The sequence below is a fragment of the Aedes albopictus genome, chromosome 1, assembly GCF_035046485.1.
Source record: "Aedes albopictus strain Foshan chromosome 1, AalbF5, whole genome shotgun sequence".
NCBI lineage: Eukaryota > Metazoa > Arthropoda > Insecta > Diptera > Culicidae > Aedes > Aedes albopictus.
In genome coordinates, this window is record NC_085136.1 from 152,341,179 (window position 1) to 152,413,267 (window position 72,089).

At 42.8% G+C, this 72,089-nt stretch overlaps 3 protein-coding genes and 1 pseudogene across 4 annotated transcripts; 1 reads left to right on the plus strand and 3 right to left on the minus strand.

Moving 5' to 3' along the window:
- Nucleotides 1–10,146: 10,146 nt before the first annotated feature.
- LOC109423728 (uncharacterized) lies at nucleotides 10,147–22,574 on the minus strand. 2 transcript variants are annotated; one of them, XM_062845602.1, is made up of 5 exons: nucleotides 22,425–22,574; nucleotides 12,529–13,176; nucleotides 11,596–12,239; nucleotides 11,466–11,526; nucleotides 10,147–10,463 (listed from the first exon to the last, which is right to left on the minus strand). In XM_062845602.1, the coding sequence occupies exons 1-5, from the start codon at nucleotides 22,501–22,503 to the stop codon at nucleotides 10,177–10,179; spliced, it is 1,719 nt and encodes a 572-aa protein (XP_062701586.1). In that variant the 5' UTR covers nucleotides 22,504–22,574; the 3' UTR covers nucleotides 10,147–10,176. The 2 variants fall into 2 exon arrangements, 1 of the variants encoding a protein (XP_062701586.1); XR_009996222.1 differs by lacking the exons at nucleotides 11,466–11,526; nucleotides 11,596–12,239; nucleotides 12,529–13,176; nucleotides 22,425–22,574 and adding exons at nucleotides 17,894–18,068; nucleotides 18,131–18,297 and having other exon boundaries at nucleotides 10,326–10,463.
- On the plus strand, nucleotides 20,380–22,145 carry LOC109423668 (methylcrotonoyl-CoA carboxylase subunit alpha, mitochondrial-like; annotated as a pseudogene).
- Nucleotides 22,575–27,331: 4,757 nt separating the features above from the next.
- Nucleotides 27,332–29,224, minus strand: LOC134285812 (uncharacterized). The gene is made up of 2 exons (XM_062847379.1): nucleotides 28,760–29,224; nucleotides 27,332–28,691 (listed from the first exon to the last, which is right to left on the minus strand). The coding sequence occupies exon 2, from the start codon at nucleotides 28,688–28,690 to the stop codon at nucleotides 28,154–28,156; it is 537 nt and encodes a 178-aa protein (XP_062703363.1). The 5' UTR covers nucleotide 28,691; nucleotides 28,760–29,224; the 3' UTR covers nucleotides 27,332–28,153.
- Nucleotides 29,225–38,160: 8,936 nt separating this feature from the next.
- On the minus strand, nucleotides 38,161–43,768 carry LOC134289641 (uncharacterized). The gene is made up of 4 exons (XM_062855809.1): nucleotides 43,173–43,768; nucleotides 42,823–43,130; nucleotides 38,448–42,770; nucleotides 38,161–38,297 (listed from the first exon to the last, which is right to left on the minus strand). Exons 1-4 carry the CDS (start codon nucleotides 43,766–43,768, stop codon nucleotides 38,161–38,163), a joined length of 5,364 nt encoding a protein of 1,787 aa, XP_062711793.1.
- Nucleotides 43,769–72,089: the final 28,321 nt, after the last annotated feature.

The window sequence follows — 72,089 nt, forward strand, 5'->3', positions numbered from 1 at the left end:
ACATCCAGAGTCACTACCGCACAGAAACGAATTCCCCTCCTCTTATTCTCGAGTGCTTTCTCGGCGTTTTTTTTGTAACCGACAAGATAGCGTCTACGATGGACCTCCCCTTCCGGAAACCGTACTGGTTACTCAAAAGACCATTTTCACCTTCGGTGAACCTCAACATTCTATTGAGGATGATCTTTTCGAGCACCTTCCCCGCCGTGTCTATTAAGTATATTGGTCTATATGCCGACGGGTTTCCGGGTGGTTTCCCCGCCTTTGACAATAGTACCAGACTCTGCCTCTTCCAAGCTTCTGGGAAAACTCCCTCGTCCATGCATTTCTGCATGGCAGATCTGAACATCTCGGGAACCTCTCCAACATCTCTGGAGATTGCTTTGTAGGAGCCATTACACCTCTCGTCTTGGCCATAACGATCCTGTAGGCATCACCCCACGGGTTCGCATTGGCACTCTGACAAAGACCCTCAAAGCAGGCCTTTTGCTTGCTCTTATCTCGGTCTTCAGCGCGGCTTTTTCAGCGGCGAACACCACCCGCCGTTCGCTTCGCTCTTGCAAAGTTTGCTTTGCGCTCCTGTTTCGGTTAGCACAAGGAGGCGTGGTGCACAGAAAGTACGTTGGGCGGATAAGATGAAGCATGATCTGGCGAGCATCGGGCGTGACCGAGGATAAAGAGCGGCAGTTAAAGAAATGTTGAACATGAACGTATGAATCTTTAAAAATATATGATCTTTAAAATAAATCAATTCTCCGATTGTCCTATAAATTTTATATTACAGATGTGAAGCTTTACTTACTCAAATATAAAAATGTGTTCATCTTCTACAGAAAACCAAATCCTCATGCTAATAGATCGGATTGAAGACAATTACGCTTAGAACAGAAAAGAGCAAAGCCTCTTTGTTTACAGTCGTTTTGACATTTTCCATATCTATCAGAAGCATTATGCTTTTGCGGCTTCTACCAGATTGAGGCTCATCTTTTTTTCTGCGAATTGGAAGCGGCGCAAGACCAAAGGACGCCTAAAGCCAAAAAAAGTGAACTGACTTTGTTGTTCCTATTTAGTAGCAAAGTTTTATCTTCTTTCCGTCCATTCAGTTTTCTTTGTTTGGATAAAAGCCGAATTTCAACCGGGCTTACACGTCTAGATCACGAGAAAGAGTAAAACGAAACGCAAAAATTGGCCAAAGGATAGCTGCAGTGCAGTGTGAACCGCCGTTCGATGGATCACTTGCGCATCCTTTTTTTTCTGTTTTGCCGAATGATGGTTAAATCGGCTCACTTCTGGTGCCTTCAGGTATGTTAAATGCAAAATGCGCCTTACGAGCAAGTGCGCAGGTCCTTTGAAAAATGCAATTATCATCATTTACGGTGGAAATTGGTAATAAGCTGAAAGTGACAGACTGAGAGATGCAGCTTTTGGGCAGAAGACTTTCCCCTTTGCATACTTAGCAGGATTACCATATCCCTGCGTCTGTGAAAGTATCGGGCATAGAGGTCTAGCGCAGGTAAAAAAAACTCATTGGCATTGCTTCAAGCATAAAAAATAATATTTATATTAAATATTAAATTATGCGACACTCAACCGGCAGAGACAGAGGGTCTAAGAAGATAGGAAGTAACAGCAGTTATAATGATCTGAATGAAAAAGCGAATGATTTCGAGTGGTTTCCACAGTGATTTACAAACAAAGGTGTCCTTTCAGGGGAACGTCAATAAGTTCCCTGCTTATGAAAACTCACTGGGCAGATGTTTCCAACGTTCATCCGTTTATTTATCCATCTGACAAATTGACGTTGATTGTGTGCACTTGAAAACCGTTTATGGCAGAAGTGTGAAGTTTGTCTCCCATCAAGGGAAACTGGGTATCTTTGGTTTGTCAAGATTTAAGATATACAAGTCTAAATCATTGAAAGCGTATCAAACCTAGGCTTCCCATATACACTGATAGGCAAAATAAAGTGCCCACCTCATCATTTTTTGAATTTCTCTCATTTTTTTTGGTTGAAATTAAAGTAAGCTCACTGTAATTTTTTCTAGAACTTTTTTTTAATATTCTTTTCAAGTTTTACTTACAGAACAATGATAAAAAAAGAGTTCGACTCAAAGAAAAAAATAATCAATTTATATTAAATAAAAAACAGTGACAAAAAAAGTGCCCACTTCGAAAATCAATATGTTTGCGATAAGCTTCCATCGAAAGACCCCTCGATTGTTTATGTTTTGAGATTTTGACATATTTTGAAGCAAACGACTTGACCTGGTGCATTTGTTTACGTGTTCGCGTTTGATTAAGTTGAAAAAAATGGAGAATGTAGTGGTTTCGAATGCAATTCCCTTGTGTATCCGAAAATTGATGGTTCATGATGTGCAAAACGGTCAATCGCACCGGGCTGTCGCAAGGAATTACAGCATTAGCAAGGCAGCGGTTGGAAAAATTCTTCTGGAACAAAAACCATTCGGATCAGTGGTGGATCGTCCAGGCAGAGGCAGGAAACTCGAAACGTATACCAGAACGGACACCAAGATCATGCGAGAAGTGAAGAAAAACCCGAAAGTAACTGTCCGTGAGATCCAGGAAACCCTTCAGCTATCAGTTTCTGGTCGAATTGTTCGTCGCCGTCTGTGACCGTAGCCATAGCACAGGGGCTCGTTAACAAAGTTGCCCGGAAGCGCCCATTTATTAGCAAGGCAAACAAAGCCAAATGGCTCAAGTTTGCTATTAAGCATGCTGATAAGCCTGTTGAGTTCTGGAAAAGAGTTCTCTGAACGAATGAATCGACATTCGAGTTTTTCAATTGAAAGCGGAGGGTTCGTGCGTGGTGCAGATCGGGTGGAGAGCTTCAGGATCGCCACATCCAAGGCACGGTGAAGCATGGAGGAGGAAATGTGATGGTCTGGGGGTGTTTTTCTTGGAGTGGAGTGGTTAGCCTCGTGAAAATCGATGTGATAATGACTGCAGATTCCTACATCGACATCCTGCGAGAAAATCTGGAGGTTTCGCTGATCCAGACGGGCCTTGAAGATAAGTTTCTTAAGGAATCGACTGTTGATCTTATGTTTTGAGGTTATGGCTTTCAGTCTTGGAAGAAAAACTCAAAAACGGATTGTTAAGTCTTCATCCGAGTAAAAGTGGCGCCAAACAGGCAACTGCATCGTAGTTCTGCGACCCGGATCGTTTTCGGAATTCCCCTCTACCGAACCACCGCCGCAGGCGGCAGACGATACGTTCGTCTGGGACAAATTTGGCCTATGCTGTGGGCCTATGTTACGAGAGAACGGAGCATAGTTAAATCCTTGAGAAAGGCACAATATAGTGACCGAAACGTCGGATGAAGACTTAACAATCCGTTTTTGAAGTTTTCTTCCAAGACTGAAAGCCATAACCTCAAAACTTAAAGATAAGTTTGTATTCCAGCAGGACAACGACCCGATGCATACTGCCAAGAAGACCAAGTCTTCCTTCCGGTCTTGCCGGATCAAACCGCTGGAATGACCTGCACAAAGTCCGGACATCAACCCCATTGAGAATTTGTGAGCGATCTAGATTCCAGGGTTGACAAATCTGGCGTTACCAACAAGTTCAACTATTTTGAAGCCCTCAAGCGCGCCTGGGAAGAGCTTGATCCACAACACCTAAGGAACCTGGTCGAGAGCATGCCAAAGCGCCTGCGGCTGGTCCTGAAGGTCAAAGGAGGACACATAAACTATTAAAACGCATTTCTTATACTTAAATTTATTTTCCCGGGAGCCAAGATGAAGTGGGCACTTTTTTTTGTCACTGTTTTTTCTATAATACCAATTGATTTTTTTTCTTTGAATCGAACTCTTTTTTTATCATTGTTCTGTAGGTAAAACTTGAAAAGAATATTAAAAAAAAGTTCTAGAAAAAATTACAGTGGGCTTACTTTAATTTCAACCAAAAAAAATGAGAGAAATTCAAAAAATGATAAGGTGGGCACTTTATTTTGCCTATCAGTGTAAAACTTTCTAAAAAAAGAAGTTCCATTTTAATGAATACGTTATGATGATGAATAATAGTTAGCCTAGTGGTTAAGACTATGGATCGCCAATCCAGAGACGGCGGGTTCGATTCCCGTTCCGGTCGGGAAAATTTTCTCGACTCCCTGAGCATAGTGTGTATCATTGTACTTGCCTCACAATCCCATCAAACATTATTCTGTATAATGGCTGAATAAACCGCTCTTAAACTTGATTTAAAAAATGTTGGATGAATAAGCTGTTATTCAGCTCTCATTTTTACTTGGGAATATACAAAAATTCATGCAATGGCAGGCAAAGAAAGCGCTTCAATTTAAAACTGTGGAATTGCTCAAAGAGCACTATATTGGGGTGAAAGCGGGGGTGGCGTGTAAAAAAATGTCGATTTAGCTCGAATGTCGAATGGATGCTGCCTTACCTCGTTCTTCCTGGAATGCTTGAAACGCGTATGGTCGATTATCAAATCTGTGATGTTCGTCTGGTATGAATTCTGTCAAAGTTCTGTCAGTATCTGCTTAGAAGGCTATCCAGCTACTTTATATGAACTTTCAAGTTCCAAAATCACTTAAAAATAAAGGCTAATTTGCAACCTCGAACAAGCTGCTTAGCTTAAAAAATACCCTCTGATCTGAATTTTTATTTATTTATTTATTTATTTATTATATATAATTGTATAACATAAGGCTGACAGCCTTTTTTATCGTCATACATGGTATTCAGGAGATTTCAAATCATGTTCTTAATTGCTTAAATGTTTCCTACCATTTTATCTGACCTACTCTGCCAAATGCTGCTTCAAGTCCCTTTTAAAGCCATGAATAGAGTTATTACTTTTTATACTAAGAGGCAACTGGTTCCAATATACAACGCCTCGTGCAAATAGCGATTGACTGTAGTAAGCCAACTGATGTTGAGGAATCAGGTAATTGAGATTTCTGTCACTTCGCATAGGATTTAGCTTTGTAAATAGATAATCAGGCTTTTTAGATAACATTATTTTAAATAGGGTGACACATATTTTAAACTTGTAAAAATTTGAAAAGTTACAGCCAATCAGATCTTTGTGGCGATGAGAAACTCTGAATAATCTATTCAAATTGTAAACGTATCTAACACAAGCATTCAGAGCTAGCCTTAACTTATCAACCGATGAAACCAAGGCATTTGAGAATATAAAATCACCATATATAAAATGAGGTAGTATTAATGATTTAAACAGGCTTGCGTGCTAAAATGTCTTGTTGTTAGGTTCAGTCTTTTTATAGAACCATAAATTATACCACACTGAGCATTAATATGAGCATCCCAATTTAGGTTGGATGTAAAAATTACCCCTAAATTATTGACTTGATTGACAAACTCAATTTTCTCACCATCCATGTATATATCAGGATAAAAAATTGGGTTTCTATTCCTACATATCAACATAGCCTTTGTTTTGGTTGGATTTATTGGCAACAAATTAGTACGTGACCACAACAGAATACTATGGAGATCACGATTGATTTTATCTGCCATATCGTGAAAATAATGTGTTTCGCACAAGTAAATCTGAACATCGTCAGCAAAAAGGTGTATGGAGCAATATCTTAAAGATAATGACAGATCATTAATGAATAATGAAAATAATAATGGACCAAGCACTGATCCCTGGGGAACACCAGATTCAATGCTTTTAAACCTCGACAGTTTACCGTTACAATAAACTGCTTGTGAACGATTTTTTAAATACGAATGAATCAAGCGATTAGCACTAGAAGAAAATTGGTAAATTTCATTCAATTTCATTAATAGTTTCGATCGAAAGCTTTCGCAAAATCAATCAACAGTAAAATAGCAACTCCTTTTTTGTCGATAACTCCAGCGATGTCATCATGCACTTTCAAAAGAGCTGTATTTGTTCCGTGGTGTTGACGAAAACCCGATTGATAAGGATGTAGAAAATTATTATCAGAAACGAAAACTGAAATTTGACTTTTTTTTTTGTAAAAAAAAGCTTTATGGGTCATTGAAATATAAAAGTGAACAATTCCATTTCATTCTTCAGTGTCTAATAGTAATTCTAATTCGGCTACATCGATTCTATTATTGAACGTGTTAACATAAATAATGTATTTTGCAAATAGTTTTAATAATTTGATTCTTGAAGTTAAGCTAATGTTCTCCAGGCTAGGCCTGATGAGGTTTCCAAACGAGAGTCGTCGTCCGTGCAGCATCGTGGTGAGTTTCATTTGCAGGAGTTCCCATGCTGCCCTCACGTTGGGGCATTCACTGAATTTGTGCTCGATTGTCTCGACTAGAGCATTGCAGTGTGTGCAGCTTTCGTTGTCCGTGCGACCAATTTGGTAAAACAGCTTCCTGTGCTCCACTTTCCTATTTATGATCATAAACAGGTCACTTCGGGTTGAACTGGAGAATTTCCTCGAATTGATACACATCCACACACGCTTCCAGTTGAGATTTGGATTTTCTCGCTCCACTTTTGGTGCTTCGATTTGTTCCAGATAGAATTTGTGGATTCCGTCGGAGCTAGGGTTCTCACGTGTTAGCGGGGGAAGCAACCTGATATGCTGGCATATTCCCCGCAGATCTGGCAAATCTGCGGGAATAGTTACTCGATTCTGATCATCTTGGGGTAGGATAGTTTGGTAGAAGGGCATCGATTCGATTTCTCGAATAAAACGATTAAGTATTAGTGACCTACATTTGAGGGCAGGTAGCTGCAATTTCAAACCACCTGCAGCGTAGTCTCTGGCGAGTTGTTGGAGGGGCACTCGTGCTGGAACTCTGTTCCACAGGAAGGTCCCTATAGTGGCAGTGATTTTCCCCACGTGCACGCTGTATGGGGAAAGAATCGATGATAGGTACCATATTTTAGAGGTAACGAAAGTATTGAGCAGCGTGACTTTTTGATGTAAGGTCAAAGATCGTTGAGCGTGCAGAAAAATTTGTTGACTGAACTTCGTCACTATTGAGTCCCAATTTAAAGTGGTCATCAAACGAATAGAATTCGTGAAGATGATCCCAAGAATTTTCAGTGTGTTTACTGTTTGCAGCCAATCCACGCGTAGTGGATTCCCTTCTATGTATCCCACATCAAGTGACTTTGTTTTCTGTCAGTTTATTTTCGCCCCAGACACCAGCTCGAAACTGTTGAAAGTAGTTCTCATCTGTTCTATTTTCTCCACGGACGTGCAGATCGCCGTGATGTCATCTGCATAAGCGACAATGAGATCCTCGTTGCATAGGGTAAGGGAGGTATTTTGGACCCCTTTAGGAAGTGGATGAACAATTCAGCGAAAAAAGAAGGTTCCCACTTCAAAATATGGATAATTTCAGTAGGCATTACGTAGAGCAACAAGTTTTCTGTCGAAAAAGGCCAAACAGAACTCAAAATTGGTGTAATAAATACAAGAAATATCAAAACTCCTGTAGGATCTCGGGCTTCTATTTTGGACCACCTGATTTTATTTTGGACCACCAAGTGCACATATTTTGGCCCACCAAATTAAACTTCAATTGATTCATGAAACGAAAGCCACCTCAGCAAAAATTTAAAAATAATTAAAACTACGTGAAGTTTACATCTTTTCTATTCATTTTTTGAGGCAGGGAACGTTTAAAAATTACGTAACGGTACACAGTTAGAAATAAAATGTAAATTTCAATTTATTTTCATGCACATATTTGGAGCATGAAAATAAATGTAACAATCAACCAGTGTTTAATTTTACATGACTTGAAAATTGAAAGTCATGTAAAATTCAATTACGTTTAATTTTCAACTTGTCATTTAAGATAGTGGCTAGTAAATTTACATCGTTGTTTATTTTTACAATTAACCTATTTCTAGCTACCGCTTCACAGTAGGAGGAGTTCGATGTTCAATTATCACATTTTGCAGAGGGGGGGTGGGGGGCGACACAAGTTTTCTCAAACCGAAACATCCCCAAAACAGACGAAAACACAAAAAAATCTACATAAGCCCCCTGAATTTAGCTTATTTGTATGCATCATAGCGAACAAAATGTTGTACAAAGATGAAATATTGAATTATACCAACACGCCACGTACCGAAAAATGTTTTATATATATATATATATAAAAGATGTAGGGTAAACGTACCAATAGTGGTGCTGTTAGTAGCCACGCGTAGTAAAATAATTGTATAAAATTGATAAAACCACAAAATAAAACATCTGAAACGTTAATTGGTAGTTTTCATTTAAATTTACTAGGAAGAATATAAAAACCATCGTTTATTTAATTTTTTTTATAACAAATCATTTGCACCAACTTTAGGTACACGGTTGCTATTATGGTGCTAAAATTAAACATTTGTTCCTATAGTGGCGCATCCCATTGAATTCTTATGGGACCCACCACTATAGGTGCAAAGGAGAAAAAAAAAGAAAATAATTGTTTAAGATAGGTTATTGACCAAATCCACCACTATTGGCACTACCTCCACTAAGGGAGCATTTACCCTAACGTATTTTCGGTGTTGTACCAAATCTTCCATAAACTAAGCTGAATTGTACGACCAAGTTTCAGACAATTTGGCCTACAACCAGAAACTCATCTAGACACCCCATACAGCACCCCCCATCCCCCCCCCCCCCCCCCCCCCACTGTAACACCTTGACCAGAACAAACCTGACGATTATACCCTCAGTCAGACCAATCTGCACTTAGAACAGGAATTTAACCATATTTTTGCAGAACCTAAGATCACAGGGTCCAAAATTTGTCCAAAAAGAAACCGATGCTCAAACACCTTGTTTGACTCGATCAAATTTTCCTTAGAGTCAAACAGATGTTCACACTAAAATCAGCTCGGTATTTTCCCCATCTTTTTACTGAGTTCTCAAAAGCAGATTTTACTCGGTACGCACGGTTATCACTTTTATTGAATACTCTGTAAATAAGTTAACGAACTCTGCAAATGAACTATCAAAAATTACAGATGAACGGTAAACATCGTTACTGATGAACGGTAAATATTAATTACCGAGTATACCGAGGTAAATCTGCTGTTGAGAACTCAGTAAAAAGTTTAAAAAAATACAGAACTCAGTGAAATAATTACTGAGCTGGAAAATCAGAATCTTAGTGTGTTGTTTCTTGAGTTCTTCCCTTGTCATATATTGGACCCTGTATACTTGTAACCTTGGTCTCATTCGGCTCTTGTTTAATATGCTTGCTACTCAATTTTGGTTATTTGATTATTTGAACTCCAGTTTAAAAGCATCCAATCAAGTCAAGATCTCAAATGTAAACTCTCTTTTAAAACAACAATAGAAATGTGTATAATATTTAAGCCTTTTAGTCAATCATTCATTAGACAAAATCACCCTATAATCAGTTCGAATTCTTTATTTTTGATTGAACAGATTGAATAAAAATAAATTTCATTGGAGAACATCTTTTTTTTCTCCTACCGTTAACATGGACGCTCTAGAAACCGAATTCGATTTACCAAAATATGAGAATATAGGGTCTTGTACGATTTGGGCAGGTGTACCTATTTTGGGCACTTGCCGCTATAACTTAGTCAATTTCAAACCGATTGATTATAATTTTCGTATAGAGTTAGATATTGTACGTCCCTTACTCTATACAAAAATTCAAATCAATCCGTTTGAAATCGACTTAGTTATAGCGACAAGTGCCCAAAATAGGCACACCTGCCCAAGTGGTACAAGACCCTATATGCAAAAAAGAGTATTACAATCAAAATATTAATCATTTCAATGCGGAAGAACACCGTATAACAATGATTTTTTTGTAATTAATTCAAAGCAAATGACAGACCATTCAGATACTAAAAAATAGTTAATCCTATGGACAATATACGAGATTTTCGGAATGATTGTAAACATTAATGGATTTTAACAGTGTTCATTAGTTCAGAAGGCAATGCAACTTTGAATATGAGAAGATCAAATTGAATAATCTGAATCGATTGAAATGCGAATTTAGTTTAGGGCATATGTGACTTCAATGTATTATTTCAAAAAAGGTATTGACATGAAAAAATGTTCTTTTTTATTGGCTATGAAATTTATCGAGCTTACGATTAACACAAATTTATCTTTGGGCATTTATGTATAGTTAATTCATATTACAAACAGCCCGACAGACCTGACCAAACAAAACAAATGCTGTTTTAACTGCTAACGTTAAAGTTAGACAACGCAGAAATGACTTTTCTGACTTTTTGTTGCCTTTGTCCTACTCGACGTGCACCCGACTTCGACGCCACAAAAGTTATGATCTTAAGGAAGTATTCCTGGAGCAGTTCCATGAATTTTGAAACCGATTTTGTGTACATGAAATTGTGTACAAATTGGATGGCGAATAGGTCCTCTACTGCGGCAATCACATCATGAGCTCCCTCGGACAAACGTGTCCGATTTGCGTATACGTAGAATATCGTTTTATCGTTTCCGACATCTAAAAAAGAAGAAAAAATGTGATTATTACGTATTATCATTTATTTGTGTTGAAATGACGAGTACATCAAAAAGATAAAACGGAACGCACTGATTATCGACACAGTGGCAAGGATTTACAGCATTTACAGAAATGCCGAACAAAACCACATTAAGGATAAGGGCCCGAGTTAGCCCCATTTAGCGACGATCTTTCTGCTCTCATTATTTTAGCGTCAAACTTTGGTCAATTCATTCACGTTCATCACCGAACTACTGCTGATACGCAAATCATAGGGGGATTAAAAGTATGGAAAACTGTTCAGATTTTTAAGGAGAGCAAAAAATGTATTGCGGAAAGGGGCTGACAAAATCGGGTCACTTATGCATATGATCATTACGAGTGAGATTTTCCTTTTTTTCGTTAGTTTTCTAGTGTGGCATTAATTGAATACAGTAAACGTTCGCTCGGGGATCTCCAGTAACCCTAGTGGTTAAGGCTATAGATCGCCAATCCGGAGACGGCGGGTTCGATTCCCGTTCCGGTCGGGAAAATTTTGGGCATAGTGTATCATTGCCACACAATGTACAAATTCATGCAATGGCAGGCAAAGAAAGCCCATCAATTAATAACTGTGGAAGTGCTCAAAAAACAAGTTGAATAGAGGCAGGCCAAGTTCCAATGCGAACGACGAGCCATAAAGAAAAATAAGAAGAAGTAGACGTTCGCTCGGTGCAAACGATTTAACTGCAATGCTTTTTTATTGCAAGTAGGTACGCTAAGTGTAAGAATTTTACATTTATCGCACCGCTATTCGTCAAAATGAAATATCAATAGCGATGCGATGTTTTTCGTGTGCACTTTTGCTGCAATACGACGTTCTGTCAGTTGTTGCAGTTATCAAATTTCATTCGGTAAGTGAAATGTAAATATGTTGCAGTTAGCTAACGTCTACCGTATGTACAATATTCTGATTAAGAATTATTTAGTATCACCTTCACATTATATTCAAATTACACTTACCAACAGCTACCAGCACCGGTCCAGAACCGTCAATGGTGATATCGTCAATACGAGTACCAATCTATAAAAACAAAATATAAACCAAAAGTTTCAATAATCATACAATTAAAGCACTGTAAAGATTACTTACATCCTTTTGAATGATAAAATCTCCGAAGTCTTCCCCAACAAGCGAGCATAGAAATTTCAATATATCGTAATCTGATGCTGATTTACTCAAGTGGAGCTCCGATTTGCAGGTAAGCGAGTATTGCACGAGTTTTTCCCTTTTCATCATAAAATAGCGCCGCAAGTCGGTGATGTTCACACCGGTTGCCTGCTCGAAGTGGAAATTCACCAACAACCGTCGTCGTAGAACAGGAAGCTGTGAAATCATTTGCTTTGTGTCTATTTTTTCGTCCAGTTTCCATCGAATGAAGGCCTGGGTTTTAAGCAGCAGCTCCTCCGTCATCAGACTTGGGTCATCGCGTACCAGAGCCGAAACCGAACTTTTGTCACATTCACTGGCAGACTTCTGCCAGTATTCTTTCAGCGTACCCGCTCTAGCATTCCGCTTCTTTTTTAAACTCGTTACGGTGTTCGTCAAAGTTGCTTGAGGGGATTTAAAGCGATTCAAATAATTATTACGATTGATCAACTTGTATTTGATATCCACATATCCTTGGCCGGCTCCAAACCCATCGTCATCGGTATAGTCCAAAGCTGGGAACTTGTCTAAGACTTGACGTGCTGCCGTTTCCATTACATCCGATCTGATTTGCGTATCGATCATTCCACAGAGAACAGACATCCAGGCTAGAAAAAAATTCATTCAGAAAGTTGTGTAAGGATTTGAATCTTCACTTGAGTAAGGTTGCAAACCAATATACGATGACAACACTAACGCCGCCAAACACCATATTGCCACAGTCAGTGATGAATTGAAACATTTCAAGTGGTGAATTAAATTAGTATGAGAAATTAACCGATTGCAGCGCCACGCTATTGCCACTTGTGTTGCCGATGAAATATTCCTTACACAAAATTCAGATTGGACTTGGATGTCTGTTCTCTGTGATCATTCTCAGCTGATCCACAACCGTGTTCGCTAACGTAGTCACTTCGGTCTTGGCTATGCGTATTGTTACCGGAACAGGAACCCCTCGATTGTTCCGTTTGAAGTCCTCCAACGCACGCAATCGATTGAGAAGACTATCGCCAAGCTTATCCCAATTGATCTTGAAACAACGGAACTTCATTTCGGTAGATGCGTGTTTTTTCGAGCTTTTATGTAACTGTACGCTATCGGAGGAGCCACGTTTCTCGCTTGAATTCGGGGATTGATTTTCAACATCCTCTGAGCCGCCTTGTTTTTCAGGACTTATCTTTGAAAGTTGAACACCGCCATCGTTGGTTGCTTTCGAGGAATTTCCCAATTCCGCATTTCGTTGTTCAGCCGCACGTGCTTCATTCGGAACACTAACTATTTCATCTTCGAAAGTTTCCTGAGCACTATCCGCATTGGAGGCAATAGGGTCTTGTACGTCAAGTTCAGCATCCAGTAGCAGCTCTTCGTCACTGTTCAAAAATTGCACAGCAATCATTTCAGTTGCGCTCATTTGTGTGCTCGAGGGTGGTAATACATCAGCTTCGGATACGACCGACACGATTCGAGGTACAGTTACGACTTGCAACGTTGATTGATCCTGCTTCGAATCTACCACAACCGATCCTGTTACGAATACAAAAAAAAACACTAGGTTAGTAGGTTTCGGCCATACCACATAAATAAAAAGTAAGCAGTAAGTGCACTGAAGTTTTTTTTTCGATGGTAAGGCCGGAACAAATCTCATTTTATCCTTTTGTCACAGTGCTCGTTGACCCAAGCAATTGGGTTAAATCGAATTTGTTAGGATTTTTTCTGGACGACTCTAATTTCAACTTAAAATTTTAAAATTTCTTGTTTAGTTTATTGGCAATTGCATACCCATTTCTAACCGGAAAAAATGTATTTATCCGTTCCTAACCATCGCTAATTGCTGCTAATTTATTTTTTTAGATAAACAGGGAATCCCTGAAGGAACTCCTGGAGGAATCCCTGAAGGAACATCTGGAGGAATCGCCGAAGGAACTCCTGGAGGAATCCCTGAATGAACTCCCGGAGGAATCCCTGAAGAAACTCTTGGAGGAATCCCTGAAGGAACTCCTGGAGGAATCCCTGAAGGAACTCCTGGAGGAATCCCTGAAGGAACTCCTGGGGGAATCCCTGAAGGAACTCCGAAGAAATTCCTTGAGAAATCTCTGAAGGAACTCCTGGAGGAATTCCAGAAGGAACTCCTGGAGGAATCCCTGAAGGAAATGCTGGAGGAATTCCTGAAGGAACTCTTGGAGGAATCCCTGAAGGAACTACTGGAGGAATCCCTGAAGGAACTCTGAAGAAATTCCTTGAGAAATCCCTGAAGGAACTCCTGGAGGAATCCCTGAAGGAACTCCTGGAGGAATCCCTGAAGGAACTACCGGAGGAATCCCTGAAGGAACTCTTGGAGGAATCCCTGAAAAAACTCCTACAGGAATCCCTGAACGAACTCCTGGAGGAATCCCTGAAGGAACTCCTGGAGGAATCCCTGAAGGAACTCCTGGAGGAATCTCTGAAGGAACTCCTGGAGGAATCCCTGAAGGAGCTTCTGGAAGAATCACTGAAGGAACTCCTGGAGGAATCCCTGAAGGAACTCCTGGAGGAATCCCTGGAGGAATCCCTGAAGGAACTCCTGGAGGAATCCCTGAAGGATCTCCTGGAGGAATCCCTGAAGGAACTCCTGGAGGAATCCCTGAAGAAACTCTTGGAGGAATCCCTGAAGGAACTCTTGGAGGAATCCCTGAAGGAACTCTGGAGGAATATCTGAAGGAACTCCTGGAGGAATCCCTGAAGGAACTCCTGGAGGAGTCCCTGAAGGAACTCTGAAGAAATTCCTTGAGAAATCCCTGAAGGAACTCCTCAAGGAATTCCAGAAGGAACTCCTGGAGGTATCCCTGAAGGAATTGCTGGAGGAATTCCTGAAATAACTCCTGGAGGAATCCCTTAAGAAACTCCTGGAGGAATTCCTGAAGGAACTTTTGGAGGAATCCCTGAAGGAACTCCTGGAGGAATCCCTGAAGGAACTCTGAAGAAATTCCTTGAGAAATCCCTGAAGGAACTCCTGGAGGAATCCCTGAAGGATCTCCTGGAGGAATCCCTGAAGGAACTCCTGGAGGAATCCCTAAAGGAACTCTTGGAGGAATCCCTGAAAAAACTCCTGGAGGAATCCCTGAAAGAACTCCTGGAAGAATATCTGAAGGAACTCCTGGAGAAATCCCTGAAGGAGCTTCTGAAAGAATCACTGAAGGAACTCCTGGAGGAATCCCTGAAGGAACTTCTGGAGGAATCGCCGAAGGAACTCCTGGAGGAATCCCTGAATGAACTCCCGGAGGAATCCCTGAAGAAACTCTTGGAGGAATCCCTGAAGGAACTCCTGGAGGAATCCCTGAAGGAACTCCTGGAGGAATCCCTGAAGGAACTCCTGGGGGAATCCCTGAAGGAACTCTGAAGAAATTCCTTGAGAAATCCCTGAAGGAACTCCTGGAGGAATTCCAGAAGGAACTCCTGGAGGAATCCCTGAAGGAAATGCTGGAGGAATTCCTGAAGGAACTCTTGGAGGAATCCCTGAAGGAACTCCTGGAGGAATCCCTGAAGGAACTCTGAAGAAATTCCTTGAGAAATCCCTGAAGGAACTCCTGGAGGAATCCCTGAAGGAACTCCTGGAGGAATCCCTGAAGGAACTACCGGAGGAATCCCTGAAGGAACTCTTGGAGGAATCCCTGAAAAAACTCCTACAGGAATCCCTGAACGAACTCCTGGAGGAATCCCTGAAGGAACTCCTGGAGGAATCCCTGAAGGAACTCCTGGAGGAATCTCTGAAGGAACTCCTGGAGGAATCCCTGAAGGAGCTTCTGGAAGAATCACTGAAGGAACTCCTGGAGGAATCCCTGAAGGAACTCCTGGAGGAATCCCTGAAGGAACTCCTGGAGGAATCCCTGGAGGAATCCCTGAAGGAACTCCTGGAGGAATCCCTGAAGGATCTCCTGGAGGAATCCCTGAAGAAATTCCTTGAGAAATCCCTGAAGGAACTCTTGGAGGAATCCCTGAAGGATCTCCTGGAGGAATCCCTGAAGGAACTCCTGGAGGAATCTCTAAAGGAACTCTTGGAGGAATCCCTGAAAAAACTCCTGGAGGAATCCCTGAAAGAACTCCTGGAAGAATATCTGAAGGAACTCCTGGAGAAATCCCTGAAGGAGCTTCTGGAAGAATCACTGAAGGAACTCCTGGAGGAATCCCTGAAGGAACTCCTGGAGGAATCCCTGAAGGAACTCCTGGAGGAATCCCTGGAGGAATCCCTGGAGGAATCCCTGAAGGAACTCCTGGAGGAATCCCTGAAGGAACTCCTGGAGGAATCCCTGAAGGAACTCCTGGAAGAATTCCTGAAGGTACTCCTGGAAGAATCCCTGAAGGATGTCCTGGAGGAATCCCTGAATGAACTCCTGGAGGAATCACTGAAGGAACTCCTGGATGAATCATTGAAGGAACTCCTGGAGGCATCCATGACGGAACTCCTGGAAGAATCCCTAGAGGACCTCCTGGAAGAATCCCTGAAGGAACTCTATGAACTGGGCTGAGCTGATGCCAAAAAAAAACCTCAATACTTGGCTAAATATAGATTGAATAACATGTCGAACTTTGGCCAAAAATGTAATTGCTTCCATTTAAAGTTTTTTTTTATTTTTTTTAACGAGATCGTTGACGTTAAATCAACGCTATGCGTTAACGGTCACATTGATCAACGCGCCTGAACAATCAACGTGAAATTTGTTGATCGTTACAGTTAACGTTAACGACCTAACATAACGGCGTTAATCGTTGATTAACGTTAACAACCATGGTTGAAACGCCAAACTTTTTTGGGTGCTGCAATATTCAGTATGAGTGTTGCAATATGCGATTCCATTTTATGGCGGGTAGTGTATGCTTAAACTGGTGGGAACATATTGTGGAGGGACAATTTTTTTTTGCAGGGGGTCGAATACGATGCAAAAGATACAACAACTTTTTGGTAAACTGCAATTACCACTACAATTGCTAATACCACGGAGCGATTACCCTACATCCAATAAAAGAAGGAAGGAAGGAAAGGCTGTGGAGAGGTTTTGTATCGTAGTTAAAGCAGAAGCGGATGTCGAAGCGGAGGCGCAAGGCCACTAATCTCTACTTTGAGTCTTACAAGCCAGTGGTAAGTGGTAACTATGTTGCAACCATCAATTTCGTGTGCCTCTCTAAACCTCGGGGTCGAAGGAGCAGTATCTTTATTTATGGCTAAATGGGGCTGCAATGTTTTTAACTGCAAGTTCGGTAAGTGCAACAATTTTGCAGTTATCGCACCGCTATCCGTCATAATGTAGGGCCCATATAGCCGAGGCGGTAAACGCACGGGTATTCAGCATGACCATGCTGAGGGCGACGGGTTCGATTCCCGTTCGGTCCAGGATCTTTTCGTAAAGGAAATTTCCTTGACTTCCTTGGGCATAGAGTATCTTCGTGCCTGCCACACGATATACGCATGCAAAATGGTCATTGGCAGAGGAAGCTCTCAGTTAATAACTGTGGAAGTGCTCATAGAACACTAAGATGAGAAGCAGGCATTGTCCCAATGAGGACGTTACGCCAAGAAGAGAGAGAGTGGGGCTAGTACGGGAACAGGTAGTCGAACCTGTTAGCACAGACAAACAGACGTAACACCTTGAACGATTTTCATGGGAATCCATCGCCCAGTTCGCACTATCATCACCTGGTGTAAAAGTTGCACGAATCACTGTGTTGTGCAATATCGCCAACAGAAGGCGCTAGTGTGAAACGTCAAACGCTTAAGGCCCGTTTAGACTATCTGATTTGTCGGTCTGATTTGAGTGACTGCTCGAAAAAAATGTATGAAATCGTAAACAAAGGTCACTCAAATCGCTCGAATCAGACCAAAAAATCAGATAGTCTAAACGGGCCTTTAGAAAAACGATGCGCGCGCCTCTGGTTGTGAAAGCCAAAACAATAAAAATTTGAAGTGATCGTTAAATGCGTGGTCGATGGAAATTTCGCGAATGTTACGTCTGTTTGTCTGTGCTGTTACCCTTAGTATGGTTTGTCTGAACACCTGCGCGTTTATCGCTTTGACTGGACTTGGACACTTGAGGAAATTGCGCCCAACACAGTAGCATAAGTTTCAACGCGGTATAAGAAAACAAGTAGACCATTTCAGTCCTCTTGTAAATTGTCCCTAGGTACATTTCCAAATTTCTGACAATTCATAAGAAATGCTGACTATAAAATCTACCAGCTATGGCGTACGTGGAGTGTTGGACTTACTTACTCAATGTTCGACGTACTACTTTGTCGGTGGTACTGCTGTGCTGTCCAATGACAAAGGGTTCATTTTTCTCCTAATGTTATCTACTTCGCCTTTTCACTTTGGACTATGCAGGAATTTTACCCACAGTAACAGGTACATCGATTCATGGACCATCTGTTAGAACATAATCCGCCATCTGTTGGTGTTGATAGCATTTTTTAATTTGCATATAATTGGTGAATTGTGTGTATTACTGACCTGATTCAAAAGCCTTTTATAATTTCAGTTAAGTTTTTCTAAAATAACTGCTTCAACTATTAAAAATAATAATATTCGGTACTAAAGGTACTAAATAAAAAAAACAAAAGTTTCTCACAAGACTTTCTTGCACAACACAGAAGCTGTCACATTCTAGTGCAACATGTGCGAAGCACCTAGTTCACTATTTAAAACCACCAACACTGAAAAACTAAAGTATCCAAATTTACTTAAATGATGTTGAAAAAACAATTCTAGAAGAACATTTGAAAAGGGCCTATCTGCTTTGCGTAAACAAACATGTTTTTGTTTCTGTAGGGCCTATCTGCATCCACCCACGCACATTTACTAGCGCCCAGGACATCCTGTCTACCATGATTCCAATGCATTGCTATAGGCCGTGTCAGGGGCCTGATGTTAAGGCAGTGGATTGTTCCAAAGTTGATTTTTTTAACAAGTTTGACGTCCCCTCTTTATGTTAAGACCGTCAAACATACAACATTAATAAATTATTCCAGTGAAATGCGCATTTGAAAATACGCATCGATGTTGCCTATTATGGACACCACCGGGGTCCATTATAGGATTATTTACAAATATCTTGGCGCCTATAGTGGACCCCCCATTTGATTTCCATGTTAGCTGTCACGCCGCCGACGGTGCCTATAGTGGACCCTTTTGAGTGTTTATTATGTTTCCCAGCGGGGCAGCACGGACGTCAACCACGAATAGATTATCCGTAGTCCACATGAATTTGACATGTTTGGGCAATTGACACTTTTGGGCACTCTGACAGATCTGAGATGTGCACGACATTTGCGAATTAGTCATTACCACAAGTTATTACTTAAGTAAAACGTGTAAAACTAGCAAAGGGTTATCCAAATTTTAGCGTGCAATCGTTCGAAATTACACGACAACGCGAAGATAGCAAATAAATCAGTAAGAAATTGTGTATTGCATCAATTTTCAGCACAAACAATTTTGAACGTGTTTTTGTTGTGAGCTACGGTGATTTTGCCTTTCGCTGCCCCCCTGATGTTTCCAGTTCAAAACCGAATTAGCGACATTTTTTCTTTGACTTCTGCTGCTTTTGCCATGCGTTAAAAACAATGTCGGAAGTGGGGCGCTGTATTGTACACCTGGTGCTCTATAGAGATAAGTGACATTTCAACACACGAACACTAGCGTGAATTTTTCCATATATGGAATATTAATAATAATATTTTCATATGCAATCTGAATAGCCTTTTATTCGGCGTGTATTTTTGTGTATACACAAAAATACACGCCGAATAAAAGGCTATTCAGATTGCATATGAAAATATTACCCAATTGATTTGGGTAAAACGGCTAAATAATGATAAAACTAACAACCGCGGTGAGAGTGCACATATTTTCCTCCAAGTTTCATAACTACATCTACAAAAGAGACACGCACACATTTGAACGTGATTACCACTATACAGCGCCCCACTTCCGACATTGTGTTTAACGCAAGGCAAAAGCAGCGGAAGTCAAAGAAAAAATGTCGCTAATTCGGTTTTGAACTGGAAACATAATACATTTATTAAATAGTTAAAATAACCGATTGTTGCGGCCACTGGGTCATTTGTTTGCCAGGAACTGCTGTGTAGCAATGTAATAAATGTTCCCCCGGTGGATGTTGCCTGGAAACAGTTGATTTGGGCATTTATATTTGAGTTTTTCTGAAGGGGGTCCACTATAGGCGCAGGGTCCACTACTAGCACACAACCCCTACATCTATTCTTGTGTCATTGAAACGAAAAGCATGTTGAAAATTTCGAAACCGTGAAATACGAATACGAATAGGAAGTGTGATGGAAAATTTGCATCGATTTTTCTCAATGTTTACGTTCAGGGGATAGGCCCTTTTCAAATGTAACGCGAGATGTGGAGAATTTTCAATCAGCTGGCTTTGACGTTTGAGTTTGTTTTGATCTTTTGAATGAGCCTCTGGTACGAATTTGCCCTGTCCTGCTCACTCACACAGAACATTTTGAAAACAGCGCGCGAGCACTGTGCGAGCTTTTTTCAAATTTTCTGTGGGAGGGAGTGAGCAGTAAGCCAGATTCGTGCAGAGGCTAATGATTGTAATCATTCTTGGTCTGTTTACGTAATGCGCAATTTTTGAACGATTTCCGATACCGGATACCGCAAGTTGTTTGATTACCGTTATCTGTTCCACGGGCGCAGAAAATGAAATGAGTAGACGGAGGATTATTTTCCGATAGCTTGCAGCAACAGCGGCTTGAAACAAGGTAAGTAAAATTAGCTTAATTGCCAGTGCACAGACTTGTACAGAAGCAATAATTTGTAAATGCTTTTTGGTTGTCCACAGGGGTACATGCACAAGGCAGCTTTTCCTGGCCGTCAGGCCATTCATCCGAGATACGAATTTTTGTCGAAGAACGTGGAGTTTACGGACCTGTGCCAAGAGGGCATTATATTTATTGGCCCGCCACCTAGTGCGTTCCGGGATATTGGAATCAAGAGTCCTTCGAAGCATATTATCATGAGTGCTGATGATCAAGGTAGTTTGCGGTGGCGGTGGAAAGGATATGCAGATTGCCGAGATGGAAGCGGATTTCTTCACGGCGCTGCAGTCGGCGAGAACTGATGTTGGTGCTGGCTGCTGGAGAATGTTCGTTCGCCAAGGCATGTGGAAGTGCAGGTATTTGCCGATCACCATTGAAATGTGGTTTATCTTTATGAGCAGGATTGCTCAGTTCAGAAACGCCATCAGATGATCATCAAAAAAGCGCCTTCTCCGGAATTGTCGGAAGAGCTGCGGGTTCGGCTGCGGATTAAGCGACCAAGGCCGTGAATTACATCGGTGCCGGAACCGTAAAATTCAGAACTAGACAAGGAGAATTTGTTGTTCCACTTCATGGAGATGAATAGACGTCATCAGGTGAAACATCCGATTACGCAAATGATCACCGGAATGAATCTGGTTGAGTGGCAGATTATGGTTGCTTCCGGAGAAGCCCTTTCGGTGACGCAGGAGCAAATCCGCAAGACCGGCCATGCGTTCGAAGATCTAGCGAGCGGATTCCTACCAGGAGCTGGTCCGCCTCTCGGCGCCAGATCACTGCCAAAGTGGAAACCGGTGTACGGCAAGGAGATGAAGTGTCCATGCATTACAATCAAATGATTTGGTCTTGTGGGTCGAGAACCGCCCGAGTGCCTTCCAGCTGCTGATCGGACTGTTGCGAAACTGTCAAATCGCTGGACTTCAAACGTGGACTTCCTGGTCGATTTCGCTTGCCATGGGCATTTCCAAGCGGCGGATGTTCACACCGGCTTCATCGATCAGCATATGACCACCTTGTTCCAGGTGTTAACAGTTTCCAACGAAACCTAGATGGCACTGGCTTCGTCCTAAATGAAAATTTCAGCACCCGGAAGTCGCTGTCTCGGTTGAACCCGTTCGATCGGGAGCTGAACTTCCGACCCTGTTATATTCCGAACCAAAACTTCCATCTGTAGGTGGATGAGAAAGCGCACTAGATGGAGGTAAAATCCAATGGAGCAGGCATTGAAGTTCGTGTCGATGGAGGCACCTACTTGAACGTAAATGCCACTAGAAAACCGCACGAGAACCGGTTCCTGCTGCGGAATAGCATCGATGGACACGTAGCTTGCTTCAACACGGCGATTGAAAGCGGTTCCATCGCTTTGTATGATGATAGTGGCCCAAGTAGTGGCCTCACTCCCGCGAAGTAATCCAGCTCAAATTTGTACCTGTCGAAAGTGCCATGGAGGAAGCCAATGTCGGTACCGTTATCTTTCCCATACCGAGAGTGTTCGATAAGTTGTTTATTAAGCCGAGATATTCCGTCAAATTCGATACTCCGCTGGCCGGGCTGATTGCCATGAACAAGGAACGCGGCCTCAAGGCAGCCATGGACGGAGTGGTCAAGGTCGTGCCTAACGCCGAGTGATCTAACGTGCAGAAGGAGCCGTTTTGATAGCATTCGAATCGAGCTAGGGGAAAAAGGAGCAGACAACTGCCGAATTGTGATACAGTTGTGCATTTACAATCAATAGTAACAGCTGTGGTAACAGGGTAACAGTGACAAATCGTGCATTTATTAGAAATATTTAGTTATTTTCTATTATAGGATAGAAAACGAGTAAAACAGTAAAAAATATGTTACGACGGGGATAAAAAAATACATGTTTGAGTACTATTAACCCTTGAACAGAAAACAAGCAAATTCAAAATATTTCATGGATGTATCTTATCTTTTTCTAAGGTTTAACTTACCTGAACCTTCTAAGGCGGAACTCTGATTCGCGTACTGTGACGAGGATGGTGTCCATGTTTCATTTTCTGCTGACAGCATTAGAAGTTGGTTTTCGAATGCGGAAAGTGCAAGGTCGGTTACTATTCTGCATCCATCAGCTTCGGTGTATACAGCTTGAAGATTCTTACAGAATGCTCCTGAACCTTTAAATTTGATAAGAATGAAGATTTTGATTATTTGATTATATTTTCTCGCCCAATACATTACTTAAGACCCCATTACTTATGTATAAACATTTGCCTAAGCAGGTCGACATCAATCCGAGGTTCGTTTTGTTTGGCCAAATATTTATCACGTGTAATGAGTTCTAAAGAAGAATTGAAGCAAATAATAATCTTACCTTGTTCTAATAAACTGGCAATGGTGGGATGAGCTGGCAGGGCCAAACGATTGATTCGGGATACATCGCATACTTTGTAGATTTTCACCTTATCTCCCATTTTTAATTATTGTTGTATTGTTTTGGATTTTACGCTGGTTTAAATTAACGGGATTGCATGTTGGATAAACAAGTATTGCTTATTCTTTTCGCAAAATACTCTCAAAGGCGCTCGATCAACAAATTCCGTTATGTTTTTAGCCACAGTTCCATGTAAATCCGAAGTGATTTCCATAAGGCCTTTTTCATGAGCATGTATAACGGATCGCTTTTGACCAAAGATTATTATTTGTTCGCTGGTTTTGTTGAAAATCAAAAGCTGAATTTGGACCACATAAAATTGCTCTCCAAATTCGTCGTGTTCGAGGAACAAGAAGTTGTCTAACTTGTATTCGTACCCACAATATGAGGCTTCTTCAGCATATATGGCTTCATAGCTGAGGAGACCATGCTTGTTGACATCCGTCTGAATTTCTACAGGCAGATCTTCATAGTTGTCTACGAATGTAGTAAGTACGAGCTCTCTGTCAAAGCGACTATTCTGCTGCCCCAACAATGCCTGGTAAAACTGGTGTTGCTCAGCACAGAATTTCACCACATTTTTGAAATTTAAAGTGCTTCGTAGAGCTCGCTTGAAAAAACAGTGTTTTCTCTCGCAGTGCAATGTACAAAATGACATGAGAGGTCCTAGTTCCGTTATAAGTCTAGGATAGTGATTAGTGAAGTGGTGTTTCGGCCTAACTGGGGTGTCGAAATGGGTTTTCCTGGATTCCAAGTATTCTGTTATCAGCGATCGCAAAAGGTGGATTTGTGTTTGTGAGACTACAGTTGATGTAACTATATCCGTAATGTTTTTCATTAACATTAGCATTTTAACTAATGGGTCGTTGTAGTTCACGGGTTTGTTGAGTAGTATCAATGGAAGAATTTGGACAATATGCCAGATGTCACAAGCTTTCGCTTTTATATTTTTCGATTTTCTCGTGAAATCGATTACAATTTTCGTATTTATTTTCAACTTATGGAAAACTTCATTGATTCTTCCCTGAATGTACAACGCAGATAATCGTTGCTCTTTAGAGAGACGTTTCAATATGAGAAAGAGATCGTTATTGATCCATCCTTCAAATAAGTCATGTGCTACACATGGAGCAGCCCCAAAATTGAACATCCGAAAATGTTTCAATTCATCGAAAATACATCCAGCTTTTACACCTCGAAAAGGAATTTTAGTTGGGTTATTTGCAATTTCCCTGAGATCATTTTCGTGGTTTTCTGGGGTCCTTAGTTCCGCTGAATAAAGACAATCATTTTGAAATGATTTGTGATCGATATAGCATGTGCGACAAAAGTGAGAGCTCGTTGAAAAATTCTCTACTAGACCCCCAATTTGGTGGGCGCCTAGATTATCATTCATTGTAGTGAAAATCGATCCCCGTATTATTTCTGCAAATCCACCTCCATGAACAGTTATCCCATCATCTTCCAAGGTCTTGATATCTTCCACGAGTCTACGAAAGATACAATTTCCTCCGAAATACGCGACGTCCTTATTTTTGCAAAGAAGAACAAGTTGGACATTTTCAGTTTTACATCTGAGATAAGGATCGAGGTTTCCTACGACCATGTACATACACAAGAGTTTATATCGAGAAGTGGCGTTACCAATCGCGTTAACCACTACTTCAGCGGCGTCTTGATAGAGGAAAATGCTAATTGTCTTGTCGGTAAAGAATGCACTAGATTTGTACTTATTTCCATCGTCAAAATCAGTTAGATAACCGGTCATCTTGAGTTTGTGTCGAAACACTGCATTGTAGATTTTGGGATCATTGAGCATGGACGTCAATGTTTCTAGTATCGGAACATAGTAATAGAAACCGTCCTTGTGTTCGTTATCTTTTTGGAGGGAAATTTCGATTGGAGGAACAAAGCTGTAGTTTTGACGATAGTATTTCTTTCGCATGTACGGAGTCCTAAATATTCCACTGCATCCGAACATAGCGTCAAAAACATTCAAATTACAAAACTGTTGGCCTAATTCTTCCGAGGTAATCTCATGGTCCACCCTGTCCTGAATAGCACATTCTAGTCTAGCGTAACAATTTTTCAAGTAACTGTTTTGTGCTGCGGCGGCTTCCCCCAATGCCAAAACTACTTCCTGGATTGCAGATTCCGTTACGTGATTTTGTGATAAAAGCTTGAGGAACAAGCTTCCAAATATGTTCATTAAGGATTCCAAGTTTTCGTTCTGAGTTGACACTGCCGTTTGGCCACTAGATCGACACGATTCTTCCATTTCGAGCGGTTCTGCCAGCGTAGGAGCGCTATCCTCAGATACATTCCCACTGAGTGTCACCCGGACATTTTCGTTACGGTGAAAATACATATTGTGTATACGCATGCTGTTCGCGGTAAGGAATGGTTTCCTGGTCATGCACCCAAATGGACAGAACACCGGCTGTCCGTCATTCAAGTGTTTGGCCATATGCTTGGCCATTTTTTTCACGCTTGGCACTACATCATCACAAGCTGAAACGGAACAGCGGAAAACTCGGCGGCCGTTCAATGAATGATGCCGCTGGCGGAGGTGCTTTTTGTACGATTCGAATGATTTGCACCGTAATCCGCATTCCGGAATCGCACATTCGAAAGATTTTTGTAGTTTGTGCACTCGCGAATGATAGATAAACCTTTCCAACTCACAAAAAACGGCACCACAGAACTTACACAAAATATTCGACGACATTTTATCCGCGGACGACGCGATCAGTTCAGCGAGGAGGAAAAAACTGATGCAAAGCTCTGCGTGTGCGCCATATTTGCTTTTTCAATGGATGTTGCTTTATATTTACACGTCAATTGAAAATTCAATTTTTATCAATAGACCATTCCCGTCAAAAATTTTTATGTGCTCTACGGCTTTCCGACAATTTATTGAGCAAACTTCCCTAAAGAACCCATATGTTTTGAAGCCTCTAACTATTGAAAAACAATGAAAAACCTGCGAAGTAGCACTTTAACCCTATAGTCTCCTATAATATATTTTTTCACAAAACCCGTTGAACCCCTTTCTCCCCTATCGATTTTTGGAGAGATGCGGAGAATTTTCAATCAGCTGTCTGTCAAATATGACGTTTGATATTTTTTGTTTTGATCCGCTCTAAACACCATGAAAACAAATTATTTGTCGCGGGAAGAAAATACCCATCTGGTACCGAGTCTGGGACGTTACGCCGATTCTCCGGGTTAGAACGAGATACGGGCACACTTCCGAAGCAACGCATCAGAACTACTTCATCGCCCGTGTTCAACTTGCGGTCGAACTAGCTGGCGGAAGGCCAAAATCCTGTCTTGAGGCGCCATCAGGCTTGGCGGGTCTCCGAAGCTGAGTTTGGCACCAGAAGAGCATGAAGCTGGTCTACTTCCAAAGGAGAAAAAATGCCCATCTTCCGGTGTAGAACCAGATTATGCCTGCTCGCAACAGGCGTATACTTTGTGCGAGATGCTTCAAATATTCCGAGTCATGAACGCACTATATTCCTATTGGCCGATTGTTGCGCCACAAGGAATTTGAATACCTGATCCAAGCTGCTGCTGCTGGCTTGAGGACATAGATTTGATGGCTGCCGTGCCGGTGATGAAGCTATGCCTGTATCAGGTTTAGCCTGCTCACAGCAGACGTATTTTAGCTTATCGGAATCGCTTCAGGTCATGCAATCTGTGCACTTTCATTTAGCTGACTGTGTGCCGACTAGGGAGCAACCGGAATCCGTCGGAGGTGCTGCTGGAGTCGGAGCCGTTCCGAAAGAGAAACTGCTCTTGGTGGTGCTTGGTGGGTACTGCTTCCTATTTAAAACCAGGCTTGGGAGTTTCGCAAGAAACGCCGCACCATGTCGGTATCGCATTCCGACTTATTGGAGCCGATCAGCTTGAAGACGTTAATCCAGAGGCGGAGCCGCTACCAAGCGGTTTACGGAGAATGTCCAAGCAACTGCCGGTTATTAGCTCGAGAACCGCGGAGCTGCTTTTTGGAGCATCCAGATAACTACCAACAGCAGCCGTGCTTTAACGGGACTCGACTGGTTCGCAGGGAACGCAAACTTCGCGGTACTATTGCTGCTTCAGCGGTTCCGAATCACTGAATTTGAAGCTTCGAGATTTGAAAGCTATGTTGTTCCAGCGCCAGCCACGTCGAGTTTGGTGGGCAAAGAAAATTTATACATGTTGCTGGTTGCCAACCATTTTTGGCCTGTCACCGGTTCCCGTCACAATGGAAATGAGCAACCAGATGTCGAATTTAGGAATTGATTTCAGTTCTGCTTGCACTTCCGGCAGGTTGAATAATGGCACGAAAGTGTTGTCTCAACGATCTGTGTGAAATTCTTCTCGGATCCGGTGCACCTTGTTGCTTATCTTGCTGGTGTGTTTGACGGCTGGTGTAGTTCGACTTGTCACTAGGCAGTTTGTATTGGGTCGGTTCGTGCAGAACCGTACTGCCGCTGGATTCAGTGGCTATCCGCTGGACGGACTCAGTATTGGTTTGGAGACACTTCATCTGGTAGCAACTGGGACACTGTTGGTATTTGCAGCTCGGTGCTGAATGGCTTGTTCATAGAGCAGCTAGAACTTCCGGTGGCACTCATTGGACAACTGTTCAGTGTTGGGGAAGTGCACATTCGGATGCTGCGGTTCGTGCTTCCTGATTGATGCGCTTCCGGACCTGGACAAGTCCGGCTAGCTTCAAGGACGTCAGCGTACTATTCAAACTAATCGCTTTCAAGATTCGGTCAAGAGGCCGAAACGTTGGGGTAGAATCTCCAATATCCGTTTGGCCGTATTCGAGAGTGCTGAGGTGTCCGATGCCAGACTGGTGTTGAGAAATTCTAAGGGACGAGGACGGCCTTATGCCTTTTTGCTAAGTATTCAGACTGCTATAGGGATGTCGCCCACCGTACATCGTCTCCTATATTAAAATAAAAAAATGGGTTCTTTAACGGCATCCAGTTTTTTTCCATAATCGGAATCTCAACCCGTACTTGAAATCCAAAATGTTATTATTTTTGGTGCACAAGAACTATTTTTGAAATTTATTCGAAGTTCGTATGAGGAAAATTTATTCTTCGCCATTCTATCGATTGACCCAGGGACTGAACTATTATCTTCCACGGAAAAAACATCAAAACAAAAATAGTTGTAACGTAATAAAAAGTGTTATATTTTTAAAATTTATGAGCTCCTTTGTTTAAGCTAGAGAAAACCGCAATATAGTATACACACTACACAACCCAAATGGCAAACAAACTGATATTACTGCTGCCCAGCGACGTAGTGCTTTATTAAAGCGATGCATTGAACGCTGGTCGTCCGGATTAACCGGAAGTCTTCCGTAGGCTCTCCTATTTCCAAATGCGACGAAAAGCAGAGATCGCCAGTGGGATCGCGGACTCTAGACCGACTGATGCCCGTGAATTCGAATAACCGTCTACTGGTATCCGGGTGTCCTCCCGTCTGACTCGAGTTCAGATTAGACACGGTACTTCTCTCCGTCACGCTCTCGTCCAAATTATCGTTGGATAGCAAGTTGTCCTCTTCCCGTAACTCTTCAAAAGTTCCTTCCTCCTGCACCTCTTGCTGCTGCATCTGCAGAGGTAACCTCCAACCGAAGATCGGTGCCGGAGATTCCGACGCTGTTGCTGATGGGATGTGGGAGCTGTCGACGAGGAGAATGCATTCCGGTAATATTGGAGTAGTTTTACGCCTGATGCTACCGCCGGAACCGCACTGCGACGATCGATGGCAGAGATGCTGAGAACACTGGGACCGTGCACTGCAACTCGGTGGCATTCTAGCAAGATCATAAACATATGTGAGTAAACGGATCATAAAAGTAAAATAAAAGGTAAAGATACTTACAAATCTGTTCTCTATTTGCTTCTTTTTCCTACCCGGGGAGAATGACCCTCATGCTCTGCTTCCTCTCCATCATCGTCCACGCGATCGTACTTTTTTCACTGCTGCTGCCGTTCGGCATTCGCCAGTTCCAATTCGTTGAAGCCAGTTATTTTCCACTTCTCAAAGGTTTCCATTCCAGCAGGCTGCTGCTACCGGTATCCCGGTAGGGAAAAGTATAATGGTAGACCGATCTGGTTCTACAACATCGATCCCGAATCCTTTGTCCGGTGTAAACAGCTACGTTTTGCCTGCACCGTGGTGTGTTCATCTTCACGTTCGATGAGCCGTCCTCGTGGATGTGATAGCGGGAGTCCGTGTTTAGCTGAGAAGCGGTCAGACCAACGGCCGGGGGAGACGGAATCAGCCATCGGGCTTGTAATTATTTTTGGTTGCACCGGAATCACCGATAAACTATAATATTACAACCAGGAATAAATTCAATTACAATTACAATTACCAGGAACCTTTTAATCCGGAGGCGAGTAGCGAGCGGGTTTGACATTTCAAAATGTAAACATGTCAGGTTGACGACAGGGTTGGAAGCCAATCTCCACACTCAAAAATATCTCCACATACAAGGGGTGGGCACACTACTTCGCACGGCGATTTTTATATCAAATTGGAGAGATTTTTCGAATTTTCAAAAAATTGTATGAAAATCAGGAATACATATAAAAAAATTTCAAAAACGGCAATGATCATGGAAAGCAATTGTCTTTCGAAGAAAAATATAAAAAAGGGGGGTTAGGTCAGACGGGAATGGTCTATTGAAAAATCAATGACTTTATATGTATTATTGAATTGGGTATTGAAAAGTACACTGCATAGAAATATTACGTGAAATATAATTTATTATTACATGTTTTTTTGTGTTCCAAATATGTGCATTTATTTCAATGTAATTTTCAATTAAATTAGGGATTCAATCCATTTATTTTTCAATGTTTCTAGCTTTACATGCAGTTGAAATTTCATCAATTTTTGCTGTGTAGAAAAAGATGAAGTTTTGTTGCAATTGCCAGTTTTTACGCATTATAGTATGATGTTTCAGAAAAAAAATGTGACGTGAAACGTGTATTTATTAACTATTGCATGACGTCAGTCACCATGTATAAATTACGTAACGCTTAATAGGAAGTGTGGAAGTCTAGTGATTTTGCTAAGTATAAAGACGTTCGACACATATTTTAATGAGTGGAAAGGCCATCAAAAATAAAGTAATTTGAATGATACGTAATTTGTCAAACATACATTAGATAACACATTGTCGCAGTCATCAACTGATTGCCGAGAAGGACAACTTTTCTACACTGGATGACTAAACACCTGAAAATTTCAACTTGTCGACAAGTTGTTAGGACACAAACCGAATCGAAATTTTCAACTTGGCGAAAAGTTGTTAGAACAAATCGAACCCACAACAATCTCATTGTAAAATAAACGTATAACAACCCAGATCACGGGGGGTCCCAACTTATTCTATTTATATGTTTTTAGAGTACATTACATTGGCATGAATATTTTGTCCCTTAAGAAGGAACTGGAGAGATGGATCTGACAGGTGGTCCAAAATATGTCCACATCTGATTATGTTGAACATATTTTGGCCATACCTCAAACCACCATTTTAGTGAATATTATCGCTCCTCCGAGGTTAAGAACAGTTTATTTTGAGTTCTTACAAGGCCCTAACTACATTCACATGAAATAAATATTTATTTGTAAAGTTTAATACCTCTTCGAAGCCGACTACAAATTTGCCACCTTCTTTGATTTTGGTGCTTTTCCGTGCGTTTCATTGGAAGTGAAAATATTTTCTCTGTGTTTGATACTGAACAGCATATTTAACTGACATCCAAAATAAAGGTCATCACATAATTGAATACTTTTCGTGTTCCAATAAAAAATTACCAAGATTTAGTAAAGATTATATGAAAAATATCATAAAACTCCCTAGGTGGGCCAAAATACCTGCCCGGTCCAAAATACCTCCACTACCCTATTCGTTCCAAACGACTAAGCAGAGGATGAAGATAAATCACGAAGAGCAGCATGCTGAGAGGGCATCCCTGTCGTACGGAACGCTGGATAGGGAAAGTCGGGGAAAGATGCCCGTTAACCAAAAGCCGAGATGATGAGCAGGAGGAGATTCGCAGGTTCACCAGGTCCCGATTGATGCCGAGTGAGCACATGGTTCTGTACAGAAACGAAAGACGAACACGATCGAACGCGTGGTCGAAATCGAAAGCGATTACCTTGGCTCTCTGTTTACGTTGGATCACTCGTGCTATTCGATCTTTGAGAGAAAGTGTTGCCTGAAAGATGTTCCGATTTGGATTGCTGCATTTCTGTCCATGGCTGAGAATTTGGTGTGCCCGTACGACATTCTCTACACTGAAAGGAGCCTTGCAGTAATGTCAAGCACAATAATGTTTTTAAATTTACCATGGCAAAACATGATCATCGACCCACCAACGCTTCTTGTGTGCGTTTTGTTTCTTCTCACATCAACCGGTTCGATAGCTGAGTGGTAGCGTGCGAGCCTGGTGATGTCAAGATTCTTGGTTCGAATCCGGTTGCCAACAGAAACTTTTTTTTAATTGAAAATCGAGTCCATGGTAAAATTGAAAACATAATTCTGTTGAATTAAAACGAAACTCAGTCTGCACAAATTTAGTGGCGTTGTGCATTTAAATTGACCCTCAGAATAGTAATTTTCACCGCAAGCCGCCGTTCAGTGTAGTCTCGCTTTTAGGATACGTGAGAGTATTTTATAATCAAAATTCAGCAGAGATATCGGGCGATAAGATCGGGCCGTCTCGTCTGTTCCCCTCTTTTTAACGAGAACGATCACTCCATCCACGAAGGCCGGGGAGAAGTTGCCAGTCAGTGCCTCGTTCATTATTGCTTTTTTCACTGAAAATTTTCCTTGCTTCGCTGAACAACATGACGTTTTCTTCCAGCGAAGGCTTACGCGATACAGAAAATCGCTGAATTTCACACTAACACTGCAGAAAATCTGTCAACAATAACTCAATACACATGCATTTTTAGCGAAAAGATCTATTTGCGTGACAACAATCCACTCCCATGACTACCGGGCGGCCGCCGTCAAATATCAGGATTGCCAACTGTCCGGCGACTGCTGTCAGTTTTCTTTGTCGCCGAATCTGGCGCTGGGTCTTCGGCGCGGAAACCCAAAGGTGGGAATAAAATTTTGGGGTTTGCGCGCAATATGAGATTTAGCTCTCGATGGATGATGTCGAAAGAGCGGATGTAAAATTCCTTCGGGATACCGTCCGAACCTGGAGACTTTCGGGATGCGCTCGTTCTGATTGCTGTTAGTATTTCTGTCGTTGAGATTTCAGACATGCAGGCTTCGTTGATTCTATCGTTCTCTGGTACGACTCTCTCGCATTCGAAGTCGTTTTCGTTTGGCTCGCCTTCGTCGTCCGCCGCATAGAGCTGTTGGAAGTATTGCAATAGATGTTGCTCGATGTCGCTGGATCGGTCCAGTGTCTCCCCTTCGTCGACCCTTAGACGTGAAATGGTTGTTCTTTTCTTTCGCCTTTCTCCGAGTTGGAAACTCGAGAGTGCCTCTCCCGCGATATAGGTTTCGTTGATTTTGGTAAACATTTTGGTGAAGTTCCTCTGCAGCGTGAGCATTTGTCCTTTGATACGGTTGATGGTTTGGAGAATAGAGGGGTCCTGGTAGTATCTATCGTACGCTTGCTTCAGTTGTTCATAGAGCCGCTGATTTTCTCGATTAAATTCGTTGTATGCGATGCGAGACTTCCACTTGTAGAACGATTTAATTTTCGGTTTCGCGTACGTTATCCACCAATACATCCATGATGAATAATTACGCCGTTGCCGCGTCCAATACTGCCATCGCTGCTGGAATTCCTCCATATTCTCTGTGGTGAGAAGGTGAGGGCGTAAACACCAAAAGCCTCGACCCGGCTCCCTACCGAGTTGGGGAAGGCATATGCGCGCTGTGAGTGCCTTGTGGTCCGAGAAAGAGCATACGTGTGTGTCGGTGGAGCGTAGGTGCTGACATAGGCCGTCGCTAACGTAAATACGATCGAGCCTGGATGTCGAGTTAGCTGTAATATATGTATGACCCGGGATCCTGGGGCATAGCTTAATCCACACGTCACGGAGAAGTAGCTGTTGCACTGTTGCGGAAAGGGACGGGCTGGCATTGGGACCGGTAGCATCACATTGCCGCAGAACGCAATTAAAGTCCCCAGCAAGTATCACGTTTTGTGGATTGTGCCGAAGGTAATAGGCGACAGTATTATTAAAAAATCGTTCTCTTTCGGCTCGGAATTGAGTACCGCTAGGGGCGTAGATGCAAACGAGTGTGACGTTGCTGATTCTCAGGGCTAGCAAACGACTATCCAAGCTTCGTTCTACATTGGAGAATTGGATGTATTCTTTGAGTGCGATGGCTGTTCCCCACCGAGAGTGATCCACGTTGCAGATTACGGTATATCCCGGAATCATGAGTTGATCCGATTCCACCTCCTGGAGAAACATGATGTCGAGATCGAGGGTTCTGGCAAAATTCCGCAGGGCATTAAGTTTCGTTTCGCTTGATATTGCGTTTAGATTGATAGTGGCGATATTGTAGCTTGCTACATCCATTTTAGAGCTGGGGGAAATCGTTCATGACGTCATGATCGTGACGTATTTTCTTGGCACACGGTCTAGCGCGGAGACGACGGCTACTGTTGGAAGAAGTGGATTCATCCGTTTCGTTCCCGTCGTGCCGTGAGTTCTCGACCGAGGTCTCGATCGAGGCTGTTGAAGTGGATTCTGGACGGTAGTTGTGCTGTGGTTTCTTGAAGAGCTCCTGTGCTGGGATCGTGAGGAGAGTTTGAGAAGTGTCTGCCGGTGGTGCACCGGTCGAGAGAGTTTTTTGTATTTTACCGTGCGCATTGTTGGTGGGGATTACGGTTGCCGATTCTCTTGATGCTCCCGCTGTCGGAGCCTGTACACCCTTAAATGAAACAACACAGCGCACGAGTAACTTTCACGCAGCGAGCAAAAAGACAAAAGAATTTTCACGCAGATTTGTGTAACACCGGATCAGCACATTTTTTGTGTTGATCCGGTGTTACACAAATCTGCGTGAAAATTCTTTTGTCTTTTCGGTCGCTGCGTGAAAGTTACTCGTTGCGCTGTGTACATCGAGTTCTGCGTGTACGTTTGCCGGTCTGATCTTGAGACCGGAGGATGATGAACCTCTGGATCTCGATTGTTTCGGTGCGTTCACCTTTGACACAGCTTGTTTTGCAACGTTTGCATACGACTGTTTGGAGTGATCCGCGTCAAATTTTTGTCGACATGTGTGCTGCTGCCCGTAGTATTGCACACACGTGGCTTCACCATCAATAATGACGGTAGAGGGGATATTCTTTTTCACTATCATGCGAACAACTCACACGCCTGTCGGGTAGCCGTTGAACATGTAATTTGCTTCCCACATTAGCTCACGAATCGAGAGAATTTCGCCGTAATCTGACATGAACTTGGTGATTTCGAGATCCGACACATCCTCCGAGAGGTCAAACAGCTTAACATCGACGGCTCCGTCCTCCATCGTTAAGCGAATCGGATATTTCTTGTCTCCCACGACAATTTCATGTTTCCCATCATGGATTTCGACGATTCCCTGGGCCACAGAGAGATCATTCGCCTTGACGAAAGCGCAGCCAAGGAGTCTGCTGCATTGAATGCGCTTCACTTCTTCACGTTTCATGCCCAGCTGGTTGCCAATGAAGAGATGCACTTCTTCGAAAGAAGGTTTTTTTGGTACTTTCGCGTAGTCGATGCGAAAGGTATTCTCGCGCCGATTCATGGCGGACACGGTATCGCGACGACACGCGGAAACGTGAGATACAATCTAGCGATGCACTGTTTTATACTTCGACCGTAGCTTTGAACGAAAAAAGAACCGTATTCGACTCCCGCTCTTAGCATGTAGCGACAAACGCGTCTGCTTTGCTCGAGAGTTGAGCGATAACTGACTTTTCAGAAGCTTCTCTAGGACTTTAGAGAGAGCACATAAGATACTTGGGGAACTTGGAGTTGGAAATAATTATATATAGAATTTTTGGTAACTTGGGTCGCTCAAACGTAGTTTTTGCTTGGGTGATTTCTTGAATATTGAGGATGCTTTCGATGACGTGCCTTTCAACGTCACAAGCTACCTCCAACGAGCTATAGGCTTTCTTTACGATTATGCATTTTACAGTGTCCTTTTCAGGGCACTGATTAAACCCGTTGTGATATAGACTATGAGCTCTCGTTGCGCTTATGCGTTCATTCCCTCTTCAAGGGCACCCCTTCCTATTTCATCACCTTTCCCTGTCCTAATACCCATCCCTTGTCCCATTCTCCCTCAGGTGAATGATGAAATAGGCTTATATGTATGGCGAAGGCACAAAGGTCCCAAATGGAGGATAACGTGCCTCTGGAGCCGGCCTTCTGATACCTGATACCTGGGGACTGTTGCTGGCAATGAGGCGATGATCCCCGATGCGAGGATTGCAAAACAGTTAGGTAAGGTAAGGACCCAGTTCCGGATGGGGTTTCGAACCTGGCCTGCAGAGGCTCCCGGGATTTTCGGTCTGCTATGCAGAAATATCTGGGCAACGGAGGTTTGGAAGCAGGGGACGGATTCGCCATCATAGCTGACCCATACCGAATAACCGCCGGCAACTGGGTCGCGGAATGGTTCAGAAAAATGGCGGTGATATGGATGATGGGTGAATACCCCGTCCTGGAGTTGGTGTCTACTATCTATGAGGGCTTCGTGGTCGCCAAAGTTAACGGGGTCTTCTTCTATAGCTGTTATTATTATTATTATTATTATTATTATAGAGTTTTGGCACTTCTCAGCAAAAATTGCTGGAAACTTTCACCTACCCCGGGCAATCGGAATGCCAAAGGGGATTAGGCTCTGTGGATCTCATTAGCCGGTTTTTTAGCTTATCCTAATGAGTCTGCTTTTGGATGTACTTTCAGTTGTGATGATTCAGGAACCGCCTAACTATACTACAGGTTCCAAGAATCACCGCTTTCAGGATGCTGTTCAGGTCCTTCTTCAATTCCAGCTCGTCTAGGGACCTCAGGAGAGATTTAGGGACAACTCCGGTTGCCGAGAGGACAACCGGAACTATACGGACGTCCTCCAGGTGCCACATCTGCTTCAACTCCTCCGCTAGGTCGTGGTACTTGGTTATCTTGCCGGAGAACGTTGATTGGACATTATGGTCTAACGGTACAGCGATGTCGATGAGAGTTACTCGCTTCATCCTTTTGTCGAAAACCACAATCTCAGGCCGGTTGGCACGAATGAGGACGTCCGTAATGATCTCGCGATCCCAGTACAGCTTTATGCAACTATTTTCCAGAACCGGGTCCGGCTGGTACTTGTAGTAGGGTACAAATCTGTCGACCATTAATATTATTATTATTATTATTATTATTATTATTATTATTATTATTATTATTATTATTATTATTATTATTATTATTATTATTATTATTATTATTATTATTATTATTATTATTATTATTATTATTATTATTATTATTAGCTTTATTAAGGAGATTTTCAGCCCGCGGCTGGTTCATCTCCAAATTCTGTAGCTGTTATGCACCTCCACGGTGGCAAATCGAGCAGTTCACGCAGGTGCTGGACTGTATGACGATCGCACCCTAGATATGGGAGACCACCGGCTTACTGGTGGACCTGTGACGCGCATGCTTACGGGCTAGGTGGCGGATGCAGCGAGCACGATCTGAGGAAGAGCAAAACGAACGGCGGGTGGTGTTTGCTGCTGCAAAAGCCACGCTGAAGACCGAGATAAGGGCAAGCAAAAAGGCCTGTTTTGAGGATCTCTGTCAGAGTGCCTATGCGAATCCGTGGGATGATGCCTACACAAGTGCCTACAGGATCGTGATGGCCAGGACGAGAGGTTAATGGCTTCTTCAGAGCAATATCCAGAGATGTTGGAGGGTGTCATCGAGGAGCCATTCCGCGCCATTATCTTAGTTTTTGGCCTTCTTTTGAAGGGTAACCGGGGGATGGGAGCTGGCGATGAGGAGAGGGTCAAAGATCGGAACTTGCGGAAAGATCAAAGTCCCTTAGTGTAGGTTCCCAGGTCCGGTCGGAGCTACAAACTTGGCCTTAAAAGTAGCTATTGATGAAGTTCCCGAATATTCAGGTATGCTATGCAGAAATGCCTGAACGAGGGAGTTTTCCCAGAAGTTTGGAAGAGGCAGAGCCTGATTCTATAGCCAAAGGCAGTGGAACCACCCGGAGACCCATCTCCATGTAGACCAATATATTTGATCGACACGGCGGGGAAGGTGCTCGATAAGGTCAACCTCAATAGAATGTTGAGGCACACTGAGAGTGTAAATGGTCTCTCGAGTAGCCAGTACGACTTTCGGGAGGGGAGGTCGACCGTAGACGCTATTCTGTTGGTTACAAAAACCGCCAAGATAGCACTCCAGCCTAAGAGAAGGGGGGTTTGCTACTGTGCTGTAGTGACTCTGGATGTAAGGAACGCGTTCAATAGCGCCAGTTGGCCGGCTATTATCGATACGCTCCGCGTCTGGGGATACCCGGGTACCTGTTCAAAATTCATTGAAGCTACTTTCCGAATCGAGTACTTGTTTACAACATAGAGGTGGGTCGAAAGTTGTACAAGCCAATTGGTTGTAAATGCTGGACCGAAGGTAATTTCTTCGCCGCAATAAAACGGCAATCACAAGGCCAGCAGTGTGTGGCTATTCGTGGGGGGGAATTTTCTTCTGCTATCTTCACTCTATTCTAGAGCACAGTTTAGCACTATCACAGCGCGGCGGTTATCGAATGTTTCACGGAATCTGCTTTCCCACTTTGTAACTAAAGTCGCGGATAAGCACTACTTTCGGACTTGGAACGATAGAACTTCGATTTTGGTTTAACACGCACGCTGTATATTCACAACCATAAGGCTCGGTAGGTTGGATTGAACTGAGGTTTATTGCGGTTTATAACGATCGATCGCATCGATCGGTCGGGTGGCTATCTACCTACATATAGACAGTGGTCATCTTCTCTTCTCTCCTTTCTCTACTGGGCAATCATTGTATGCGAGTCTGACCATTGGTCACTACATCGGTAGTAAGTATATAGGAAATACATTCACAATTTGTTATTAGGGCGATCAGTTATTTGATAGAGCTCACGGAATTCAATTGGGGTTTACGTGGAGATTCTACATTCCGGCCACCTTTGAAATGGCCTATTTCAACACATTCGCACTACTTAAAACTCTAACACTGCTGCATCCAGTTGCTCAGGCGGGAGAGGATCGGTTCGACTCTCTGTTGACATCTTCGATCGGATTGTCGGGTTGTTGCGGATTGACGATCGAAGCTTGGATGATACGTGCTCGGCCGGAGTAACCAGTGTGCAGAGATAGAGTGCGATGACCTTGGTGATTATCGACCGAAAACAGAAAAAGACCAGGTAGATCATTCGGGTGGATTAGGGAGATTGGAACGTCAATTACCTGATTGCAAATGATATGAGCCTCGAGCTAGTTTAGTACTGCTCTACTGATGACAGGTGTGTCGGACTGACTTGTATCGGTTCTGATGGGCAGCAGGGCAATCCGTGCGACGGGCCGCATGACGTTGTCCGAAGAAGCAGTCTTCAGTGTGACCACTCTGACGATGCCGTCCTTCCCTGGATGGACCTTGACAATTTTGCCGAGGGGCCATTGAGCGGGCGGAAGGCAGTCTTCTTTGACCACGACGAGTTGTCCAGGTTTGATGACAGTCGATAGTTTGCCGCCTTGAACAGCCCTGGACTGCAACTGCTGCAGGTATTCCGGGTACCATCGTGCCCAGATTCGTTGGAGGTGGCGCTGGGTTTGCTCGAAATGGTCGAGCCGGTTTTCGGGGACGTCAATTAACGTTTTTTCGGGAACAGCTTGGAGATTGGAACCCACCAGGAAGTGACCAGGCGTCAGGGCTTCCAGGTCTGACGGTTCCGACGATAGTGGTGTGACAGGACGGGAGTTGAGGCACATTTCTACCTGAGCGAGCAAGGTGAGCATGTCCTCGTACGACAAACTGGAGTTGCCGATTTCCTTGAGGAGGTGGGTCTTCGCGGACTTCACCGCGGCCTCCCAGAGACCTCCGAAATGGGGGGCGCGAGGCGGGATAAAATTCCAGCGGATTTCGTTGTCAGCGCACCACGAGAGGATTTGGTTTCGATCTGTTTCGTCCAGCTTCAGCATACGGTACACTCGATGAAGGGCGTGTGATGCTCCCTTGAAGGTGGTCGCATTGTCGGAGTGGAGCTCGGAAATCTTCCCCCTTCGAGCCACCAGGCGGCGCAGTGCGGCAAGGAATGCCGCGGATGTCAGATCACTCACGAGCTCGATATGGACGGCCCGTGTGGAAAAGCAGATGAAGATGGCCACATACACTTTCGTTGGACCACGCTTCCTGACCGGTGACTTGACGTAAAGCGGTCCGCAGTAATCTACGCCACAGACGGAGAACGGGCGCGTTGGAGAAACGCGAGAAGATGGCAGATCAGCGACGGATTGCTGGATTAGCTCCGGTTTGCTTCGAAAGCAGGTTATACACTGGTGGTAAACGCTTCTAGTTAGGTTTCGTCCGCCCAGGATCCAGAATCTCTGGCGAAGACTCGCCAGCATGAGTTGTGGACCAGCGTGGAGCAGAGTTCTGTGACATTGGACGGTGACTAGTCTGGCCAACGGATGCTTGGCACTGAGGACGATGGGGTGCTTGGCGCTTTCGGGTAGTTCGGCATTGCTGAGGCGTCCACCAACGCGGATCAATCCGAACTCATCGACGTAGGCCTTCAACCACTTCAACGGACTGGATTTGGATACGAGCACACCAGCGGACAGATCGGAGTGCTCATTGGGGAAACTTTCGCGTTGTGCCAAACGAACAATGATTCGATCAGCGGAGTGGAGCTCATCGGAGTTGAGTGGCTGAGGGGGCGTTGATTGGTTTCGGGGTGCAACCAGACTCGTTTGGTCTCGCCGGCGGGTGATTGCACGGTCTCGGAGGGTTTGGAGGTAACGTAAGCACCATGCAACGGTACGGCGGAGTTTGGAAAAACTGGAATACCTGGAGAACAACTCTTCGGCGAACGTGATCTGGACGGATGTCATGGCGACTACTGGAGCTTTACGGACTTCTTGGACGAATTCTGGAGGTTCTGCGGCAGGAAGAGCTCCGGCTGGCCATTGTTCTGGAGAAAGCTTCAGCCACGCCGGGCCAGTCCACCATCTTTCTTTGGTGAGTAGATCGGACGGGTCCAATCCTCGGGAAATGTCGTCAGCAGGATTGTCCGCACCTGCTACGTGGTTCCACTTGTCGATAGGAGTGGCTGCTTGAATTTGGCTCACACGGTTGGCTACGAACGTTTTCCAACGTCCGGGGGATGATCGAAGCCACTGGATTACTGTAGTGGAATCTGACCAAAAATAGGCGGGTGGGACGGTCTTGAGTGCCGAAGCGACTTTCTGGTACAACTGCGTGGAGAGATGGGCTGCGCACAGCTCCAGTCTTGCTATAGTATGGCGGGCAGCGAGGGGTGAAAGTTTCGACTTCGAGACTAGGAGTTTCACGCGCACTTCATGGGCGGATTGGGCGCGGACGTAGCAACACGTCCCGTAGGCCTTGTCGGACGCATCAGCAAAAAAGTGAAGCTCGATACTGACTGCGTCGCTGACGGAAGCAAATCGTGGGACTCTGACTTCACGGAGGAGATCAATGGTCGTGTGGAACTCTTTCCACTCTTGTTGCAGCTTCGGAGGTAGCGGTTGATCCCATTCGTAGCGCTCGTTGTTGGGAGTTTTTAACGCCCATAACCGTTGCATGAACAGCTTTGCCTTGGTGACGGTGGGTCCCACTAGCCCCAGCGGGTCAAAGATTTGGGCTACGTAGGACATAACCTTGCGCTTGGTGAGAACGGGAGCTGGAAGGGGTAACTGGACCTTGAATCGAAATATGTCGCCTTCCGGTTCCCAAATAAGCCCAAGCGTGCTAACGGACTGCGGATCTTGGAGGTCATGCCACGGCTGTACTGATCGGTCTTCGGGAGGGATGTCTTCCAGTACTTCGACGGAGTTCGAAGCCCACTTCTTCATTGGCAGTCCTGCAGAGTCCAACATAGCGGAAACTTCTCGTCGAATGCGGATGGCGGACTCGACGTCGTCGGCGCCGGACAGGAAATCGTCGACGTAAAAATCCTTGGAGACTGGCTCTGCAGCGGAGGGGAACTGGTTGCCCGCATCACTCGCCAATTTTTGGAGAGTTTTCGTGGCGAGATAGGGGGCGGAAGCTGTGCCGTAAGTAACGGTCTGCAGCTGGTACGAGGCTATGGGCTGGGACGCATCACTGCGCCATTTGATCCGCTGGAGGGGTTGGTCGTCGTCGTGGAGGCGAACTTGCCGGTACATTTTCTCGATGTCACCATGCAGGGCGATGCGGTGGAAGCAGAACCGAATAACGAGAGCTAGCAGATCATCTTGTACGACCGGACCGACGAGGAGGGTGTCGTTGAGGGAGTGGCCCGATGTCGTTTTACATGAGGCGTCAAATACTACCCTCGTCTTCGTGGTGGTGCTCGACAATTTAAAGACGGGGTGATGCGGAAGGTAGCAGTGCGGAATAGTGTTGTCTACCGGTTCGTCGAGCCGCTTCATATGCCCAAGGCGCTCGTATTCCTCCATGAACTGGTGATAGGCGGATTTTACATTGGAGTCTCGTTCGAGGCGGCGTTCTAAACCGAGGAATCGGCGATCGGCAATGGATTCGGAATCTCCCAAAACGATCTCCGGATTGTCTGTTCTGGGAAGGCGGACGACGTATCGTCCCGCTGGATCTCTGGACGTGGTTGCAGCATAAAACTCCTCGCAAGCCTTCTCGGTCGTGGAGTGAACGGATTGTTTGGGAATTGTTTCGATCTCCCAAAAACGTTGGAGAGTGGAATCTAGCAGGGCATCAGTGCTAGACAGCTGACAGGCTACCGAATCCGTGGAATCTTGGGAAGTCGAACCACATAAAGTCCAACCGAAGCGCGTTTCGATGAGATACGGTAGGCCACGTCCTAGAGAAAGCTTCTTGCCAGTGTGCAGGTCCCAGTAGACTTCACCGCCGATGACGAGGTCGATTTTGTTCGGAACATGGAATTGCGGATCGGCTAACTCGACCTTTGGAAGCTTCCAAGACGAAAGCTTGACGTGGATGGTGGGCAAGTTGGTAGTAGGGTGGTCGATGACTAGGAATCGGAGCTGGGTGGAAAACGATCCAATTCGGGAACGGACTGTGGCGCTCACTGCTCGCTTCAACTTACAATGGGACTGGCCGATTCCGGCAACGGACACATCGGCCTCGGATTGGGGAATAGCAAGCAGATTAGCCAGCTCCGACGAGATGAAATTCGACATCGACCCGGAATCTAACAGAGCTCTGGCTTCAAATGACTTGCCATGAACATCGACGACGTGAAGAGCGACTGTCTGGAGGAGAACGGTACTGGCCTGGGATTGAACCGACATGCTTACTTGTTGGGAGGTGGAAGCCGGTCCTGGGGCCGTAGTGGATGGAACAGACAGCGCTTCGTGGGATTTCGACATCATAGCTGGGGCGGACGAACTTTTACCAGGCTGGGATGGATCGTGGAGCAACGTATGGTGCCGATCGCGACAGGAACGGCAGGAGAACTTCGAGGTGCAACTTCTGGCTTGGTGACCGGTTCGGAAACAGTTCCAGCATAGCTTGCGCTGGGAAACCAGATCTCTTCTCTGGCTGACGGGCATCTTGGCGAACGATTGGCACTGGAACAGAAAATGCCGGTCGGAACAGGCGAAGCAGGATGGGGCATTCGGCTTGGCATCGGAAGCAACCACGTTGGCTGCAAATTTGGATGGAAACTGCCTTTTCGGAGGGGGAACAACGCCGGCCACCTTTGCTGGAACCGGCTGGGAAACGCTGGGAGATGTCGGATGCCACGGACTTCAGGATCCGTACTCGCTGATACAGGAACTCGACAAGATCGTTATATTTGACGTCTTCTTCTTGGCTGGTCTTTTCCTCCCACGCTCGGAGGGTTGATGGATCAAGCTTGTAGGACAATAGGTTGACTAGAGGAGTGTCCCAGTGTTGGACGGGTTCGTTCAGCTTTGCGAGAGCCTTCACATGCCGCTGAAACTCGTCTACAAGCTCCTGGAGGCTGTCGGCGGACTCTTTTTTGACCGCCGGGAGGTCGTAAATACTACGGAAAAGCTGCTTTTTAAGAAAACGTCGGTTATCATACCTTTTTAGTAGAGCGTCCCACACGGCAGCGTAGTTATCGGCCTCGATGTCTACGCTCTCGAACGGCTTTCGTGCCTCGCCTTCGAGGGACTGGATCAGGTACTGCAGTTTCGCAATAGTAGGAATGTCTGCATTCGAGTGCACCATCGATGCGTAGGTGTCCCGAAAGGATAGCCACTTCGAGAAATCCCCGGAAAACTTGGGCAGATCTATCTGTGGCAGCCTAAGATGGAAAGTGCCGTGAACTGGTGCTTCTGGTTGATGGACCGTCGCGTTGAGCACAGTTTGGTTCAGGTCTACTGCTCGATTGGACAACAGAAAACCTTTCGCCGCACAATAACGACCTTCAAAAACCACTCTTTCCGACAGATGCTCTTCTAGGCGCTCTGCCGCATCATGCTTCTCAATTTCACCTTGCACTTTGAGGAAATCCCGGTACACTCTGTCCAGATTTTCGAGCCGTACCGGAATCTGGCAACTATCACGATCTGCGTCGAAATTCGTCACAAATTGTTCAACACTGTTGCACGTCATGAGCAGGGCCTTTCGCACGATTCCCAAATCGGCCAGTTTCTTCTCCACTTTTTTGTCCGGCATTTTTGCACCGATCTAGAACGATCGCGGATCGAAAACGGTTTGCTCCTTCCCGACGCGGACGAAACGATTTTGCTCCTTCCCGTCGCGGACGGACTACGCGGACGGATCGGTGCAACACTGTCACTTGGTTCACTGCGGGTATCACCACCGCTGCCTTGCTGCCGAACAAGGACAATTTTACGCAATTTTGATTGCAACCGCACTTCAACTTTGTCCACTCTTCAAAAATGTTGGACCAGTCTAAGCCCAGCAGACTTTGCTTCTACCCAAGCCGCACTGACCCACAATGCCTTTCTAGGCGCCAATCCACACACTATTGTCCCCAACGGGGATCGTACAATTGCTAAGCAAAGCAATGGAGAGATGGCTATTCACTTTGCCCCAATCAATTGTAATCGGGCGCGCACAAAATTCCACACCGCACTTGGCGCAACCACAAGCCACGAATGGCGCAACTTCACGGCCTCTTTGCCGACTTTCGGAGTGGTCACTCTGACCAGAAAACTGCACTAAAGCCCCACACTGAACCTTCTGACCGGGGAGTCCTTCGATCCGGCTCGAAGGACCAAAATGTACAAGCCAATTGGTTGTAAATGCTGGACCGAAGGTAATTTCTTCGCCGCAATAAAACGGCAATCACAAGGCCAGCAGTGTGTGGCTATTCGTGGGGGGGAATTTTCTTCTGCTATCTTCACTCTATTCTAGAGCACAGTTTAGCACTATCACAGCGCGGCGGTTATCGAATGTTTCACGGAATCTGCTTTCCCACTTTGTAACTAAAGTCGCGGATAAGCACTACTTTCGGACTTGGAACGATAGAACTTCGATTTTGGTTTAACACGCACGCTGTATATTCACAACCATAAGGCTCGGTAGGTTGGATTGAACTGAGGTTTATTGCGGTTTATAACGATCGATCGCATCGATCGGTCGGGTGGCTATCTACCTACATATAGACAGTGGTCATCTTCTCTTCTCTCCTTTCTCTACTGGGCAATCATTGTATGCGAGTCTGACCATTGGTCACTACATCGGTAGTAAGTATATAGGAAATACATTCACAATTTGTTATTAGGGCGATCAGTTATTTGATAGAGCTCACGGAATTCAATTGGGGTTTACGTGGAGATTCTACAAAAGTGATATCACGATATCACATAACCTCAAGAGTATCGCAAAGTTCCATCCTGGGTTCGATATTGTGGAATGCCATGTACGACTAGGATTTGAGATTAGAGTTAGCGCAGGCTTCTGATGACATCGATGATGGAGCTCCACGTTGGAGATCCAATTGTGAGGCCACCTTGCACGAATTATATACCACAGGCATCTATTGATGGAGACCTGCAGCTGTTGAATGTTCTTCACTGATACACACCAGGTTTCGCTGGCGTATAGCAGCACAGATTTCACGTTCGAGTTGAATATTCGGATTTTGGTGCGTCGACTAATCTGATTGTTGTTCCATACACTCCTTAAACTCGCAAAAGCAGCCCTCGCCTTCTTGATCCGTGCACCTATGTCGATCTTGGTGCCGCCATCGGCCGATATTTGGCTACCTTGATATTGGATGCTTTCAACATACTCCACTGATTGCCCAGCTACCGTAAAGCTGGAAGAGTTGACCGTGTTTACATCCAACGATTTGGTCTTGTTGACGTTGATGGTAAGACCTACCGCTGAGGAGCGATTGGTAAGATCATCGAGCTTGCTCTGCATATCAGAGCGCCGTTGAGCTAGGAGAGCAACGTCATCACCCAGTTCGAAGTCATTTAGGTGCTTCATGGTAATGGGCTGCCAAAGCAATCCACGATTTGGTTCACGGTCAATCGCACCTACTAGGATCTCCTCGATTACGATAAGGAACAGTAGCGGTGATAGGATACATCCTTGCCTCACTTCAGCAACGACCCGAATGGGATCGGACAAAACACCGTTTTGAAGTACTACACGAAAATGCCCTGAGGCCGATGATTTTCTCAGGGAGACCCTTGCGCCTGAGAGCCTCGCACATGTTTCCGTGGTTGAGACGGTCGAAAGCTTTTTCGTAATCAATGAACACCAGGTGGAGAGACTCTTGAAATTCATTAATTTGCTCCAGGATGATACGGAGCATGACAATATGGTCCACACAGGATCGTCCGGCATGGAATCCTGTTTGTTGCCGTCGGCGAGTTGCGTCAATCTTCTCCTGTATCCGGTTAAGCATCACTTAAAAACACGGACACGTTTAACGCTTCCAGTGAGCTATTTGCTCTTTGAAGGAAGCACGACACTAGACAACGGATTAGCATGCAACGCCCAGTGACACAGCCGAAAACGTTTCCTGACAGCTGCGGCGGGAATCGAACCCGTGCTCCTTAGCACGATGCGACTAAAGGCTTGGTGACCTTAGCCGCACGACCACGAAGCCAGCACTTTGCAGAGGACTTTGAGAACGATACACAGTAACATGATGCCCTGCCAATTTTCGCATACAGTCTGGTCACCTTTTTTGGGTACCTTTACTATGACGCATACAGTCGGCCGGAAATGTCGCGGTTTCCCATATGTTGCAAAATCATTGATGCAGTAGTTTTGTGAATACTACGGGGTCATCTTTGAGCATCTCAGCTGATATCCTGATATGCTATCGACCCCTGGGGCCCTGTTCGATTTCATGCTACGGATGGCTGTTTCTGTCTCCTGCACAGCGTTTCAACTAGTTAGCCGGGTCGGCCAGTAACTGACCTGACGTGTCTTTCACGGGCATCGTAGCATTCATCTTAGTCCCACTAATGCGACGTGAGACATCGTAGAGGAGACGGATGTCGCCGGTGTTTGCAGCTTTCTCGCCTTCGTCGGCCCACGCTCTTTTGTCCCGTCTACATGAGCATTTCCTTCTCGAGAGTCGAATAGCACTGACGGGCTACGGATTTGGCTCCTCGCGTTTTCGCTCGCTCTATCGCGGCATTGGCGGTCCTTCGCTCCTCTATCTTCCTCCAGGTATCATCTGTGATCCACTGCTTTCTCCGGATGCGTAGCTCTCCCAAATTATTCTCACCGGTGGCGATTAAGGCGTTCTTGATGGCGCACCATTGACCTTCTACGCTTCCACTTGCTGGAATATCCGCAGCACGGTTCTCTAGTTCCTTGACGAAGGACTTTTTCACCGCAGCGTCTTCCAGTCGGCGTGTGTTGAACCGGCGTCCGATTTTCTCCTCCTGTCGATGGATCCTAGCAATACGCAGTCGGATCTCGCTGATTAGGGTATGATGGTCGGAAGCAATGTCGGCGCTACGTTTGTTCCGCACATCATGAAGGCTCCGTCTTTATTTTCGCTTGATGCAGATATGGTCGATTTGATTTTCCGTGACACCATCACGGGAAACCCATGTCACTTTGTGCACTGGCCGATGAGGAAAGAGCGATCCCCCAATCACCATGTCATTGTTGCCACAAAACTCTCCGTTTTAGCTCATTTCTCCGAGACCATGTCGCCCCATGACGTGCTCATAGTCCGAGTTATCGGAAACAGCCTTCGCGTTGAAGTTGCCCATGAGGATCTTGATATCACCTTTCGGAATCTTGTCCACGACAGCATTTAGTTTAGACTGTAAAAGTTCTCTTTATCTTGCAATTTGGCAGCATCGGTTGGCGCGTAACATAGAATCATGGTAAGGTTTCGAACCCGTGTTCTGAGTCTGGCTACAATTACCCTCTCATTAATAGGTTCCCACTTCATGAGCGCTGCGTGGGCGTGAGCGCTGAGCAGGAAACCAACTCCACGATGGCGAGGAGCGTGTTCACCTCGAAGGTTAGGGTATAGCAGAATTTGACCGACGCCAACCTGTGTTCTCCAAAGTTCGGCCAATGGACTTCGCTCAGTCCTAGGATCTCAAGCTTCATACGGCATGACGCATTGCCTGGTTGTGCCAGTTTACCCTGCTGGGCTGTGGTTAAAACATTTCATGTTCCAATTCTTGTCCGTTGTTTCGCGCTAATAGTCGTTGACGTTGAATCAGTTTTTTAATCTTTCATTTTCGGTTTCTGTAACGGTTCTTTGGCGGCAACGGAAATGTGTTTCATGGGTCGGGGTGTAGTCCTATCTTCTACTTTGCCTGTAAAAGATGATCCCCAACCTTATGCGAAATATTTTCAACTGCAGTTGATAAGTGATATCTCAGTGACAAGCCCAGGAAAACCTTTGGATAAAAGGTGTACTAAAATACATTACAATAGAATAACTATGATGGGTCAACGCATAACGGCATCAAAATCGATTGAAGGCCACTGTAGTCAGACATCAAGCGTATCCTTATTTGAGACATCGTCAGTGTCAAACCATCTTCCCACAAAAAGAATCAAAATGGCACAGCAAAATAATTTAATATAATGACATTCCGGTTGCAAAGTGGTTAGCAAGAAGAGTTTATGAGATTCCTTGCCACGCTGACTGAAACCAAAACATTATTCATATCGCGCATGATTGCATTTGGAATGAATTAATTCGTTTTCTGTATAACGGAGAATGACAATCCCTCTATAGACTGCGACAGCTGCCAGAAGAGAAAAATTTCGACGAGTTTATTAAATACCACAAATCCATATGCTATAGGTACAAATTTTCGTAGAATTTTTCATGTCCCAGCTAGCAACCCCTAAATGGAAAAATCGTGCACCCCATACGGTAATTAGGAACACCAATGCAAAGCACTCATCTTGACACAGTCCCGTGGAAAAGTTCAAATACTGTACTATTGAGTCGGTTTATTGTTTTCCCATATCTTATCGGTCACCACGCCATGTGACATAAAGCAAAACAATAACAACCAACAATGAGCGCAATCCCTTGAAGTATGTAACCATAATTTTTAATTTATTTCATTGTTTGGTCTGATTTTGTTCTTTATTCTTCAATTGATTGAAACAATGAGCGATTCGCGAGTCCTTTCTGAACTTCACGCTTCATTTCTCGAATGTAACCAGACGAACCGATTCGGGCGAGCAACGAAGCAAAGGGGAAAAGGACTTATTGGCGAACTGGCGTCACTTGAGTATAGAAGGAACCTTTGCATTTTGGCAGCAGGGGAATAATTGTTGGAGTGGGCACTCGAGGGCGAACAAAATGTTGATACATTTGAAGTGGCTTTATGATTTCGGAGCACGTCTGCTTCACAGCCACGGCCTGGAAGCAACTGATGGCGATAGAGGTGATTTCGAACTGAAAATCTGTCGCATGCATCAGAATTTAGCCGTTCGATTGTGGTGGAAATCTAAGGAGTGCGGTCTCTCCTGTCGATGAGGGTACTTGAACTGTGGCAGTTAATAAAAGTTCCCGTTATCGAATGGGTTGCAGGGGCTGCTTGGCTCACTCGGCAAGATTTCTCACGGTATTGTTCTTGCTCATATTTGGTCACCTGGCGTAATTTCGTGGGCACCTTGCGGTTGACAGAACGCAACAGGGATTTACTTCTCTGAACATTACATATTCCATTGGATAGTTTAACATCTCTACAAATAGTAAACCTTGTCAAACATCTCACCATGAGCATTGGTGACTAAATGATTAATAGTTGCTGCACTACGATTGATCAGAATAAATTAAAATTCTAAATAGAATATGTGAAAGAAAAATGTTATGTTTTTCTCTTTACTATCAGCAAAACTGGTATGTCTGTCTGAAACATACTGGAAAAAACTTGTAATTAATTAGAAGGTGCAGAATGTTGCTAATTGACAAATAGAAAGATGAATTTGTGAAAAAAAATCGCGTTTTGGTTGGATTCAAACCCACGACTCCATATTTGCTAGACCGGTGCTTTAACCAACTGAGATACAGTATAGGTAACGATTCTGCGGAATAGAAAGCCAAACTGACGAGCCCACACCACGAACATTCTCCTTTTCACAAATCCAGCTAGCTCTGGTCATGGTGTGGGCTCGGAGTCAGTTTGGCTTTCTATTCCGCAGAATAGTTGCCTGTTCTGTGGTTAATGCGCCGGTCTAGGAATACGGAGTTGTGAGTTCGAATCCCACCAGAACGCGATTGTTTTTTTTTCACAAATTCATCCATCAATTTGTCAATTAGCAACATTCTGTGTCTTCTAATTAAGTACAAATTTTTCCTTATACGAAAGGAGGCCGTTTTTTTTTCTTGGCGATACGTCCCCACTAGGACAAAGCCTTCCAGCTTGATTTTGCAGTTGTTCTTGATATTTTTTTTTTCTGGAAGGAGATATACATGTGCCACCCAAGCAGCACCTGCAACATCATACAGATTGTGGCTTTCTATGCTTTGGTCTAAATGAGTTTCACTAGAAGCACACGAAACTTCCATCTTGTCAGTTGAGTTGCATTTAAACTCCGAAATCCGTAAAGTTGCGGCTTTGTTTCATAGAAATCACAAATTTCCACGTGTTTGACATCGATCTGTGGAGGTGGAGCTTACATATTGCTCGCAAGTGATAATACAGTCAGCTTACATTAAATGTGTTATGTAACATGCCTGAAACATCTAACTCTGGTTTGTTTGTTCAGATTAGGTTCCATATGCGTTACAGAAAACTTGAACGTCTTTTCATTTTGACAGTTCTCTAACTTGTGACAAAGAAGGTGCAATAAAGTAACAAGTAACTTCAGTAGCTTTTATGGTGTGTTGAGCATCGATTCTCTCACAGAGCTGGTGTCCATGGTTCGAGTCTGGACTCCTCCTGGTGTCCATGGTTCGAGTCTGGACAAAATCTTTTCCCAACTTTTTTATCATTCCTCCTCGTTTATGTTGCATAAGAATTCAGAATCTGCGCTTTTTGGGTTTCAAAGAAGAAGCAATTGTGTTCTGTCGTCCGTAATACCGACAGTGAATAAATTGCACTAAGGTTGCTGTTACTGGATTAGCAACAAGTCGTGTTGCTTGGGCAGTATCACGCTTGCAAGTTCGCACAACCGTTTTTGGTCCTTCATACAAGAGAATGACTGACCACTAATTACAGCACAGTCTTGATCGTCTTTCTTATTATTCGAGTGATGCCTTGCCACAATACTTAGATGGTAGAAAAAAATCATCATATCAGGAATGATCAACTGCATGTTTTGCAACCATACCATACAAAAATATATGAATATACAGAAGTTTTTGAAGTATATAGAGCAAAATTAACATAGTTAGATCTTTCATATACGTGAATGATTACTGTTAGTCTCCAATTGTATCTAATACGGTTTTCATAGGTCCAGAGCAGTATCTATATTTATAAATACATTTAAAAAACTTTTTCGATGAAAATAAGGCAGGTATAAGGATATCAGAATTTTTAAAAAGTAAAAAGCTCTATAAGCTTAGAAAAGTCAAAACCCTGAAAAGGAAAAAAACCTATACAAAGGTTGAAACGCCGGTAATGAAAACCTAATTGCTTAGTTAGGCGTAAGAAGCCAGAACCCGCAGCTAGAAGACTAACTATTCACTAGAAACACATCAGCTTGATATTTCTGCATATATCTGTTTGAATCTATATAAATAAAAATGGAATGGTGTTTGTATGTCACGAATAAGCTCGGGAACGGGTCAAGAGATCGACATGATTCTTTCACTGTTGCATTCCGCCAGACCTCCGACGTGTTCGTTCGAAAAAATAATTTGAAAATGTGACCGGGAAGGCAAGAAAAACGGGAAAATCTGATATTCCATTTTGAGAGGCATTTCTTAATGATCCGGATCTCAAAAAACAGAGTAGGCAGGCAGGACGACGTTTGCCGGGACTGCTAGTAAATAATACAAGTTTTGTTATAGTTTTGTTTTAAAAATAATAGCAAATTTTGTTACCATTTTGTTATGTTTATTCACCTATAAGAACCCTTACAACAAAATTATATCAAATTCTGTTATTTCTAACAACGGTTGTAATAATTTTGTTATAATCTTGTTAGGAGCTTCTGGTCGGGTACTTAGTAACACACAGGCAGTTGCACAATACAGCGAAATAGGACACTGCATGAAATTCTCTCCTTCTCTTCCACTCTTACAGAAATTTTGTAAACAACAAGGCCAAGAAACGTCAAAATCCCATACAAATTCAAAACAGTGCAGTGCCCTATACTGCAGTAAAACCCGAAGGTACTAGTTTGCATACATTTTTGCTCTGCGCTGTAGTACTTACATAGACAGTTCTGTACATGCAATACAACAGTAGAAGGAACACAATGTATTGATTACACTATTCCCGAAAACTATCAAGTGTTATGTAATTCAAAATTTTGCCGCTAGGCGGTGCTTGTGAGCATGCAGATTTTATAAAACTCATCTCATAGTGGTAGAATCCCAAAATTAGTATTCATTTTTATGTAAGTCTATGTCATACTGATCAACCTTGCCGAAGACACCAACTTTCTAAGTTATCAGGATTCTGAGCTATGAGAATTCTAAAATTTGCATGTTCACTAGCGCCGCCTAGTGGCAGAATTCCGAAGCAAGTGTTCATTTTTATGTAAATCTATGTCACACTGATCAACTTTGCCGAAGACACCAACTTTCTAAGTCATCATGGTTCTGAGCTATGAGATTTCTAAAATTTGCATGTTCACTAGCGCCTAGTAGCAGAATTGCGAAACAAATGATCATTTTTATGTAAGTTTATGTCATACTGATCAACATTGCCGAAGACACCAACTTTCTAAGTTTTCAGGATTCTCAGCTATATGATTTCTAAAATTTGCATGTTCGCCGCCTAGTGGTAGAATTCCGAAGCTGGTGTACCTTTATATGTAAGTCTATGTCATACTGATCAACTTTGCCGAAGACACCAACTTTCTAAGTTATCGGGACTTTGAGATATGAGGGTTTGAAAATTTACATGCTCACCCCTACTAACAAAAGTAGCTGCATAAGAGCTTATGCAGCAAACGAATTCGAAAGTAAGCTCTTTCAAGCTCTTATCCAGCAAAAGTGTTAGTTGGGACTATCGCCTCTCAGTGGAGGAATTTCGAACTTCGCAACTCATCATCTGTAACTTATAGGCGTATCCAAACAACTTTTCCGAAGGCGCTATCCTTCTAAATTATCAGGGTCTTGAGCTGTCGCATATCGTAACGTCGTTTGCTTAAAACCCTGATATGGTTCCTGTAGTGCAATTTAGCATCAATCTGTTGATGGTGCCTCTAGCGGCCAGGTTGCCAACTAATCATATGAACCAAAGTTCTAAATGGTAGATCTTTTCAAGCCCTAAAACTTTGCCGAAGAAAGTATTGCGCTATGTCTTAACACACCCGAGATAATAGGCCCCCAAAAACCCGAAATCCCATAAGCTGTTAGTCACCTATATATTAAACGGATTCCTATTGCACCCCCCGACCAGTGATCTTATAAGAGTCTCGACTGTATGTCATTTTACGCCGACATCCTCTCCTCTTCTTGGCGTAACGTCCTCACTGGGACAAAGCCTGCTTCTCAGCTTAGTGTTCTATGAGCACTTTCACAGTTATTAACTGAGAGCTTCCTCTGCCAATGACCATTTTGCATGCGTATATCGTGTGGCAGGCACGAAGACACTCTATGCCCAAGGAAGTCAAGGAAATTTCCTTTACGAAAAGATCCTGGACCGACCGGGAATCGAACCCGTCACCCTCAGCATGGTCATGCCGAATACCCGTGCGTTTACCGCCTCGGCTATATACGCCGACATATGACAACGAACAAAATGACACAAAAATAAGTTTGCTTTTATTTTTACATGAACACAGAAAAACGCGCTTGCAGCTTGACTCATACGATTCTAACAGCTACATAACCTCGTTTGTAACACCCGGCGCCCGACCCATCTCAATTGGCTTCTTTGGCGGTGTTGAGATAATTCCATATTCAGAATCTGCATGCAAAACTAAGCCGAAATCCATTGAATCAGTTTGAAGTTTGTAAGGGAGCGATTTGTCGAATCACCCCTCGTCGTATTTTATACTGGGCGGAGCTGTCAAGCAGTTGGCCAGCTGTCAAAAGGTGATTTCGAAAATTCTCTTAGAAATCAATTTTAGGTGCCAAAATGAAGTTCAAAAAATCTGAAAAAAATCATGGTGGTTCAGAAAAAGGTGCTCTTGCGTATAAAATCAAAAAATCAATACATTTTTCTTAATTTAAAAACCCAATTGAAGAATTCCGTTCCACTTTCTTCCAAAAATGAAGCAAAGAGCAATGCAAAATACGTTTTGAATCCACTTTATTTATTTATTTGAAAAACTTACATTTCAAGTCCCATTTGAAATTTATGACGGACAGCCAATCATGCAGGAGGGGCAGATTCTTTCCTTGGGACTCTGGTCACTCACGGCAAGCAACAGATTTCGTAATCGCAGAGCAAAAACTTATATTAACTTCAATTTTATTTGAAATTAATACAAAAACTTACCACGAATCGCACCTGCAACACTCTTTGTTGTGTTTTACTATTTGACGTTTCATCTGTGGTGACCATCGCGCGGTACGAGCGATTAGAGCATCGTTCATGTAATTTTACTTGACTCGGCACTCAAATTCATGTCATATTTCCAAATAATCTATGCTTCAGCGTTTTCAGCATCATTCCCACAATAATGAGTGATTTTTCAATGTGTGTCACAGTTTAGTACGTCAGTTCAATGCATTGTGTCTTCTTGAATAATGATTTTTTTTGGTGTAAATAACTACTACATAAAGTTCTTATTATTCGAGTGATGCCTTGCCACAATAGGGTGGGGCTAATTTCAAAAAATCTCTTCGATATATGATTTCCCAAGTGGAAAGTGATCTACTAGTCGAAATAAGTCAGCTGTACAAAAATGAGCGATTTCGGTTGATATTTAGGGGTGGCGCAAAGGGTTTATGTGATTTTTTTTTCTAGAACAAACTTTCAAAAATCATTTTAAATTTTATTTTCAAACCTATTTTTTCTAGACTAAATCGGTGATTCTAGAACCCAATTAGGCCAAATTTGTGCTCAAAATTGCGATATCTCCACTGGTTTTCGAGATATTTGAGAAAAATATCATATTTTGGTACCCAACCCAAAAAATACAGAAAAACGATATTTTTCTCAAATATCTCAGAACCCAGTAGAGATATCGCAATGTTGAGCACAAATTTGGCCCACTTGGGTTCTAGAATCACCGATTTAGTCTAGAAAAAATAAATTTGAAAATTAAATTTGAAATGTTTTTTGAAAGTTTGTTCTAGCTAAAATTTCACTTGAACCCTTCGCGCCACCCCTAAATATTAACCGAAATCGCTCATTTTTGTACAGCTGACTTATTTCGACTAGTAGATCACTTTCCACTTGGAAAATCATATATCGGAGAGATTTTTTGAAATTAGCCCCACCCTATTGCCACAACAGATGGTAAAACAAAATCATCGTATCAGGAATGACCAACTTCATGTTTAGCAACCATACCATACAAAAATATGTAAATATTCAGAAGTTTGATTTTGTGTGTAAATAGGGGCAAACTGGACCTCTTTCGCAGCCGTGCGGTGAATGAATTTAACCCTATAAGGTAAGATGGGTAAATTTCATTTAGATGAGGTTTAGTGATGTTGACAAATAATGGGAATTCAAACTGAAGGGATGATTCAATACTAGCTTTGCTTACTTAGATAACGTTTTGGGAGCGGAGCTGGTGTGATGGTTAGACACTTGACTATCACGCCGAGGACCTGGGATCGAATCTCACTCCCGACAAACTCGCAAAATGTGAGTTCTTCCTTCAGAAGGGAAGTAAAGCATGGGTCCCGAGATGAACTAGCCTAGGGCTAAAAATCTCATTAATACAGATATTGCTTTTTTCACTGAAAATTTTCCTTGCTTCGCTGAACAACATGACGTTTTCCTCCAGCGAAGGCTTACGTGATACAGAAAATCGCTGAATTTCACACTAACACTGCAGAAAATCTGTCAACAATAACTCAATACACATGTATTTTCAGCGAAAAGATCTATTTGCGTGACAACAATCCACTCCCATGACTACCGGGCGGCCGCCGTCAAATATCAGGATTGCCAACTGTCCGGCGACTGTTGTCAGTTTTCTTTATAGCCGAATCTGGCGCCGGGTCCTCGGCGCGGAAACCCAAAGGTGGGAATAAAATTTTGGGGTTTGCGCGCAATATTTTGTTTACGTTTCCTGTGAGATTTACCACAACAAGGTAAACAAAAAGTGGACAAAAACCGTAAAACAAAAAAAAGTTTTATCTGTCGCATATTTTTTATTTCCGATTTATCTAGGTAAGCTAGAAATCTAACGATAAAGAGTAGTTCTTTCAAATGAGGAAAAATACTTGTTGTTTTGTTGCGAAATCTTAGAGCTCTGGAGAGCCAAAGTTGAGCCATTTGTATGGAAATTTCACTCATTTGCGCTCCATCCCGAAAGGGATATAGCAGCAGAAACTTAACAAATATTGCTGCCTAACCGTTGTTGAAAACCTTTCCGCATTCTTCACGCACATTTCTTACGTCAATTATGGTTCGTTTTCATCATATTGCTCAAAGCTTTCTTTTCTCCGGTGTACTCATTAGTTTCACCTCAATAAAATCAATTACAATTTCGCTGCGATTTCTTGCAGTTGCTCCTTCTTTGCGATTAGTCCGCAAAACACAAAAAGAGCATTTTTCTTAGCACAAATTAATCCGCATGTTCGGTTGACATATTGTGGATTTGGCGTTACATGTTCGTTAAGCTGATTTCAAAAATGCTATTTCATTTTCAGTTCCAGCTCTATTGTCTGGACAGGCCAATGCAGTCCAACATAATGGAAAGCAATTTGTCAACTGCTCATTTTCTGCCACACGCGTATACTGTTGTTTACTGCTTGCTCGTCACAAATAAGATGTTGTACACGATGCGGGACAAAGGTTTGGAAAGATGAACAATAACATATTTTCGTTTTTGATTATTATAAATCCGTCCCAATAGGCTATTTATGAGCATGGTTGATTTTAATTTATAACAACTAACTTTAAAATTAATAGATTTTTTTGACATGCCTTTGCAATTTCAATTGGCATTAAGGGAAAACTTTTGCATTGCACATGCTGACAAAATCTTTTTTATGTCCTTTTTCTTCATTAAGTAACAAAAACCGTAATAATCACCTACCTGACAGAGAAAGGAGGCTAGAACAATATCCTAGTTAACGGCACATCACCAAACCATAGTTACCCTCTGCAGATGGTTTTAAACAACGTGTACCTTCCATGCCGCTATTAGAAGAACGTAATAAACAGATAAAAAAGAACAATTGAGGTCGATTCGTTCATAATGCAGTGCAAAACACAACGCCCATAAAATTTGCTTTGTTTTAATCTAGGCTGCAAATTACTTTGCAAAACATTTACCGTTTCACAAAACATGTTGTGCCGAAAGGTGAATGTTTTATGATCGGACAGTTGACTCCCATAAATTTCACCGGGGAATTTCCCTTGCCTGATGTGTCGTCGTTCGCCTACCTCACAGAAGAGATTGGCTCCATTCTATTTTTTCGGTGCTGGAAGCCACTGAAGGTAGATCTTATCATCAAGCGACAAACAAGTTCCTGAGGCAGTCAGTGACTCCAACGAATAATTACTTCTGCATATATTTAGTTTCGAATTCGTAACACTTGAATAAAGAAAATCCCTCCTCGTAGGGTAGCACCCAGCAAATCCCAGCGGCCGGATTCAGCTGTGTGGTGGTGACATTCAAAAGGGTAGGGATTAATTTAATTGCTTCTCGCTTACCCACGACGACAGAGGAGTGTCATTGTCGTCGTGGCCATCGCTTTCGTTTCGAAATGCATGGGCTCAAATTTTAATCGCTTCTTCAAATATCAGTCACGCGAACAAATTGACATATCCTTTTGTTGCCACCACCATTTACTTATACCGTGAAGCGGTAACGCGATTTCGGAGGGTGTACGCGGTTGGAAAATGACTGCAATACAGTTGACAGATTTCGTCCAGAATACATCTGAACATGGACGCGAAGATCGCTGTTGCGTTGTGATTCATCAGAAAATCGGTAGAACGTTCGAAAATCTTTATTTTTCTTCTCCAGCGACTCACTGCGTCTCACTTGAAGTTTTAGCAGACGCGCCATGACAGTTTACATTTTTTTTATAATGACCGTTAAATCCGATGTACAATGAAAATGATTCGAGTGTTACGTCTGTTTGTCTGTGGATTTGTCTCTTCTGATTTTCGGCAGCGTGGTCGGAACTACTACAATTCCCCGAGATGGGGTTGCAAACTGGTTTGTTGTAATTTTATTACCACATGATATCCCATGTGGAAATACGCCTAGAATAAATCGCAAATCGCCGCTAAATATCGATATACTAAAAAAAACGGAGATCCCTTTCACAACCAGGCCCGTGATCTCCAAGCATTGTGGGGGCCTCTCAGAGCTACAAAAGCGATAAAAAACACTTTTTCTTTATATTGTACTCGCCCAATGTGAAAAACAAATATTTATGTGTAGCGATAAAAAAATGTTTTTGTGGGGGCCTCTAAAATTTGGGGGGCTGGAGCCATGGCCCAAGCATCCGACCCTGTCCACATCACAAAAGTACCGGGGCAGGGATCGAACCCATTACCATCTGCTTATGAAGCATACGTGTGACCAACTGCGCCAAGGGTCCCGGTTGATTCCAAATGTTCTAGCAATAATATCCATGTCATCCACAAAACAGACAAATTGGCCGTATTTCGTGCCTCGGCTGTTGAGTACGGTTCGTCGATCGTCGCATAACACCTTGCAGGGCGATGTTGAATAGCAAGCATGAGAGTCCGTCATCTTGTCGCAGTCCCCGGCGAGATTCGAACAGCTCGTCCGAAACCCTTACGCAGTTTCTCACACTGTCCATCGTCGATCGATACTGTCGTACGCCGCCTCGAAGTCGATGAACAGGTGGTGCGTCGGGACCTGGTATTCGAGGATTTTTGGAGGAATTGGTCCGTTATCGAGCAGCCGTCAACGAAGCCGGCTTGACAACCTCCCACAAACTTATTAACTTTAAGTGAAAGATGGCGGAAGATGATCGGGGATATCACTTTGTAGGCGGCATTCAGAATTGTGATCGCTCGGAAGTTCTCAGTCTCCAACTTGTCACCTTTCATGTAGATGGGGCAAATGAACTCACGAGGAATGGCTGGCAGGTACTCGCTGGAGGCTTCTGGGAGTTCGAGAAAATTTCCGCCGCTGCCTAGCTAGCAGGTATTCGCTGGCAGTCTTCAGAGGGTTGAAGGGTTTCCGCCGTTGCCTGATTTGCAGGCACATGCCGGCGGTTATCGGTGATTTGCGGGGTATTCGTTGTTGCCTAGCTCACAGATGCTCGCTGACAGCCTTCGTAAGATTTTATCCGCTGCTGAGTTGACCGATAATCGCCGGAGGATTCTGGAGGGACGAATGATTTTCACTATTTATTCGATTGTAGGGACTAGCTGTAGGGCTACGGAGATTCCCAGCGGTTGCGCCGTTGCTGGGCTCTCCTGAACTTGCCGATGCCTTTGCAAGTTCACGTGATGTTCTGCCGCTGCGGGGTTTATCGATATGGCGAATGGTCTTCAGCTGCCCAGCTCATGTGATTACCGTGTCTTCTAGAATTGCGTTGATCTAGGGGGTTTCCACCACTGTCAAAGTGATTTGCTTAGAAACAGGTCGCGTCTCGACCCGAAGAACACGGGACCGGGAACTTGCATTCACCAAAGGGGAGGCTACTACTCTAGGGAATCGATCACGGGCTGTACCTACGGTACACTTGGCGGTGTAAAATTGTTGATTCCCGCATTGGATTCTTGGAGATTCTCTAACATACAATGAGCACTCGATCGGCAACATGGGCTAAGCCCTTATTGTTTCCTTACACTATTGCCGGTAATCAATTAGAACGTGTTCATCAAGTTAAAGATTTGGGTGTTACATTGGACTGCGCACTCACTTTTCGCGGACATTATACCGATATTATTTCTAAGGCTAATAGACAACTTGGATTCATTTTTGAAATTTCAAATAAATTCCGTGATCCATTGTGCTTACGAGCATTGTATTGTTCGCTGGTAAGATCTATTTTGGAGTCGGCTGTGATTGTTTGGTGCCCTTATCATGCAAATTGGATCACCCGAATCGAGTCTATTCAAAAAAAGTTTGTTAGATATGTACGCACTTCGGAATCTCCCTTGGAATGATCCTTTAAATCTTCCTTCGTACGATAGTCGATGTCGTTTGCTTGGACTGGATACTCTTGAACGTAGACGCTTCATTGCTCAGGCGATATTCATAACGAAAGTTTTACAAGGCAAGGTAGACTCTTCCGTAATACTTAACGAAATTAACTTACATGCACCGGAACGACAACTTCGGCAACGAGACTTTCTACAGCTCGGTTCATGGAACGCCCAGTATGCTCAACACGATCCAATAAGATTCATGTGTGCTTCTTTCAATAGGGTTTTTGAAATATTTGACTTTAACTTATCTATCGACTCATTTCGAAATAGGCTTAATAATAATAGTCATTAAGGTTTTTAAATGTAACTGTGTAGGAGGATTTTAGTAAATGTGCAAGTCTGTAATTTATTGAACCCTATTGGCCTCTTGTGCAATTTGAAACCCTTCGCATATGGGTGCGCTCGGGCACCACCCGCGGGGTGAACATTTGAAATAGCAACTACGCGATGTGTGGCATTTGTCACCAACAGCTAAGAGTGCATCGGGTTGCATTTTCGGTTATGATGTATTTTTGAGGCGTATGGCCTTTTGCATGTTTGTTTTGTTATCTGTTCGCCAGGGGTTCACAAGTCCCATGACAACTGTGAAATGTATTTTGTTTTAATTTTAAATTAGTGTTAATTTAGTTCAATAACCCGTTAACGCCCAAGGTGTCTCACAATTTAAATCTTCAAATGAATTTGTTATCAAAGGTCAAGTTGCAATAAAATAAGCATGATTTGATGAAAAAAATGGAAGTCTATGGTGTAGTTCCAAAAAAAATCTTCATTGTAGGTCCTCAATATCTGATAATTTTCTTGAGTTCTACTTCAGCACAACTTCTACGCTATCGTTATATTCTGATCCGTATAGATAAAATGCAGCTCTAAACAAGTGAAGAGATGATAACCACTCAAAAAGAATAGAAAAAGGACTTATAAATTGGGGCAGAAATATAATCCGATAAACGCCTAAAACTATGCAATGCATGGTTCTTGTAATTTCATGTGGTTTCGACTGCAGTGTTCAACTTTTCTCATTTTTTTTTTTCAACAAATCAAATAAAGAGAGCTCACTATGTGTGGCATAAGCAAACGATAAAATACTTTAGAAGTTGGATTTTACACAGACAATTATTTCTAATAAAGTAATTGAGTTTTTCCTTCAGCACCTCACAAACTCTCTTTACGTACTCACCATACGTAAACTTTTCAGAAGTTTTTTTATATTCAAAAAAGAAAATCGTGTTAAGTAATGTTCCATTCATTTTGTCGCCTTTGACAGATACGTATTTCGACCTCAACTATATGGTCGTCTTCGGTGTCTCGTATGTACAGGTATTCTACTAACAAGACCAGGTTCATCATCATTCCATGTTTTGATATAAAATTTCAACCAGATATACTCGACACGGCTTCTCCACTTATGTTTGTACTACTCCATGTGTATGAACCGCTTGGTATCCACCGTACTGCGAACCCCTGCGTCCCATGATATGCAAATAAGATAGGCAATGAAATGCGAGCTCATCTCGCCCGTTTGCTCATTGTCTGCCAGATCGTGTGATTAATAGGTAGAAGAAAAGCTTTGGCTATGGTCTGATCAGATATAGCGTGGTCGATGAAGTTTGACGAGTTTAATTGAATTAGATTGTTAAAATTTATTGCTATTTGATTTGTGCAAAGGGATCGGTGAGAGTAAGCTGAACTTGTTCGAGGAATTGTACGTACAATAGCGTTGAACCCAAAATGAAATGAACTATAATTCTTTATCTTTAAAATGATTGGGTTAGTCCCTTACGAGTGCACAATAGATTCTATTGAATTTCATCTACGTTTTCTTATGAGTAAATTCAACAAGAAGTAAGTACTGCGATTGTGCCTTGAGTTAAGTGTACGAAATTATAAAGGACTGTCTTTAGGCGCTAGAGAAAGCATTGACCAGTTTGGAAGCGGTGCAGGATAAGACTGTCGTAAGGTGGTTTTGAGGAGAAACTTAAATTGTAAGACGTCTGATTGAACCCATGATTTCGATTAATTAAATAAAATGTTTCTTTTTAGCTTTGAGCGTATTCCCAGTAAACGCTACAGAGAGGTTCTTCCGTATAAATCCGAACACCATGATTGTTTATTCGTGAACAATATGTGAATTTTATGGTGTTATTCTGGGCACTAACAAAGTTATATCGAAAAGATAATGTGAAATCCCAGAATGAATCCCGGGAGGATATACAGAAGGAATTCTGAGAGTCATATCTGGTAGAGTTCTGAAGGAATCTCAACTGAAGGCTTGGTAGTAATCCCTGAAATAATCACAGAAGAAATCCCGGGAGAAATTGCTGTATAAATCCCGAGCGAGGATCCCGGCTCATAGAAAGAATTCCATTAGAATTCTCTGAATATGTTTCGACAGAACATTTTGAAAGTATACTAAAATGAATTCCAGAAGAAATCCGTGAAAGAATGCTGGGTAAAATTTCTGAAAGAATCCTTTCAGGATTTTCTAAAGCAATTCTGGCAGAAATTCCTGAAGTTATTCCTGAAGGAATCCCGTAAAGAATACCTGATGTATATATTAGAGAGATCAAGACAGGAATGGCGGCCAGAAGCTGAGCAGACATTTCTGCAAGAACCATAGGAGATGTCTCTATGATCTAGGGTTGCCTGAAAACAATCTCGGAAGAAACATATATTTTTTCATTTTTTTTTCGGGAGGGATCCCTTAAGGAATAACAGCAGGAATTATGGAAGCATTCTTTAAAGGAATCTCGGAAGCAATATCTGAAGGAATCTCGGGAATAAACCTGAGAAGATTCTCGAAAGGAATGCCTGAAGAAATCCTGGAAAGAATTCCTGAAGGTATCTCAAAAAAGAACCTCAGCTCATCTAATCTCATCTCAATTCTTCACCCTATTCTCTAGCATCTACCTTACTGTCTTCTTTGCCCTCTATTCCAACCCTCTATCCTACGCTCTATCATAACCTTCAACCCTACCATCTGCCCTACCCTCTAAACTATCCTCCACTATAACCACTGCCCTATCCTTTACCGTACCCTCTAGTCTATATTGTGCTTAATCGTACCGTCTACCCTACTCTTAACCCTAACATTTTTCCTACCCTCAAACCTACTCTCTATTCTACCCTTCTCCCTACCGTCTACCCAATCCTCTACCCTAACATTCTACTCCACTCCCTCTACTCTATCATTCACGCAAATCCTCTACCCGATCGTCTGCTCCTCCTTCTATCCTACCCGCTTTCCTACCATCTACCCTTTAGATACGCATATTGCATGGTATTATAGCTCAAACTACCATTCCGTGGCCACTAACTTGGGTATGGTCCACCATCTTGGGTTTCAAAATGGCGTCGGATATTCATTTTTGAGTTCTACTCATGAAGCCCATTTGATAGATACCCATATTGCATGGTATCATAGCTCAAACTGCCATTCCATGGGCGCCATCTTGGATATGTTCCGCCATCTTTGATTTCGAAATAGGGTTAAATATCGATTTTGACTTCTACTCATGAAGCCCGATCGATCGATACCCCTATTGCATGGTATTATAGATCAAACTACCATTCCGTGGCCGCCATCTTGGATATGGTCCGCCATCTTGGATTTCAAAATGGCGTTAAATATTGTTTTTTTACTTCTACTCATCATGCCCGATCGAGCGATACCCATATTGTATGGTATCATAGCTCAAACTACCATTCCGTGGCCGCCATATTGGATATGGTCCGCCATCTTGGATTTCAAAATGGCGTAAAATAACGATTTTTGACTTCTTCTCATCAAGCCCGATCGATAGATACCCATATTGCATGGTATTATAGATCAAACTGCCATTTCATGGCCGCCATATTGGATATGGTCCGCCATCTTTGATTTCAAAATGGCGTCGGATATTCATTTTTGAGTTCTACTTGTGAAGCCCGATCGATTGATACCCATATTACATAGTATCCGAAGCAGCATTGTCGTTAAAGAGCATATATTCTGGAGTTTTGACCGCCATATTGGAACCTAAGCCGCCATCTTGAATTGAAATATCCTTGCTACCACCTCTACATCCTAAGGAATGTGTGATTAACAACTCTGCCGAAGAAATGAACCGTAAATTATTAACCATTGTCAATATTCCATGGAAATAACTTTTCTGTTCGCATTGGAAATGATGCTCACAAATCGTGACAATATGCATTCTTTGCAGCATCGTTTACGCCACCTAGTGAACCAGTCACATACTATATTGTCCACTATGAGCAAGGTATGGGTGTGGAGCACATCTTCTCTGAAGAAAGTATTCTAAAATTTTGCATAATTCTGGAGATATTCACATCCAAAGGACTGTCCTATTTATAGGACGCTGGGCGTTCGGGGCATCTGTCCTATAAATAGGACGCTGGGCGGATATGGCTTAAGAATAAAAAATGTCAGATGAATGTAAATGTGAATAAATGTAAATAAATGTAAATATAACTTGCCGTAATCATGGGCCAGAACAGTCTGCCGAACCAAGTAGTCTTCTCCTCATACCTCTCTTTGCCTCTCATTTCCTTCCTCTACTTTCCTTCCTCTCATTTTTTCGCCATCGCTCCAAATATGGTATTGCCACTGACGAATGCGCCCGGTTGACCTAGTCACGAATGTGGGGTTAATGATTTTACATAGCTAGGACAGAATAAGCCGAAAGGTACTGTCATTTACCTTCCTATTCTGCCTTTGCGTACTCCATGTGTGGTTTCACGATAGTGTGTTTTTTTATTAGTTGTTGTAGTAGTAATCCCAATCTGCCGGTGCTTCATTTTGGTTTTATTGGTATTGTTATTGCATTCGGTTATAGAGCAAACCTGTTAAGGTACCACCATGAGTATCATCTCGCCACTATAACTATAACCTTTAGTTAGACTGTTCGCCTATAACTATAACCTTTAGTTAGACTGTTCGCCTACATAGGTCGTGGCTGGCTGGTCAATGCTGGAAGAAACCAGATGCACAGTTTATCCGGCCCACTACGTACATGTAGCTTATGGACAGAGTCTTAGATTCCACTTCCCGAGTCTGATTCATCAGCAGTATTACAAAGCAGCTGAAAACTTGCATGGGCTATACTTAGCGATTTTAGAAGACGTGTGTGAAAGGATACCTTCCGTTGTTTACGCGGAGATAAAAGTGAATTGAAGAGATCCGGGATCTCGATGTGGGAGATTCGATATTGATAGTAGATGGAACGTCGAAGAATAAATGGACATGAGGATATGCTGTAGCCATCCTTATACCCGTGCGAGACGGAAGGGTTCACCAGGACTAGGCCTTAGATCGGACAATAACGGGAGTTCAATAAACGGTCTAAAAATTATGAGTTGGATGGTATCGGCTCGGCATACATAACAAGAACAACTACGAGTTCCACCGACTAGAAAGCCTGTGTTCGGTGTTATCAGCTGAGGTGGTAGCGATATCACGAGCCATTGCTCACCCCCGTTCTGTCCCACTTTTAATCGTGTCACATTCGGTCAGCGAACTCGACGCTCTACAGTCCCCTAACAACATGCATCCTTTCATCTAGACGATTTTGGAGTTGCTGAACGAATGCAGAATTGATGTCACTTTCATGTGGATGCCGATGTGGATGACGGAGCAATCCTCACCTCGTAAATACCGGGGGACGATGCCAATATGTGGTGGCGTAGACACAGGATCCGAGAAGCGTAGGAATATCTCTGGTCGAGCCAAACACGTTTTATCCGGAAGATCAAACTAAGCCCGCATCGTTGGCTGGACTTTCCATCTCGAAGAGACTAAATTGTTCTATCTAGACTGCAGACATGGCATACTAGACATAGTATGGGCGGTGGCTGAAGTTTCCGACTTTGTTGTACTACCTGTTCCGAACCGAATACTGACTGGAGAATCTACGTACTCAGTACAATATCACGGACAAGTGCTCTATCTCTAGATAAGGCCCGGCAAACAACGTTGCATTTTTCTGAAAGACGCAGGTACGATCAAATCTAAAACATCCCACTGCATGTGGCTCGCTATCTCTGTCTCCTGTAGGTTCCAAGTCGGGACTAGCATGCGTCTGAGGGGGACCATACTAAAGGTACCCCAGTTTAAATTGAACCTTAGCCACAAAACCTGATAATGACCTAGCTAAAACAACGAGCATTTCTAAGGAATCAAACAATAACTCCCTGAATCCAACGAGAGACCCAGCCCGACACGGCCAACGATGAAGCTAACCTGCGACTCCCTCACCCCTGCTTCATGTAGGTTCCGAACCCGAACTTGCACGGCGTAGGACTTGTGGGCAGACTGCACTACAGGAACTTTATTTAGAACATCACCGGAACTGAAAACTAAGATGACTTATTTGCAATGAAAACTACCCCGATGGATTTTGATAACACCCACTAAGCTGGACCCGGACCAGATTACTCCACCATCTGCCAGTTATTTCCACGTTCATACCACGCACAAAAATCTCTGTTGAGCCCTCTCCCTCCCTGATTCTGCCAGAGTTCTCCTATTTTCCCTCTCAGCCCCCGTCATACTTTTAACCTTTCAGGACGTGCACCATCAAGCAGCTCAAACTACACCGCGTACGCGCTGTATACGACGAGCGATTTTTTTTGATAGTGTTGTTGTTTTTACAAGGGAACGCGTCGAGAAAGGTTAGAGAGACTTTCAGAGATGAACCTAGTGATGTCGCAAAATTTCAAATAATCGATTAGTCGGTAATCGATTATGTTTCGCCATGGCGATTACCGATGTCGATTAATCGGCTATAATTAATCGATTATTCCTGGTAATCGATTATTTTTATTATAGTATTTTCTTAAACATTAGCACGGTTTATCGCTTGTACAGCGATCCGCTACGTTTAGGCTGCATTAAAGCAACCAACATGCTGGGGTTAATAAAGCGATTTAGTAGTAGGTACCTATTAACTTTCATGATCCATACACTTTCAAAACATTATACTCTTCTTATGTGAGATCGATTCTTGAATATTGTAGTATTGTTTGGTCCCCATTTATGAAAACTGATGAAGAACGCATAGAATCAGTGCAAAAGAAAGTCTTGCTATTTGCTCTACGTTAACTGAGATGGACAACTTTTCCACTGCCTTCTTATAAATCGCGTTGTATGAAAATCAACAAACTTGAATATGTTATGATAACATTTCTGAATGATATTGTTTCGCAATGTGTAGACTGCAGTAATCTGCTGTTCTGCTTGTATTTTTATAGCCTATTTTTTATGCTTAGGAAACACTCAATTTTGACAGTTTAACAATGCGGTAATTTAAATTTTATTCCCATAAAATTTACTTAAACTAAGGTACTTTACAGTGTGCAAATCGATTTTGCAATTAAATTTGATTTCCTGTGACTTAGGGTAATTAAAGTGATCTCCAAAGTTATGTTTTTCAACTGTGCGGTTGAAACGGACCAGTAGAGTGGATAAGACGGACACGTTTGGAAAATTAGCTAATAAGCCATTAATTGTGTTAAATGATGGTTAATGCCGATTGTTTTCGGTAGATCAATCATAATAGAATCCAAATTTGGCTTTGAATCTTTGTAAATTGGAACAGAACACCCTGATAAACGCCTAACAGTATGCAATGCACTGGTACCGCGATTTCGGGTGAAATTGTTCAGTGGGGTGAAATTGATCGACGTGAAGGCCAAAAATAACGTTTTAAACTTAAAACAATTTGTAAAAAATGACCACAGTTTGGCTCAAGAGTTATTGAATGATGAGTTTACATGTTTTACAACCAATTAGTCACATATTTCTGTGTTAAATTCAATATTTTACGAAATTGCGTGTTAAGAGAACTTCGAAGACACTTTCAAACTTTTGTTACCGTAGCTGTATCGCACGTGTAATGAATATTCTAAAGAATGTTCCTAGCTGCCAAGTATTCGCTTAACCCGATTTCGTCATCAAAAGTTCTATTAATATTGAAATTTATGCGTAAAATTGTACTTTTCTGGAAATAATAACATATTTAGTATGGCAATTGCATACTTTTAAGCGTTTTCTTTAGATTTATGAAACTTTAAACTTAAATAATAAAAAAAAGTAAAGTTGTAAAAGTTTTGCATAATTTTTCGCATTCCGGGGTGGTTAATTCAGGTGGAAAAAATATTTTCAGCACTTACAACAACATTTCACTGACTGATCAATTTCACCCCGAAAGTAAAGTTTATGATTTTTTATTTCAAATGATCTTTTTTTGTAATAAAATGATTTTCAGTAGAATTTTCAACCTCTTTGACTGATGAAAACCATGGTCGTACTTGTTTTAAAGTATTGAATCTAACCATATCGATAAATATTCAAAAATTATTCGTCTAAAACTGCGAAAAGTGATCAATTTCACCCGAAATCACGGTATTTAATTTCAAGCTGTTGTTGAAATTTTGTGAAAATTCCAATACCTATAATGAATTATTATACAAAAAATCAATATGATGTGCTTCACACGGCTTCTCCAATCATTTTTGTACTCCTTAGGCTTAGATTTCAATTTGTGAATAATGTGTGGATTTAGTGTGGTTCTCATGGCGCTAACTTAATCCAACACTGTCCGTCCTACCCACCTTCAAGGCGGTCCTTACCCCAACACAACCCAAAATATTCATTCCACCTCCGTTTTCTATAATTCATGAAATTTAGGGGGATTAGGGGCATAATGGACACCCGGGGCGAAATGGACACCCCTATTTTTTCCGAAACCGTTGACTTTTATGTAAAACTTTCAATGCATAAGTGTAAAGGAACAAGTCATTGTTCTATTTTTCAAAAGTACCATTTATATTCCTTCAATATAACCAAAATATCATTGTAATTGAAGTATGTTTTTCATATGGTGAATTTCTTATAATTTCGAAGCAGCAGCAAATAAGGTATTACGAGTGATTGAGTGTGTCCACCATACAAACAAGTGAATTGTTAGCTTATCTACATGTATACGTAGATTTAGCCATGGAAGAAGTATTATATTTTTGATCAGAACTTACTGAAAATAGCAATTTCAATGTTGTAGTCGATTCGGGGCGAAATGAACACTGGCAATTATAAATGGATGTACGCGCATTGCATACTGTTAGGCGTTTTAGAGAATTTGAAAATATTCAATCAAATTATTTTAACCTAAAATTTATTTGATTAACTTTGAAGTTATGTAAACTCGTCTAAGATGGAGTATTATATCTGTGGTATTGATCTCCGTTGGCAAATTACTTAACTGGTCGATATTCTCAAAGATACAGCATGAAATATGGAGGGGTGTCCATTATGCCCCGATGGGTGTCCATTTCGCCCCGTACCTTTCCTGCCAGCCCCAAAAATCACACGGTTTTCAATTCAATATTTCTTCACTATAATGACATTCTACCAGCTGTAAATGATTGAAATACGTAGGAAACAAGTTAAAGTTGTAAGCCAACTGAAAATATGTTAAATTTTTGTCTGTAATACAGGCCTAACATACTCATTTGCTTAGGGTGTCCATTATGCCCCTAATCCCCCTACCTGAATCTCGTTGAAACAACTGGAAAACACAAAATAAAATGCGAAAACTTGGCAGTTCAATGTTAAAGCTTATTACGGTACCGTAAAACGGGGTATCATTGATCAGCGGGGGAACTTTGATCGGCTTAGCCCACCTAAGGGAAGATTCAAAAATTACGTCCATCGTTTTTCGGAATTTCTAGACCCCCCCTCCCCCCTTTGTCACGCAATTTCCCTAATACCCAATACACGTACTGTCACACTTTTCTAGACCCCCCCCCCTCCCCCAAATGTTCGACGTAATTTTTGAACGTTCCCTAATGAAATGATCCAACAAACAATTTTTATTGAATCTGTTTTTGCTCACCAATGGTTTTCCGTAATCTGTTACTGTTTAGCTACAAAATGATATGGAACTCATGGAAATCGACTCAATGAAATAAATCGATTTTTTCTCAATTGTGTTTCGCAACGCATTGAGATACATTCTACAGGGCCCATATAGCCGAGGCGGTAAACGCACGGGTATTCAGCATGACCATGCTGAGGGTGACGGGTTCGATTCCCGGTCGGTCCAGGATCTTTTCGTAAAGGAAACTTCCTTGACTTCCTTGGGCATAGAGTATCTTCGTGCCTGCCACACGATATACACATGCAAAATGGTCATTGGCAGAGGAAGCTCTCAGTTAAAAACTGTGGAAGTGCTCATTGAACACTAAGCTGAGAAGCAGGCTTTGTCCCAGTGAGGACGTTACGCCATGAAGAGGAGAGGAGAGGAGATACATTCTGAAGCATTCATGTTATGTCATGAAATCTAGATACATTTGAGGTTCGAAATCATTGTATTAACTAAACATGACATGTCAGAGTTAAATTTCATCAACAAAACTTTTATGAAAGTGCTCCTTTTCAATTAAATAGAAATTTATTAAGATTAGTCTTCCTAAGTAATTACCTACCTTTAGGCGTTATTCTTGGTTTATAGGATTTTAATCCTAAAATAACTTGAAAAGTAGGTAAGCTGTAAGAACTTGGACAACATATTCGAAATCAGGGACCCCGAATTTAGTTAATAAGGGTGTTTTCAACACAAACGAACATTGTTTACTGTCAAACTCTCTAAAACGCCTAACAGTATGCAATGCTCGTACATCCATTCGTAATAGCCGGTGTTCATTTCGCCCCGAATCGACTACAACATTAAAAGGGCCTGGCCATAAACTACGTAGACTCTTAGGGGGGGACGGGGGGGTCTGGCCAAAGTCTACGATTCATACAAATTTCGGAAATTTTGTATGGACAAAAGTCTACGAGGGGGGAGGGGGGGGGGTTCTGAAATTGCCAAAAATGAGTCTACGTAGTTTATGGACAGCGCCAAATTGAAGTAAATTGTGAACAAAAATAAAATACTTCATCCATTGCTAAATCTCCGTATACATGTAGATAAGGTAACAAATCAATTGTTTTTATGGTGGACACACTCCAACACTCATAATAGGGGGATTAGGGGCATAATGGACACCCTAAGCAAATGAGTCTGTTAGGCCTGTATAACGGACAAAAACTTAACATATTATCAGTTGGCTTACAACTTTAACTTGTTTCCTACGTATTTCAATCATTTACAGTTGGTAGAATGTCATTATTGTGAAGAAATAATGAATTGAAAACCGTGTGTTTTTTGGGGCTGGCAGGAAAGGTACGGGGCGAAATGGACACCCATCGGGGCATAATGGACACCCCTGCATATTTTATGCTGTATCTTTGAGAATATCGACCAGTTCAGTAATTTGCCAACGGAGATCAATACCACAGATATGACACTCCATTTTAGACAAGTTTACATAACTTCAAAGTTAATTAAATAAATTTTAGGCTAAAATAATCGGATTGATTTTTTCCAAGCTCTCTAAAACGCCTAACAGTATGCAATGCGCGTACATCCATTCATAATTGCCAGTGTTCATTTCGCCCCGATTATACTACAACATTGAAATCGCTATTTTCAGTAAGTTCTGATCAAAAATATAATACTTCGTCCATTGCTAAATCTACGTATACATGTAGATAAGCTAACAGTTCACTTGTTTATATGGTGGACACACTCAAACGCTCGGTATACCTTATTTGCTGCTGCTTCGAATTTATAAGAAATCCACCATATGAAAAACACACTTTAAATTCAATGACATTTTGGTTATTTTGAAAGAATATAAATGGTACTTCTGAAAAACAGAACAATGACTTGTTCCTTTACACTTATGCATTGAAAGTTTTACATAAAAGTCAACGGTTTCGGCAAAAACAGGGGTGTCCATTTCGCCCCGGGTGTCCATTATGCCCCTAATCCCCCTACCTTATTTGCTGCTGCTACGAAATTATAAGAATTTCACCATATAAAAAAAACATATTTCAATTTAAACGATATTTTGGATATTTTGGAACAATATAAATGGTACTTTTGAAAAATAGGGCCATGACTTGTTTCTTTACTCTTATGCATTAAAAGTTTAACATAAAAGTCAACGGTTTCGCCAAAAACAGGGGTGTCCATTTCGCCCCGGGTGTCCATTATGCCCCTAATCCCCCTATTTAT

Excerpts from the sequence above, each read along its gene's own strand:
- LOC134285812 (XM_062847379.1), bottom strand. The coding sequence starts at position 28,690 with ATGCCACCGAGTTGCAGTGCACGGTCCCAGTGTTCTCAGCATCTCTGC.
- LOC134289641 (XM_062855809.1), bottom strand. The coding sequence starts at position 43,768 with ATGCCGGACAAAAAAGTGGAGAAGAAACTGGCCGATTTGGGAATCGTG. Across the intron at positions 43,131-43,172 it reads TGGGACGCTCTACTAAAAAG|TATTTACGACCTCCCGGCGG; the intron begins GTATGATAACCG and ends GCTTTTCCGTAG. Across the intron at positions 38,298-38,447 it reads GCCCATCAGAACCGATACAA|GTCATCGCACTCTATCTCTG; the intron begins GTCAGTCCGACA and ends ATAATCACCAAG.
- LOC109423728 (XM_062845602.1), bottom strand. The coding sequence starts at position 22,503 with ATGCTGTCAGCAGAAAATGAAACATGGACACCATCCTCGTCACAGTAC. Across the intron at positions 13,177-22,424 it reads TTCCGCCTTAGAAGGTTCAG|GATCGGTTGTGGTAGATTCG; the intron begins GTAAGTTAAACC and ends TATTCGTAACAG. Across the intron at positions 12,240-12,528 it reads CACGGTTGTGGATCAGCTGA|GAATGATCGATACGCAAATC; the intron begins GAATGATCACAG and ends CTGTTCTCTGTG.